The sequence below is a fragment of the Macrotis lagotis genome, chromosome 7 (assembly GCF_037893015.1).
Source record: "Macrotis lagotis isolate mMagLag1 chromosome 7, bilby.v1.9.chrom.fasta, whole genome shotgun sequence".
Lineage (NCBI taxonomy): Eukaryota > Metazoa > Chordata > Mammalia > Peramelemorphia > Peramelidae > Macrotis > Macrotis lagotis.
In genome coordinates, this window is record NC_133664.1 from 204,236,753 (window position 1) to 204,308,841 (window position 72,089).

The following is a 72,089-nucleotide window of genomic DNA, read 5'->3' on the forward strand; positions in this document are numbered from 1 at the left end:
CAGTAATAGAAAATACCTATGCATGCTGCTAGTGAGGCAAAAGACTGCTCCATCACGTATTTCTGGAAGTGAGAGTAGTACAACTTTATTAGAATTAGCTGCAATCAGAGCATATTGTACATGTCCTAAAGTTAAACCTTCATTGGCCAAGCTCCAATTTATATCTCTTCATCTTCATCCTCTGCAACAGACTTTAGAGTATGAGCTGCAATAATTTTCATAGTGCCTTTTATTGCAAATATTTGTCATGAGTTCTTCAATATAAGATTATCACCTGCCTCATAAAATGATACATCTTATTGCCGTTGGTGACAACCCTACCAATTCTTTTATTTGCTTCTCCATAAAAAATCTGAGTCATCCTTCCATTTAGATATAACTTCTTTATTTTTATTTCATTTATTTTAAGATTAACAGGACTGATAAGACTGATCTGATTCTGTCATTGAAATGTTTACTCACTGGTCTTTGGTCAAAGATTTCCTGAACAAACATGGCCTAAAAACTTAGCACTCTCTATTTCCTTTTCTAGCCACTATTGCATAAACAGATGATTAAATCAAAGTAGCCATTCTGCCATCCAACACTGAAAAATCACTAAATATTTTCATTTTTCTTTGCATCAGAGCTTGCCATGGCCAAATAATTAATCTCCAAATGACTAGTCTACTGGTGATGAACCTCTCCATACTCAGCCAACATGACCTTTAAGAACTCACTTCCACACAATAAGTAGCATTGAAATAGGACTTTGTGGAGAATAATACATACCTAGATAAATAAATAGGAAGTTCCAGGAGGTGATAAATTTTAGCTAGGAGATAAGGGATGACCACTTTTCTTTCACTATTTCCTTGACAACATTTCAGTCAGTCAATAGTCAATTAGGATTTAAGTACATACTACATACTATGCATGAGGACTGTGCTAAACATGTGACCCTCCTATGAAAAAAAAAGACATAGAAATCCTACGTGACCTCTCCATTCCATCAGCATCATGTCCCCCAAAATAGTTTTAAGTTGAACATAGTAATTTCAGAATCAGGAGTAGCTCTGAGAACTGGAAGAATTAAGAAAAGTTTCCTGGAAAAGGTAGCATTTCAGCTGAGTTTCTTGGTGTTCTTAGGAGTGGAAGAAAAGACGGCGAACATTCCAGACATGGAGGACAATCCATGCAGAGGCATGGAGATAAAAAAAAAATGGAAGAATATATACAAAAAATAACAAGAAGACTTAATTTGCTTAAAATAGAGAATGTGAAAAAGAGTAATGAGTAATTATCCTGGAAATAGAGATTTTAACCAGGAATTCATATCTTATCTAAGCCTAGGAAATGAAAATCCAATTCAGTTTCTTGGGCAGGAGAGTGATATAGGTATACCTATGCTTTAAGAATATCAAGTGTAGTTGGATAGAAAAATAGTAGGAAAAAGAAGAGACTGGATGCAGGGAGATCAGTTAAGAAACTATTGTATTGGGGAGGCTAAGTGGTGTAGTGGATACAGCACTGGCCCTGGAGTCAGGAGTACCTGAGTTCAAATTCCACCTCAGTCACTTAATAATTACCTAGCTGTGTGGCCTTGGGCAAGCCACTTAACCCCATTTGCCTTGCAAAAACCTAAAAAAAAAAGTATTGTATTATCCAAATGAAAGATGATGGTTGACTCTGTATGTGGAGATAAAAGGTCAAATATGAGAGATAGAGACAGAATCAATAAGTCTTGGTATCAAATTAGATGTAGAGAATAAGTGAGCATAAAAAGACAGGGAAAATTTCTACTGTGAGTTGAAAATTTAGCACTAGGAGAAATGGTTATACCCTCAATAGAAACATAGAAGTTAGGAGAAGAGATGACAGATTGAAAGGGAAAATAATAAGTGCCTCTTTGGATATGCTGAGTATAATAGAACTTTCATAAAAGCATGGAGAAAAGATTTTATCATGGGCTTCCAGTAAATTCAGAAATGTGATTTGAATTCAAGGAATAGAGGGGAAATTAGCCAGATCTGAAAGGATGTGTCCTGCTCTCTCACTTAAAAATGCCTATCTGTTGCAGATGAATTTCTTGAAGTTCTTGGCCCTCCACCACCATACTATTGTAGCATTCATCCTCAACATGCTGGCACTCTGCCTTTCTACCACATCTTTCCTTAGCAGCTACTGGTGTGTAGGCACACAGAAAGTGCCCAAGCCTTTGTGTGGGAAGAGTATGGCCACCAAGTGCATTGGCATTCCAGTGCCCTTGGATGGAGGCAGCAGCAATGGATCAAGCCAGGAGGTGGTAAACTACAGTTGGGAGACAGGAGATGACCGCTTCTCCTTTCGCTATTTCCACACTGGTATGTGGCTCTCTTGTGAAGAAAACATGGAAAACCCAGGTAACATCTCTATCCCTAATACCTCAAGTTACTTTGCAAGTAAGTTCAGTACCCAACATCTCCATCCCTAACATCTCAAGTCACTTTGCAAGTAAGTTCAATATCCAACATCTGTGTGTGTAGATGTTTGATAGATAGATAGATAGATAGATAGATAGATAGATAGATAGATAGATAGACATGGCAAGTTTATAGACCCCAAGTAAAGAAGCTCTGTTTTATTAGAATAAAAGTAGTAAGGAAAAAGAGAGGGCAGCACTATATAGTGAAAAGAACCATGCAATGGGAAATAAGAAACTGGGTTGTGTACCTGCCTCCTTACTCTCTGATTTAACTGTAAGCTCCTTGAGGGCAAGAACTTTTTTTTTTGCCTTCTTTTAGTACAGTGTTTGGTACTGTTTGTCCTGTTTAGTTAAGTGTTTAGTACACGGTAGGTACTTAATAATTTAATCAATTGATCTCCCTAGGCCACAGTTTCTCCATCTATAAAATAAAAAGTTATTGTAGTTCACCTTTAAAATCCATTCTAGTCTCAATATATGGCAGAGGAGTAGGTTCAACTCCAAATATGGATGCCCACCCCATTCCTCAGGCCCATTCCCAAATATGCTGCATGGAGTGGGTTAAAATCTAATCTCTGCTATATCAATAATAATTATGATGATGTTAATAAATTAATTTTGTCCTCTCTATCTTTAAGGCAACTGCCTGGAAATAAGGTAGCTTAGGTGATAGGAAAATTGATGAATAAAAGAAGTGTGGCATCTTCTAACTCCCCATAATGCCATCTACCTGCTTCTGTGTGCATTTATTATCTTTATTTCAGGGGAGAAATGCCGCAGTTTCATTGAACTCACACCACCAATAGAAAGAGGTATGAACACATCATGATATTTTTTTGAAATATGGTGCATAAAGCTGTGTTCCTTTTAGAGGGCAGAATGTGTTGTCTGCTGGTATGATGTGAAGGGCAAGGAAATATGTCCCATCCTGTTATCCTACCCCTTACAAGAGTATCTAAAATTCCTTTTGGCTTAAGACATGAATCTAGATGAAACTCATTTCTTGAATGTATATAACAGTGAGATGAGTGAGAGATTAAAAGATCAACACCTTCCTTTTAAATTATTCATTAAATATTAGGAATACTGTCATCTCTCGATGCCTTTATATAGAATGAGTCAATGCAAGTGGGAGAGGTAAAAGGAATAGACTCTTGGTACTTGGCCATGTTGGATATGGCAAATTTAGGTAGCAGGAAGAGAAAATAAGTATGGAAGAAGAGAGAGAGCTCATTGAGGCTGTTGAAAAGGGAGGTTTCTTGATTAAAAATTCTTTTAGGGCATTTGGGTTGCATAGTGATTGGAGCACCAGCCCTGAAGTCAGGAGTACCTGAGTTCAGATCTGACCTCAGACACTTAATAATTACCTAGCTGTGTGGCCTTGGGCAAGCCACTTAACCCCATTGCCTTGAAAAATTAAAAAAAAAAAATTCCGGGTGCCTTTCCAAGCTGCCAGAGATAACCCAACCACAAGGATCTCAGCCTCCTCTTTGTTACATGTCTTTTCTTGGGAACAATTGAAGGGGAAGAGAAGCTGACCTTATCTGCAGTGCTGGCTTGATTTTTCAAGCTAAGGCTGAGAATTTTTTTTTCTTTTTTAACATTTGGTTACCCAGATCAAAGTAGATCTTGGGCATCTGGCTTCCTTTAAGATTCAATTAAAGTCTTATTTTCTATAGGAAACCTTCCCTAATATCTCTTAATTCCAGGGCCTTCCCTTAATCATTTCTTATTTATCCTATATATATATATAGCCTACCTTGTATATATTCGTTAGAATATAGTCTCCCTGATTTGACTGTAAGCTCCTTGGGGGCAAGAACTGTTTTTTGCCTTCTCTTAGTACAGTGTTGGTACTGTTTGTCCTGTTTAGTATAGTGTTTAATACATGGTAGGTACTTAATAAATATTTATTGAATTGAATTGTATGGTGCAATTCCCAGAAACTTCACATTTTACAGCTAAGAGAGACCTTAGAAATTATCTGACTCAATCTTCTCTTTTTGTAAATGAGAAATTTCAGATCTAAGCTGGTGAAATAATTTGACCAAGGCCAATCAGTTAATTAAAGATGGTTTACACAAGAATTTCAGCCCAACATTCTTTCTACTGTCACATTTGAGTCATGCCAACAGCTACCATTGTGAAATTTTTAAACCCCAAACCTTTCATTGAGACTGGTTGGCTCATTGATTAATTGGCCAGCCAAGTTTCAGATGATTCAGGACCCAAAAAGGATACTTGAAAGCTGAATGATCCAAATGTTGGCCATGGTCTTGTTTCATGTGACTGATAATTAACTTCCCTCTCTCAGACCCAACCTAGACTCTGCTGTGTACTATGAGCAACCTAAGGGTAGAATGATGCACAAGTCACACAACTCTCCACTTGCACCTATGGTTGAGATTGAAGGCAGGGAATCTTTTAGGGAGGCTCAGAGGGCTTTTTTATATATGACAGTGGCCATTAACCAAAAGGAAGCAGTTCTTTTTTATCTTATAACTAGTCATTTCTGGCAAAGTCTAAAGGTCTAAGAATAAAAGTTAAAGCAAAAGCAAAGTGGGAGACTTGCTCTGGTTTTGTAACTGAGGGGTATGGTCCCTCTTCCCATGTCATGTCTTACTATTGCCTCGGGTACAGATCACAACTCCCTTCTTCTACCTGACCTACTCAATTCAAAAACAAAAGTAGGTTTAACTGTAACTCAAATGTACCCATGTACCCATCCCCTTCATCAGATTTCCATAGCTATTTAAACACCATTATCTTAGCCTTGGAAGATAAACTCTACTTTGGTGGTTAGTAATAATCAAAATTTTGAAATTCTCTGTCCTACCCCATCTTAGAGCACATAGCCTTTGTTCAAAACTCTAGCTATCTAAGAGTTCAGACCTTCATCTCCCTCTCTCTGTACTAAATCTCGGTCATTCCCTAGCCTGCTTTGTTATAGTTCCCCTATTCACAGAAATGAATTATATGGCAGCTCTACTACTCATAATTTTAATTCAAGGAAGGATCAGGTTCTAAAGCATTAAGTGTAACAAGTCTTTAAAATATTTAAAGATAGCACTCATGTCTCCATTAAATAGATTAATATTTGTAAAGTGATTAGAACAGGGCCTGGATCAGGGAAGGCACTTAATAAATGTCCTGCACATTTCCTTCCCATTTTGTTCCTTTCCCCTCTTTCTAAATCTCTTCTCAAGCTAAATATCCTTGGCTCCTTCAACTGACCCTTATCCAGAAAAAACTCCAAACCTTTCACCATCCTGGTTCACTCTCTGGTTTATCATTTTATGTTCTTCCTAAAATGTACTAAACAGAATTGAAGGCAATGCTCCAGACATAATTTAATCTGGGCACATGCCTAAGATTGCAATGTCTTTCTTGACTTTCAGATCACTGTTGACATGAAGCTATCATTCCACAAAAATATAAAATCTTCTTATCTTTTCCCATATGACCCCTTGATTCCAATACTTGTGAAGTGGGTGGTTGTTAGGATGTTTTGTTTTGTTTTCTTCTGACCCAAGTAAAAACAAGCTTCATAGAAGTTATCTAGCAGGAAAGATTTGAGCTACAGAGGGAAGAGAATAAATCCAAAGAGGTGATAAAAGCATGATGCCCAACAATAAAGTCCACCCAGAATCCCAAGTATATTTGGAATAAAAAATTTTAGTGTTCTCATGCTCTATCAATTATAGTTATCCAAAACCAGAATGGAATGTCTCAAAAGGTATATTTCCCCCCGGCTGGAGGTCTTAGACCTAAAAAGATTATTGATCATGTACAAATTTGACCAGATGGCCTCAGAGATCCTTTTTAGCTCTTAACAATTTGCAAAATAAAATTAACATGTGTATAAATAATCATAATAAGATAGTAACAATATTTATATAACCCAATACTATTGCAAATGTTTTACAAATATTATGTCATTTGATCCTCAAAACAATTCTGGGAAGTAGATACTATTAAAATTCCCATGTATAGCTGAGAAAATTGAGGCAGGCAGGAGTTAAGTGATTTGTCTAAGGTTCAAATACTTGTCCAAGTAATCTGAGCCTGGATTTGAACTTGGGTCTTCCCGCCTTCAGGGCACTACCCAGCTGTCTCAAAAAACCTCTTGCAACCTTAAATTATGAGTTGGATCTATTCACTTTTTAGGCTTTGTGAAAAACATGGCTTAACCACTTTCACTTTTCTTCTTTCAGATGAATATGTATTTATTTATATTTACATTTGTATGTAAGCCAATTTGTTAATCTTAAAGTGCTTGAAATTAAATGTTAGTTATTGCTGCTGTTGGGGCAGCTAAGTGGCACAATGGTTAGAGTACCAGGTCTGGAATCAAGAAGACCTGAATTCAAATCTAACCTTAAACATTTACTAGCCACGTGACCTTAGGCAAGTCCTTTTACCCTGTTTCCCTCACGTTTCTCATCAGTTAATGAGCTGGAGAAGAAAATAGAAAACCACTTCAGGATCTTTTCCAAGAAAACCCCATATGGAGTCACAAAGAGTTAGACACGATTAAAGCTGAACAAGTTGTTGTTGTTATCATTAAATCAATAGACTGTATACTCTCCCCACCATCCTCACCCAATGATGCCATTATTGTAGCCATTTAGTAAAGAAGCAAAGTGAGAAGAGGGGAAGGGCATGGGAGGTGATATTTTCTCTGAGACTCAAAATGGGAAGTTCCATCTATAAATGATTAGAAGAGGAAAAATGACTTTCTAGGAACCTCTCTTGAAGTTTATGAATTCAATTAGTCATCAACATTTATGAAATACCCATTGTGTGCAGAATAGACAAGGCTATCCTGTAAGGGAGTATCAAGGAAAGGGAAGTTGCTCATGGAATGAGATCAGACTTTCCTGATTCCCTTGGCTTGCATACAGTATCACCTCTGCTCTTCTGTTTTACCTCATATTAAGTCTTATAGGTACATCCTATTTTTTCCCCATTAGCATTTTGGGTTACTGCTTTATTCTGACATAATAGGGATGCCTTCTTTCTCTGGTTTCTGGCAGGAATACTTTGGTTATCCCTGGGGTCAGAGATTGTCTACATAAGTCTGCTATCCATCAGCCTCTTCCTAATGCTACTGGAAGTGTTCTTCCCTGGGAACCCTGGCTGTGGACTTAAGCTTAATGCTTTTGCCGCTATGTCTTCAGTCTTGTCAGGTAAGGATCTCTTTTTTTCTTTTTTTTAATTTATTTATTCTTATTTTGTACAAATGATGCTTTTTGCATGCATTACTAAAATATACTTGTTTAAGAGTAAACATAATACCCCCTCCCCCTAAAAAATATAGACCCTCATGAGCAATAAAGGGGAGAAAAAAATTAAAATTAAAAATAATGATAATAATATAGTAGGTGTGACCAGGTGGCACAGTGGACGGAGCAAGCAGCCTTGACTGGGATCATGGTCAGAGAAGACTGAGTGGCCCAAACTGGAGTCCAGCTCAAGTTTTTATGTCTTGCCTCTCATCCAGAGGGTAAAAGGTGAACTCCCTTCCCCTATACTGGACCCAGAATTAGGTAGAGGGTAAAGGAGATCAGGATACAAATTTTACATTAAACAATTGGTACTTTAAGAATGGGGTGGGTTCCCACCCAAGATTACAATTATTTCTTATACAATCATAATTCTCTTCTTCAAGTCAATTTACATCTCAAGAGTCAATTTACATCTCCACCCAAATTCTGTCTGTTACATTCAAATTCTCTTCCTCTTCCCCTGAATCACTTGAGGAAGAAAAATAAAGCATATGAGTATCTCTCTTGAGGGCATAGAATCACAAACCCCTCAGAGTTGGGTGGAACCTCAAGGGTCACCCAGTCCAACCCATGCACTTATTAAATTCTCTACATTATCAACAAGTGATCCTTTGGCCTTTATTTGAAGACATCAACTGGAAATTCATATTAGTCATTCACCCATTCTCCCAGTAGCATTTATTAAGTGCCTACTATGTATAAAGCATTGTGTTGGATGCCAGAGAAAGCAACAAAGACAAAAACAAAGCAATACCTGCCTTAAAGAATCTTACACTATTTGGGGCAAAACAAGTACACAGGAAAAGTCAATTCCAAACAGATGCAAAAATTATACAATATACAAATTCAAGTGCCTCAAGTTCTGAATTCACATGAAACAGTAATGATCTCAGTGGTTAACAAAAAACGGTTATTTTGTCTTTGGCTTACTATGGCCAAACCCAAAGTTTACTCCTGGAAATCTTCAAGCAGAGTTGTGACTAGCTTTTCATAGAATTGAGTAAAAGGGATCCCCTGCTCCTTTACAAGTATTCAAGTAATGAAAGCATATTGTATATAGGACAGTTTATAAACCACCAAAATACAGGAAGCACAAAGTACTCATTAGAGTCCTCAAAACAAATAAAGAAAATATGTAAAAGATTCACAATCTTTTTCCTCAGAAGAAACTACTCAGTTGCCAGTGAGGCAACACACTAATATCCTGGTAAATCCTTAGCCCTCTTTCAGGGAGTTATAGTTCCTCCTAGGCTCTTATTCCCCTTGTGTTTGAACTCCCCAGACAACAAACATACTTCGAAGTTATTGAACAGTTAACCTCTTCTTTCAAATATACACTACCCAAATAACTGACTCTAATATCTCAGGATGACAAGGTATAACTTTAACTTTTCTGCCCATTCTGCAAGAGTCACATGGCTAATCTTCTTTCTCCAGAAATCAATACCTTTAACTCTTGAACTTGGGGTTAGTCTCAGGGCATTGCCCAAGAAATTTCTCTATGATTGGCTAATTCCTTTCTCCTACACAAGAGGTTGAAGTTCAAAAACAATGTCCATAATATTCCCTCTTGGGTGAGTAGGCAAGCATATATCTATTTATGTAATGTTTCTAGAGGGACTTTATTACTGCCCTAGTTATTGCTTACCCTTGGGTTAGGAAAGAATATTATCAGGCCTTAGTAAGGGAGACAAAATGACAGAAAAATAGGACCTCCCTTTAAGCTACCTAGACAAACACGTGGAGCTTGTTACAAATAGCTACCTTCTATCTTTTCTGTTCCTTCCCTCCTATTAACTTTCTGGTTCTTTCAAACTTTTACCCATTGCTCTTGCCCTCTGGGACCATACAATACAAGTCTAATTCCTCTTCTTCATGACAATACTTTAAATATTTCAAGATAGCTATCATGTTTTTCATAAATCTTCTTGTCTTCTGGCTAAACCTCACCATTGTCCATCAAGTGATCTTTATGTGGCATAATAGTGAGGTCCATTGCCATCCTGATTGCTCTCCTCTTGACATTCTCCAACTCACCAATGTCCTTTCTAAAATTATTAAGAATTAGTAGTGGCTTGGTGGCATCATAGATAGAGCACCAGCCCTAGAGTCAGGAGTACCTGAGTTTAAATTCAGGCTCAGATACTTAATAATTACCTAGTTGTGTGGCCTTGGGAAAGCCACTTAACCCCATTTGCCTTGCAAAAAAACTAAAAAAAAAAGTTACAAAAGAATGGTCCATCTGTAACAATAGAATTTACTTCACTGATGAAATCACAGGTCCTGACCTCCCCTCCAAAAAAAAATTATCTTTTTCTTCTATTGAAGCTATAGTCCACAAGCTCCCCAAATATATTTAGATGAACTGTTCAAATTTTATAGTTGTATAGTTGATTTTTAAAAACTCCAATGTAAGATTTTACATTAAATTTCATCTTATTGCTCAAATACGTACATTTGCATCTGTCAAGACATCTTTAGACCACAGCTTGGTCATCCAATCATATAGCTTTTTGATACCTACAAATCTGAAAAACCATACCACCTTTGTATTTATTCAAGGCATAAATAGAAATATTAAACAACATAGAGACAAAATCAGATCTATGTAGCACTCCTCTAAAGACTTCCTACCAAGTAGATAACTACTTTTGAGTGTTGCCATTCAAAAAGTTCTAAAACTCTCCAACTGTATTACTGTTTTGCACATCTCTCACTATTTTTCCACATTCATGAGCTCTTACCAAATGTTTTATTAAAAGCCAGATGAACTATGTTCTATGTTCCTAGAACTTTCCAAATCTATCTAGCAATTATAACAAAAATGAAAATTGTTTTAGTCTGGCATGACTTGCCCTTTAAAAATTCTCTATTAGTATCTTTTGTTTTTCCACTGATTTTCAAATACATTTCTTCCTCCTTTCATTATCCAGGAAGCATCTGCTGTAACAAAGAATAAAGCTAAAGAAAAAAAGCAGTTAACCAAGAATGATAACTCTCCTCTCTTTTCTGAGGCTGAGTGATCATTATAATTACACAACATACAGTTTTTTAAATTTTTGTGTTTTTTTTCAAATTGTTTTCCAAGTATTACTTACTTCCTTTTGCATCAGATCATAAAATTCTTTCTTGGATTTATTTTATTCTTCATATTCATCTTATGGTTCAGTAAGAGAGTATGCATGTATTACAATAAGTTAAACCATCAGTGTACATAGACTTTGCTTCCCGTTCTTTAGTGTTAATAAAACTGCTACTATCTTTGCCCCCTTCAGAGGGAACTCAGTGCCAAAGGTATGAAAATTTCCATCACTTTCTTAACATAATTCCAAATTTCTTTCCAGGTTGATTTAGTTACAACAATGTATTGTACGTATCATTCCATAATCCCTCCAATATTGCCTATTCCCATCATTTGTAATTTTCCCCAAGTTTTTAGGTACAAGGTAAAAGGTATGAGCTGTTTTGACTCTTGTTATGAGAGATTTGGAATATTTCAAAATGTGACTAATAATTTGCAATTCTATTAAGAACTGTTTGTCCATACTTTTGAACATTCATCCATTTGGAAATGACTCCTAATGAATCCTAGTTTTGTGATCAATGTGCCAGAATGTATTAGTTGGGAGATGAAAATGAATCACAGATACTATCCCAAATATAGTTTTTAAGTAACTTTATTTATTTCAATTAGCAAAAACGATTCTCTTTGCCCTCCCCTATTTTTTTTTTAGGTTTTTGCAAGGCAAATGGGGTTAAGTGGCTTGCCCAAGGCCACACAGCTAGGTAATTATTAAGTGTCTGAGACCGGATTTGAACCCAGGTACACCTGACTCCAGGGCCACTGCTTTATCCACTATGTCACCTAGCTGTCCCTCCTCCCCTACTGTTAAAAAAGAAAAAGAAAACCCTTGTAACAAATATATATAGATGAGCAGAATGAATTCTCAAACTGGCCATGGCCAAAAAAATAATCTCTTTCTGTACCTTGTATTCATCACTTTCTCTAAAGAGGTAGATTACATACTTCATCATCAGTCTTCTGGAATCAGAGTTGATAACTGCATTGATCAGTTTTTAAGTGTATCAAAATTGTTTTCACAGTGTTATTATTGTATAAATTGTTTTCTCAACTTTTCTCACTTCATTCTTTATCAGCTCCTAAAAGTTCCAATATCTTTTTCATCATATGCGTGAGATACTAAGTTAATTAATAGTTTCTAAAATGTCTTTGCTTTTCATAGGGATTCATTTATCATCTTTGAATTTAAAGTTTTTCTAGCATATGTAAAATAGCATTTGAAGCTTCCACAACTTTTCAAGGATGTATTAAATGTATTGAAGGATATATGAATTATTGGTCCAGGGAAAAAAAGAATAATTGAAGAAGAAAGTTGGTAGGAAAACCCTTGGGAGGGAGAAAAGGAAAAGGAAGGAAATAGGACTGCTGGGCTAAATATATAGCAATGAAAAAGACACTTCCAAAGACTCTGGACCTAAACTTCTAGGTAGGTAGTATGTCCAAATAGTTTATAAACATTATACAATCTCTGAATGTTGTCTTTCTTGAATTTTTGCCCACTTGAATTTTTGAATTCTATGGGATGCAGTTGTTCCATAATTTATTAGGACAAATGTCATCTTTCACCTTCTGTCCTAACCCAGTCCCCAATGACCAAAAAGTTATGATCCTTGACCTTGAGCATTTCCCTTAAAGAAGAAAGATTTGCTACTAAAATTTAAGTGAAACAATAAGTAACAAATTCTGCTTTCTTATTCCCTTGGTAGGCCTTTTGGGAATGGTGGCACACATGATGTACACCCAAGTTTTCCAGGCAACTGCCAATGTGGGACCAGAAGACTGGAGGCCACATACTTGGGATTATGGCTGGGCCTTCTAGTATGTTCACCAAGTTTCTTGTTACCCCACCCCATTCCACCTTCAGTCATGGCCTCTTTAGTTTTTTTCTAGTCCAAATCTGCCAGCCCTAAACAGCCCAAAAACCTGTTGTAAAATGTTCTTCTAGTACTCCTTGGCCCTCATTTACTGCCACTGTCAAATTTGGAGAACTGGAGCCAAGACTAAATCCCCAAAAGGAGTGTAATCAAATGAAAATGGCCAATTAAGTAACATTCAATTCACCACTCCACTAGCAAGTACAGATGTGCTTCCCCTAGTTTTTCTTTCTAGTACTTTGCCCAGTTCGGTTGTCCTACTAATAATGGCACAATCCTCCACAGCTTCATAGAACCATATCAACTATAACACTATTCAGGTGCTTCTCCATTTTTGTGTCCAAGTCCATGAGAAATGATAACTGTGACTAAGGTACTGAGACTGGTGTTTTTGTGTGGATTATAGAAATCAGTCTAACTTACTTGAAAAAATACATCTAATTCTAAGTGTTCAGAGAGGAAGAGAGTGGATAACATTTTATTGGTGGGAGATACCATGATTCCATGGAAAAGACACTAGATTTGGGGTCAAAAGATCTGAATGCAAAGCCCAGCTTATGGACTCTGACTTTTTTTTTTTGACAACTCACTTCACCTTTCTGGGCCTTGCTATAAAAAGGAGTTGAACTTGGTAACTTCTAAGCCCTTCTAGCTCTGAATCTATGATCCTTTGGTATTTGGGGCCCAGGAAAGTAGAATTTAATTCCTAGACCTATGATTGGCTCATTCTTCCCCATGTAGGAAGCCATCTACTTTCATTTCTTCATACAAAATCCTACAACTTACTCCATACTACCTCACAATTACAGTCCAAGTTTAAAAGAGATAAATGTCATTTATCTTAGATTATCCTCCCCCCCATAAAATTGAGGGAAGGGAAAACTACAATCTTCTCTTCCTTCAATATAATTTCACTTTTCTCATCGAGATGTCTGAACATTTTTTTACTTTCCTCATCTAATTACTAAGATTCAATAAAGCAGTGGTCATTATCTTTTTTTCATGTCATGAACCCCTTTAGTAAGTTTGGCAAAACCTCCAAACCTCTTTTCAGAATGATTTTTGTTGCATACATTCATAACAAAAAAAATGTTGGATTTCAGTTAGATTAGTGAAAATAAAAATGTAATATTTTTTCCCAAGTTCACACATTCCCCAAAATCAATATACAGATCCCATGAGGTCAATGGACACTAGATTAAGAAGCCCTAGGGCAGCTAGCTAGGTGGCACAGTGGATAGAGCACTGACCTTAGAGTCAGGAGGACAGGAGTTCGAATTCAGTCTCAGAAATTTGACACTTACTAGTTTTGGGGCCTAGGGCAAGTCACTCAATCCTGACGGCCTTGTATCCAGGGCCATCTTCAGTCATCTTGATTCATATCTGACCATTGGACCAAGTGGCCCTGGAGGAGAAAGTGAGACTGATAACTTAGCACAGCAACCCCTCACTCAAATCCAGTTCATGTGCTTATCATGGCATCACCTCCCTGATGTCATCATCATTAAGAATCCCCTTTCTAAAGTATTTTCATTTATTAAATGTCTTCTGAGTTCCAAGTATATTTCAAATTTTGTGTGTGTGTATACATATAAATACTATAAAAATATGATGCTGGACCTTAAAGAATTCCATGCTAAGAAGGAAATCATAAACCTATAAATTAAGAGTATTTGAGATTTTTTGGTTTTTCTATGTATATTAAATATTTATTTGCTGATACCTGATCTGCTCCTGACACTTGCTACTTTATACAGTAGATTCAAGAGCTCATAGTCTTGGAATTTCCCTCTTGAGAAATATTCACCAAGTATACATTATGCTTACTTTTGCCAAATTCTCTTGGGTGTCCACATCATTCTCTTATAATCCACAGCATTGAGACATTTCTCAACTTTGGTCATTAGCCTCCTAAGTCAACTAAATAGAATAATGATTGTGGACAGCAGGAGCAAACGAAGTCTCCTTCTAAGAAATTTGTAGGAGGCAGAGTGCAAAAAAAAAATCACCTATTGTTCCTTCCCCAAACATAAAACTTTCTGTCCTTGGTTTGTTCAAAATTGTAGAAAGATTGGGGTGGGGATGGAGGAAGGGGGAAGGAAGTTCTGAATGAATGTACATTTGCCTTTCATTGGAGAATTTGTCTCCCAAAGTTCAGACCTAGTGATTCTTAGGCTGTATACATTCCAGAAAGACGAAGACATAGAAGATAGTATTCCTCAGGCATAATGCTAAAACATAAGTATTGGGGACCTAGGTGAAGAAACAAAAACTTCTTTGCATTCAGAATATGGGAATATACTAGATTTTTTTTTGTCAAAACAGTTACTAAAAGACATGAGGGAAGTGGATAAAACTGTGATAACTCAAACCTATGCCCATAGAAACCACACTAGACTATGTGTCTACCATCATGGACAATTTTACAATATTGGCCAACACAGTCAATTTATGAAACTATAATTAAATCTTCACATAGCTAGTTTGGTTGATTTTATTGCTCCACGAAGTTCTAAGAATCTCCAAGATATCAATAGTTTAATCCACAAAATGCTGACATAGATTATACATCTCTTTTTCCTCACTGGTTCTGAGAAAAGGAAGTTTTCTCCACACCAAACTCCTAAAATAGACCTCCCTATTATTACATGCAAGAAAAGAGAAAGCCTTCTTACTCTTATAGACTCAACCTTAAGTCACATGGGAGAAGAAAAGCTAGGTTTGTATAACTCTTCTTGTACCTCTACATTCAGCATGGCATGGGTTTCTTTCACCTGTTGCATGATGTCAGCCGTCACAACTCTCAACACTTACACCAAGATGGTATTGGAATTCAAGTGTGGCCACTACAAATCCTTCAAAGCAACTCTGAACCATGCGCCATCCCTACACTACCGATGCCTTCTATTGCAACAACAGCAGCAGCAGCAGCAGCAAGTGTCTCCAACTCACTCCAGGGATCAACTAAGCAGCTACTACCAGGATCAAAACCCTTCAATCCACTCAGGCTCTGTCGGGCTTGACTTCTGCTCCGAGCTGCAGGAGCAGGCACTGTCACAAGAGCCCAGGATGGAACTAAGTGAAGTGCTTGAATCATTAGTTGAGGAAGAACAATGTTAGAACTGCAATGGTGGTGGTGGGGCAGCTAGGTGGTGTAGTGGATAAAGCACTGGCCCTAGAGTCAGGAGTACCTGGGTTCAAATCTGGTCTCAGACACTTAATAATTATCTAGCTGTGTGGCCTTGGGCAAGCCACTTAACTCCATTTGCCTTGCAAAAAAACCTAAAAAAATAAAATAAAATAAAATAAAAAATAAAAAAATAGAACTGCAATGGGGGGGGGGCAGGGGAAAATAGGAAGGAAAGAGGATAAAGAGAACAAGTCCTGCCTTCTATAGCACTGGGAATAGGTGTATAACTCCAGATTTCCTTTCTTTAGTATGGCTTTTGGACACTGAGAATAGGGCTGTCTTTCAGGACAAGTCCATAGCTTCTCAAATCCCCCCCCCCCCAGATATCTCTTATTCCCATTCCTGTCATCATTCCCTACTATGGAGCAAGTCTCCTGTCTGGGACAGGGAGAATTAGAACCTGTCAACATGATTGTGGTTAGCAACCGAATTTTTATTACTTCTCTTATGGGCAAGTTTACCAGAGGCATCCTGGCTAGCATGAGATGAAAACAGAACACATTTTTAAGTAACTTGATGTCACATGTGATGTCTCTATTTTCTTTGTATTCTCTCTTGTTAGATGCTTAACAAACAAAGTTCTGGTCCGAGGTCACTGGGATGAGTAAAGGGATACATGTTCCATACTTATTCCATATCTAAATCCTATTTTTCCCTTCTCCTTGTTCCTTCTAACGATTTTCCTCTTATTTATTCCTCTGGGAAAAAATGCCATCATTTAGTTGTTCTTTATCTTTTAAATAAGTAATTATAAACCATCATTTATAGCTAAGAGAAATGAAAAGCACCACATGAAAATAATACTGTACATAGTGTTTATTTGTTCTATCTCATTTTTCAAATACTTTTCTGACGATACATAGACTAATGTTTCTTTTACACAGAAGATGTAGATAACAGTTCACATTTATGGGAATTGATGTAACAATACCACAGAATAACAAAATTAAAAAAGGATCCCTCATAGTTTGGTTGAGAAGGGAAGCAAAGACAGACAGTATACAGAGGAGTCGGCTTCATTTGCAGTAAGGTGCAGAAAGCATTATGACTATTTCTAGTAGTTGTTTGAGCTATTACAGGGACCCAATGTGAGAAATAGAAAAAAGAAATGAATGCTTACAATAAAGACTAATGTTCATTCATCCAGTTAATGGTTCCCTGAGAGAAGAGGGAGGTTTAGATGCACTTGAATCCGGATTAGCTCCCAAACTTTCCAGATATCAATCTTTCATCACAATTCATTATCTAATCAGTGGTTTAGGGAAAAGAACAGGGGAAAGAGTCATATCCAGTATAACCAAAATCGAACACTTAAGGTGGTGGGCAAATGCAAACCTGGAGTTCACACAAAACATTCCTTTTAGCTCTTATATTTTATATTTCTGTGACTTAAAAAGTGATCTCCACAGTACATCTGCTACCTGCAAAGTCCCTCATATTTCTGCCTAAATGGGGGTAGCAAATCTGAAAGTCTTCGTAAACTGAGATCTCAGTGACGTATGAGGAGAAACACCCCAGGGTCAGGGATCTATTGAAAAGTATGACATTCAGTTTGGCCCAGATTAGACTTTGGAACTCCCTCCAACAACTGGGTTTATTTAAAGCAGAGAAAGATCCTCAGTCAAAAGAGGGGTTAATGTAACCACATCCTTTAAGATAGATGCAAACTCCAGATGACCTAGAACCATTTTATCCTGCTGGGATAGTACTAGATCCACCTGGATACTTTTTGCTTCCTTCCTCTGTGCCAAATTGGGATTCAGATACAACCTATACTAGAACTGACTGTCTTTATAGGGAGATTTAGTACACCTGGATTGGCTGCATTTCAAGCATCCAATATTGACATATTGACAGTGGCTAATTCTATACTACCATGTCATATGATTTTCACTGGGAAAAATAAAGTAACACATAGTGAAAAGTATACATGTCCCTTTCAAATTGAGCAGTGTTATTACTGAAATCTCTAAAATTAGTCTAAGATAAACAAGTTAAGGGAGAACTACCCAAAGTTTTAGTGAAGATGTATTTATCATAGGAGAAAATAGTCCTCCTACCTGCTCCTGACTAGGATTTCCTATGACATATCATCAACTGAGAGGCTTAGCCCAATAAATACCCCTATCAGAAGATAGCTTACTAAAATCTATTCCTATTAAGAAAAGAATAGAGGAAGAGGACTAAAAATTGGAAACTACAATGAAGTTGCTATTTACAAAGTTACAGTATTTACACAACACCACAAAATATATACAAGCTGTTCCATGGCTCTAAAAGGAACTACATATCAAGGCTCAAGGTTTTAAGGGCCCTTCCTTAAAAGGGCCCTCAGGGATAGCTTTTCCTCCCATTAGAATTCTGTACAACAAAGCAAAAAAAAATATTCTACAACAATAGAAAATGCATGAACAAGTTAAAGCTCCATGAGGGAAGTATATCAACCATTATGAAAAGTCAGTATAATACAAGGAAAAGACTATAAGCTTCAATTATTTCTGACTTTCAGTGTTTTTGTGAACAATGAGAATGCTCCATATACTCCGAATATCACAGCAGAAGCAGTGGATCACCCCTGACACTCTGAAAACCAAAATAATATGGGGTTTTATCAGAGACAATTCATTTAAACTTCTCTTACTATACTTGTGATAATAATGTAGCTCTTCCCAGAACCTCTGGGCACCTTCATGGAAGATTAGGATGAGAAGAATCAGTCTTCTAATATTGCTTTAAACTGGTGCCAATGATTGACAAACAAAATAATTCAAGATTGACATGGATGAGGAGGAAGTAAAAGGTCAAAAAATGGTGACCTTAAGATAAGAGGTAGGAAATTTGGAGTAGAGATGACCAAATGGCCCAGATATGTTTCACATGTGCAAGGAAATGGGTCTGAAATATATCTAATAAATAAATCACACTTCAAAACCCATAAAGAAAAACAAAACAAAAAATGTTTCCTGGATATAAGTACCTCTCAGACACATCTCAGCATTTGCTTATAAATTATATATATTCTCATTCTCTCTCTCTCTCTCTCTCTCTCTCTCTATATATATATATATATATATATATATATATATATATATATATATATATATATATATTTATATATGTTTTTGAACAACCCACAAAAAGCCTGTTGATGGTCTTGATATGAAAGTCAAGAAGGAAAGCTAAACGTGTCACTGCCAGACAGATGGGACTGTTGTAAAAGACTAATAGTCTGCTTTCCAAAGTGTTTTGGGTTAAATTCACAGAGGTGGCAAGACAACATGGGGAAAGAAGCTTCCTTTTGCATTCTCCATATATGTTACTTTACAGATTTGATTGAGAAAATTCTAGGCTTAAAGAGAGGGTCTTCATCAGTCCCATCTGAAACTGGAGGTATCTTCAGATTAGACCTAGGGGAAAAACATGAACATATTGTTTTATTTGGGTTTTGTTTTAAGGTGAAAACTTTCAGAGTTATTAAAGTAATGATAACAATAGCTCCCATTTCTATAGACCAAAAGTTTGCAAAGTGTTTTATATGCATTATTTCATTTAATCCTCAATAACACTGCTTTAAGATGGATACTATTATTATCCCCATTTTACAAATAAGGAAACTGAGGCTTAGAAAGACAAATGATTTGTCCAATACCACATAACTGGAATGTGAAGATGTATCCAAACGTGGGATTTTCTAACTCTAAGTCCAATATTCCACTAGACCTCTAAATAGAAATCCTTTCTTTCCAGGTATTCAACATTCACAGTTTTCTTCCTATTCTTCCTTAAGTCTAAGGCTATCATTCTATAGATCACAAAGACTTTCTTTTTTACCCACTATTCTACTACTGAGGTTTTCAGAGATCATGTAATTTTTTAGGAAAGAGGTCTGAGCACAAAGAACTTCACTCTAAATATCTAGACATTCAACGATAATAATATCACAAATTTTCATAGCACAGTAAAGTTTGAAAAGTGCTGGACATTATTGGTAAATCTCATCTCATTCTCATAACAAGTATTTTAGGTATCATTCTCCCCAGTAAATAGATAAGAAAATGGAGTTTCAAAGAGATAAAGTGATGGTCTATAGTCACACAGTTGTTAGGCATCAGGGGGAGGATCTGAACCCAATTCTCTCTGGACCCCAATAAAGTTCTCTTCCAACATTCTTTTTCTCTTATAAAAGAGCTGCCCTAAAGTAAAATAGATTACTTCAAGAGGTAATGAGCTTCTCATCACTGAATATTCTTAAGTAGGGACTAGATGATGACTTGAGGAAGTTGTAGAGGAAAGGTTCCTGTTCAGGTACAAACTGGACTTGATACTACCAAGGTCCTCTGAGATTGCATGGTTTTATGGTTCTGAAGATCAAGTTTGGAATTGAAACTATCTAACCAAACTCAAAAATTTATCAATCATTTGTTTCTCAAAAAATCTTCTTACCTTTTGAGAAGAAACAAACTTTAGCCTGGAAAGGAATCTTCTTAGTTCTCCCCGGCCAATTTTGGGGGTGGTTTCCTTTAGCAGAACAACTTGGCTGTCCATCAGGGCCCACCTTAGGTTTACCTTGCTGACAACTAGAGATCTCAGATGGTTTTCAGATCCAGGCTCTGTTTTCCTGATAACATAGAAGGCATCTTTCCAGACATCATTAATTCCAACTGTGAACAAAGAAAGAAAATAGCAGTTAGCAAAAGGAGACATGTTTCTTCTTTTAGAAGAGTAATTTTATATAGCAATTGGAAGTGTGGGGAGCAGAATGCAAATCTTCCAAGGGCCTTGTAAAGTACAATATGAGAGTTGGTGATGTAACTATGATTTAGTAGGGAAACCAATATCTAGACAGAGATTAAGAAGACCTCGTTTAAATCCTAAATTGACCATTTATTAGTTGTATCTTCTTGGGAAAGTATCTTTACTCCTCTGAGACTCATTTTCTAATAGGTAAAACGGAAATAACAAAACCTTCACTACCCATCTCACAGGGTTGGTGTGAGAATCAAATGAGACAAACTTAATGTTTGTTGTATACCTTGAGGTGATATAAACATATTCTAGTATTGTTTTATTATTATTTGTGCCAAATATTAGAAGAAGAAATCAGCAGAGAAATGAACCAAGATATTAGCAAAGCTCTGAATTGTTATATTGGGTTGGCAACCTAGCACTTACCCAATTATTACTTAATTTGCCTCACTTTTAAAACAAGCATTATAATATAAATATGGCTTGAATTATCATTATTACCTACTATTTTTGATTGCTTTTAAATATGCTTGATAGTTACTTATTGAATATCAGTTCATTTATATTATATAAAAGAATTTTACCAATATTGGGCACTTAAAAAATATTGAGAGACATGCAAAACACAATAGGTCTTTCCTCTATGAACTGTATATTGCTTCCTGTTTATAGGAATGAAATATTTGTTGATGTCAGAAGATCTGAAAATTAGCAAGGAAAAAAAGCTAGAATATTCCAACAGAGCTGCAATCACTAGCACTGGCCTTAACCTCAGGGGAAACAGTTGTATCTGTAAATGGAAAGCCTGGCTTCCAGATGGCAGGAAGGTGTAAAAAAGGCTTATGAAGGGAACTTGGCCAGTCTGGTTACATCTCAGGTATGAAGATTCCTCAAGGCTAATGCCATGAAAGAGAAAAAGGATGAGGAAGAAAGAGGAATAGAATCCCAATTCCCACAAGTGACAGTGGCTAACTTTCCTTGACTTTAGTGAAATAAATTATCACTCATCCTGAAACAGTGAAGACAAAAACAATTGCCCAGCATCCTGCTAACTTATCATTTTCCTCTATAAAATCCCTTTCCTTTTTAAAACTCTTATTCCATGATGATCATTCTGAAGTATCCTCAACTTATATGTCCTGATTTCTATGAATATGGCCACAAGAAAGGATCTAGTCTTAGGCGCTCTCTGATAAAACTTCGAAACTAAGGACTCTAACTAAACTTTTGAGAAACAGAACCCACAGAGGGACCCAGAGAGGCAGCTCGCCTACTCAAGGTAACCTGGAAAAGAGCAGAAAGGCTCTGCTCCCTGGGTCGGAGGGGCAGCCCATCAGAGGGGTGGCCCACCACAGCGAAAGTGGCTCACAGCAGCTGGGGAGTCTCCTGAGCTATACCTCGGGAGCACCAGGCACAAAGTGGGGGAACAGCCCGGACCTCTGTGAGAGCAAGCACGTGGAGCCCAGCCCTCAGGGCACACAGCAAGCAGTGTGGTCTTTCTGCAGCCCAGATCCAGAAACAGAAGCAGGCTGAGCCAGTAATCAGGAGCCTCCAGGGCATGAGCCCATTGAGCTGAGGGAGGGGAGAAAAGAGAGACTGCAGAGCTCTGACCTCTGACTCTGAAACAGGACTCTGGGGCTCTGACCACAATCAGAACCTGATTGCAGTCTAGGCCCCCCACAGAATAGCAGGGGGCCCCTCCAACTCAGCCCCATGGCAAAGAGGGGTGCTTATGGTCCTTCACAGACCAGGAGTGAGGACAGAGCCTCACACACTGAGACCCTTGTGGGAGTGTCCCAAAAGCTCAGGAAGCACCCCAAAACCAGGCCCAGGCTGGGAAAATGAGTAAGCAGAGAAATAAGAGGAACACTATTGAGAAATATTTTGCAAATGACACCAAGAAGGATCAAAATATTCAGTCTGAACACAAGCTCCTCCATCTAAAGATTCCAAGAAAAACAGAAATTGGGCTCAGGCTATGACAGAGCTCAAAAACGACTTTGAAAATCAAATGAGGGAGTTAGGGGAAAAAAACTAGGAAAAGAAATGAGAGAGATGCAGGAAAAACATGAAAATGAAGTCAGCAGCTTAGTCAAGGACATCCAAAAAAATGCTGAAGAAAATAGCATGCTAAAAACCAGCTTAGGTCAAATGGATAAAACAGTTCAAAAAGTTATTGAGGAGAAGAATGCTTTAAAAAGCAAAATTGGCCAGATGGAAAAAGAGATAAGAAAACTCTCTGAGGAGAATAAATCCTTCAGACAAAGAATAGAATTCAGGGAGATTGATGAATTTACCAGAAATCAAGAATCAATACTTCAAAACCAAAAAAAAATGAAAAATTAGAAGAAAATGTGAAATATCTCATTGAAAAAACAACTGATATGGAAAACAGACTTAGGAAAGATAATTTAAAAATTATTGGAATATCTGAAAGTCATGATCAGCAAAAGAGCCTTGACATCATTTTCAAAGAATTACTACAGGAAAATTGCCCTGATATTCTAGAAGCAGAGGGCAAAATAGAAATGGAGAGAATCCCCCAATCCCCCCGAGAAAGAGATCCCACAAAACCAACCCCTAGGAATATTATAGCCAAGTTCCACAACTCCCAAGTCAAAGAGAAAATATTACAAGCAGCCAGAAGGACACAGTTCAACTATCGTGGAGCTGCAGTCAGGATCACACAGGACTTAGCAGCAACTACATTGGAAGCTCATAGGGCTTGGAATATAATACACCAGAAGGCAAAAGAGCTTAGAATGCAGCCAAGAATGAACTACCCAGCAAGGCTGAATGTCCTCTTCCAGGGAAAAAGATGGACTTTCAATGGACCAGGAGAATTTCAAATGTTCCTGTTGGAATGGCCAGAGCTGAACAGAAGGTTTGATCTTCAGATACAGGACTCAGGTGAAGCATGGAGATTGGAGGAGAGGGGGAAAATATGAGGGACTTAATGATGATGAACTGCATGTATTCCTGCACAGAAAAATGACACTGATAATACTCATATGAACCTTCTCAGTTAATAGAGCAGGTAGAGGGAGCTTTTATAGTTGAAGCACGGGAGAAAACTGAATTCGAAGATAAAATATGGTGTAAAAATGGAGTCAATAGAAAAAAGGGAAATGTAATGGGAGAAAGAAAAAGGAGAGGGGGAATAGGCCAAGATATTTCATATAATAAGGTTTTTCTTTATTACAATGAGCAATTGCAATGATATGGAAGGCGAGAGGCAAAGGGGAATGAGGGAACCTTTGCTCTCATCAGAGATGGCTAGGAAAGGAAACAGCATATATACTCAATGGGGTATAGACATCTGGAGTAAGAAGGAGGGGGGAGCAGGGGGAAGGGGTGGGGATGTGAATAAAGGAGGAGAGGATGGACCGTGGGAAGAGAGTGGTCAGATATAACACATTTTCTTTTTTACTTCTTGCAAGGGGCTGGGATTGGAAGGCCTGTCCAGGACCATAGGGTCAAGTGGATTCTGGGCCTAAGGGGTGGTATGGGGACTCAGGGCCTCTTGGCCCCAGGACCAGGGATCTGTCTGCTGCGCCACTCAGCTACCCTACAGCAGAGTCAGAGTGAAAGGAGAGAGAAAATATAGCACATGGTAGTGGAGAAATATGAAAGGAGGGAGTTGTGATCAGCAATGGCAACGTTGGAAAAATATGGAAGTAACTTTTGCAATGGACTTACCATAAAGAATATGATCCACCCCTGACATAGTTGTTGGTGTTGGAACAAAGACTGAAGCACATTTTTTATTATTATTATTTGGGGGAGGGTACAGGGCAAGTGGGGCTGGGTGGCCTGCCTGGGGCCACACAGAAGAGTGATCTTTGGATGTCTGAGGCCGGATTTGGACCCGGGTGCTCCTGGCTCAAGGGCTGGTGCTCTGTCCGCCACCCAGCCACCGCTACTATTATTACTATTTTATTTTATTTTGGGTCTTTTTTTTTCTTCTTTTTGGTTTTTGCAGGGCAGTGGGGTTCGGGTGGTCTGCATGTCACACGGCTGGGTGATTGTTGGGTCTATGGGGCTGGATGTGGGCTCAGGTGCTCATGGCTTCAGGGCTGGTGCTTCCATTGTGCCACCTGGCCATACCTACAATTATTACTATTTTTTTAATTTTAATTTTTTTTCTCTCCCCTTTACTTTTTTCGCCCAAGCAAGTCTATCTATATTCGGCGGGGGGGGGGTATTTTGTTTACTTGTAAACAAGAATATTTTATTAATGTAAAAAAAATTTGTACAAAATGAGAATAAAAAAATAAAAAAAACTATGTAACTTAAAAATATGCATATGCATGTAGATGAATGTTGAAAAACTTTCATAACATGTAATTGGAAAAATAAAAATTAAAAATTTTAAAAAAAGCTGATGCAAGGAGGTCAACATTCTTTACCTCTCTATGCTGCTGCTCACAACAGGAATCAAGAAAAAGAGTGTGTGTGGTTCAATGTTGTTAACAGGAAAAAAACAAATATCAAAGGCATAATCCTAAGGATGATGATTCAAGATAGTTTTCATTTGTAATTAGACAATGCTGACTCCCACCATCAGAAAACTCACTTGCTGAAGCATTCACCATGCCGGTGTCATTAACCAGATCTAGAAGGATTGTGGGGAAGGTTGGATGCAGAAGATAAAGATGGTGGAGCTCAGGTGACACAGTTCCTGGGTTGAGATCCTAACAGGAAAAGAAAAGAAGTATTAACTCCCCCATTTAAAGCTCATCCACTGCAGTGGGCAGATGAGAAATCTGACTACCATATAATTCCTTTCACAGTTAAAGGCTAAAGCTTGATTTCTTGAGAAGGCATGAGAAGGATTTCAGGTTAGGAGAAAAACCCAATGTCCAGAAACAAAAGGTTCTGCTTTCTCAATATGTGAAAATCTTCTGACTGAGCACTAACGTTCCACTATTGCTCTTTATAGCAGAAAAATTTATCTTCTCACAAAGAAAAAAAAGGCAAAGTCAAACAATTTCTTAAGTTAATAGTTCTCAAGAGGAGCTGGCTGCCTTTTGACAGAGGAAAGAGGAATAAAATATCTTCTTTCATAGGTTTACTCACTGAATTGGATGGTGCTGCTGACAGGTCTTCAGCCCAAAAGAGAAAAACAGATTTCTGGTCTGATGTCAGCACTGAAGTAGCTGCTGATTCTTTCATGTGACATGAGAAACTGGAATTCCAAATGACTACACCTGAGTTACCATCTACTACCATCACCTACAAAGCAGGAAACACAGAGTAAGTGCATTATGTACTAAGAAAAATACGAGGAATCTGAAAAAGGAAGAGAGATATCGAAAAATATACACTATGGAAACAAGTGTGTGAATACCTGGAATGAACTTAAAAGGACCAATTGTAAAGCAAGAACTTTTTGAAGTCTGCCTCTGTGAACCTGGAAGGTACCAGGAAGAGAAATGTGACCCACAGGAAATGCAAAAGAAACTCCTGTTGAAGAGCCTTGCAGGCTCTGAACTGTGTAAGCTTCAGGGGTACCAAAAATGAATCAATCAATTAAACATATGTTCCAGCTACTATGTTAAAAGCTAGGAATACAAAAAAGAGGCAAAGGACAGTCCTTGCCCTTGGGAATCTTACAGTCTAATGGGGAGACAACATGCAAACAAATATATAAAAAGTAAGATATATGCAAGATAAATAGTATATATTAAAAGAGGGAAAGCATTGGCATTAAGAGGGGCTAGCAAAAGCCTCTTGGAAAAATTAGGATTTTAGTTGGGATTCAAAGGGTGGTCAGTGGTCAGAGTAAAAGAAGGAAAGCATTCCAGCATAGGAACAGAGAGAATATCCAGCGCTGAGATTTGGAATCTCTTGTTTATGCAGCAGCCAGAAGGCCAGTGTGACTGGATTGAAGAGTACTTGTTAAGGAGTAAGGGGTAAAAAGACTAAAAAAGTTAGGAAGAGCCTAGGTTATGAGGGTCTTTGAATGTCAGACAAAGCATTTTTGATTTGCTTTTGAACATAATAGGAAATCACTGGAGTTTATTGAACAGGAAGGTGACAGCAGACTTTTTCTACTTTAGGAAAATCACTTTAGCAACTGAATGGAGAAAGGGTTTGAGTGGGGAGAGATTAGAAGTGCAGACCTGTCAGCAGATTATAGCAAGAGTGCAGGTGATGAGGGCCTGCACCTGGTGGAGGCAGTGTCAGAAAAGAAAACAAAACTCATTCCAGAGTTGTCAAAAAGGTGAAATCAACAGGCCCTGGCAACAGCATGGTTATTGGGAGGGGAAGAAGGTTGAGAGACAATGAGAAATTCAGGATGAACCCTGCACTGGCACCCTCATCTTGAAGGATGATGTTAGTTACCTACCCTCTTCAGCAATAGAAAAGGTAAGAGAGAGAGAACAATGAGTTCTGAATAGCTACGTATTAGATGCAAATATTACATATAGATATAGAGATATATATATGTATACATTCTGTTGTTTTGGTAGAGTGAGCTACAGTTTAAATCACTGTATTGTACATGTGCAACCAATACAGATATAGATACATATGTATACATCTGCAACCAATATATATGTATAGATATATGTACATATACATATACATACACATGTATGTAAAATCATCCTATGTATATTTCTATTTATCAGTTCTTTCTCTGAATGCAGGTAGAATCTTCCTTCAGATGTCCTTTTGGTATCTTCAATAGTCAAAATGACTTAGTCACTTAAAAGTGTTCTTAAAATAATACTGCTATTATATCATGCATTTCCTGCTCTTCTCACAGTAGGTGTTTCATAGTACTTTGCTCCAGGTCTTCTTTTTTTGTACATCTAAGATCTCCTCAGTCCCCGGTTTCAAGCATCTTCTCTTCTTACATGACACCTGGCTCTTTATGTCTAACCCTAATATCCCTCCTAAACTCCAGACCTACTTTACTAACTATGGACCAAATGTCTCATAGGAATCTCAAATTTGATGTGTCCACATCAGAACTCATTTTCGACCTCCCTAAAACTTGCTATTTCCCAAACCTCCCTATTTTCTATTGTAGGCACCACTATCCTTGCAGTCACCTTGACTTTTCCTTCTCCCTCACCTCCCCCAACCAGAGTCAATACATTGTTGTAGTGGGAGCAATATTCTAAACCTCTTCCCACCATGTATGTTAAGCTACTGGTGTTTTGTTTGGGAATTTTTTTTCCTTAAAAGGCATTCTGTCAACTTGATTATCTCAGGGATTAGAGGTTCAAACTACTGATACCCCTTCCTGGTCACCTGAGTACAATACATCCATGGGGAACTCCAGATACACTCTGTTGTCAGTGGAACTCAAAAATATTTTCCCCAAAAAAACTATTCCTTTTTTTCTGAATTCTGAACTTTTAAAACATCAAACATGGACATCAATTTATAAAGAAAAAATAGTTTGTATGAAATTTCTGAATCTGCATTAATAACAAGTAAAAGCTATATTAAATTTAACATGGAACCCTTCTTGGTCCCCTTCAGAACCTTTTTCTGCTATGAGTTTAAGTGGTTCATTGATGCTCTTTTCTTTCTTTTCTTTTTTTTTTTTTAGTATCTATCATTACCACTGTACTCTCCCAGAACTCTCTCCCAATCGTCTGAAGTAAATTGTAATAATTTAGTGTATTTAAGCAAAAAAAAAAAATTCCACACAAAGGGTATGTCTGATAATAGGCCTCACTCTGAACCTCTTTTACTGTCAAGGACACTGCTATTCTTCCATTCACTTAGATTTCTATCTTTGGTGTTCATCCTTGACTCTTCACTCTTCCTCATCTCACATCTCCTATCAGAAAGGCAATTTTGTTATTTCTTCCTCTGCAACACCTTCTCTCCACTCCCATACTTCTAGGCCTCATCACCTCTTGTTTACTATATTGTAACAGCCTCCAAATTAGACTCTCTGTTTCAAGTTTCTCTCATTCTATCCATCCTCTCCCTAGCTACTACAGTAATTTTCCTAAAGCCCAGGCCTAGTCAATGCCTCCCTCTTACCTCTAGGATCTGTTATAGACTTCATCTGGATCCAATACCTTTCTACCCTTCATGCATTCTAAATCCAGACAAACCTGCCTTCTCTCTTTGTACATGATACTCAGTCTCTGTACTTCTACCCTTGTGGCCCAATCAGTCTAGAATGTGCCCTCCTCACCTTCACCTCTTAAAATCCTTATTTTCATTCAAGGCTGAGCTCAAATAACCCCTCCTACCTAAAGCCTCTCCGATCCCCACTCCTCTCAATTATCTTTTATCTATTTTGTATTTCGCATATATAGGTACAGAGTTATCACCTAAAGCTATATTAGAAAACTACTTTATAAGGCAAGGAATGATTCATTTTTTTGTCCCCAGCACAATATACATAGCATGCCTCTGATAAAGTAAATAATCATGGAATGACTGAATGATAGCTCATGCTTGAAATGCACTCTCCATCTCTCCTTTCATCTCTCCCTTTCTGAATTCTTCTCCTTCTTCACAGTTCAAATCAGATGCCTTCTCATTCCTCAAATTTTCTTGAACTACGTAAGAGTACAAAATGTACTTGTACCATATAATTTTTTGTATATGTGTAGTTTCTTCCCAGAAGACAATAAACTCCTTGAGGAAAAGCAACAGCCTCATTTTTAGTTGTATCTGAGTAAGGCACTCATATGGTGCTTTAGGGCCTTATCAGGTGCTTCATAAATATATGTTGAAATGAACTGCCAAATTTATTCTTCAAAATTCAGTTATATCTCCATAAAGTTTTCCCAATTAGTTACTCTCAAATGTTTTTGTTTATTTCTTTGTCTAATAGTTGAATTATAAACTCCTAGAGGACAGAGACCATGTATTATCCTTTTACTCTAACATACTGTGATTTGATCAATGATGGGAAAAGTATTAAGCATTTCTTAAATACTGCTGAGTGACAAACTGATGTCTTGAATTTTACCTTTTTCATTCCATCTCCATACTGTTCCTCCAGCAGAAAATCCAAGGTCTGGTCATTCGTGAAATATCCAGGGGTAGGCTGGCTAAGAGTGTAAACAAAGGAAATAGTCAGAGAGACAAGAACCCTATCCTCCTCAAATGTCTAGGCAATACTGAGATATAGGAAAGAAATTTGAATTTCTAAGAACTAAGAGACACTCACAGATAAATTACAAACCTGTGTAGGCCTTGGAGAGTCAGCACCCAATGACGTGCAAGGTCTTGACCCCGAAGGAGAACAAGGCCCTGTTTGGTTGTAATGAGGAGATTGCTGCAGTTGCTATCTGGTGCTTTTACCATCTGGAGGAATTCAACTCCATCACTAAGGGGAGTAAAACATAGCAGTTTATGTCCTATAGTCCCTCTGGTTGGCTTTTTGTACATATATTCTCTCAGCTTCAGTTAACAAATGGGATGCTGCCAATCTCTGACCAACCAGATTTTCTTGCTCTTTTGGACACTCCTAACTGATCCTCCTACAAATATCAAGAGGCAAACAAAAGAGTGTTGCTGGGACCCCCATCTCAACTATATATTCTGGGAGTATAGGAAAGATCATCAGGCCAAAATTACAGAAAGAGGATAGAAAACACATACCTGAAAACCTAATGCCTGAATCCTGCATTAAAATCTGTCAATGACTTATGGGTTGAACTTGAACAAAATATTTAGCTTCTCTACAAAATTGGATCATTATATTTATTACCTATGTACCTCCCAGAGATACAAAGGGAGTTAGTAACCATCAAATCCCAAAGAGAAAAAGCATAAAGGACAGAGAAAGTGGATTAATATGAGATATCCCTCAATAAAGTAATAAACATGAAAGGAAAATAGGATTCCTATTATGTTATTGCAATTTATGTTAGAAAAATATGGAAATATATGGATAAACAATGGAGCAAGCACTGTTACAGTCTTGCTAAATGTTAAAACAGGTTTAAAAAGCTTAAAAGATTCTTATCTTTTAAAAGATAAAAGATAAGATAAAAATAAAAGACTAAATAAATATTAGCTATAAATTTATTGTCTTCTCTCCCTGCAGGAATTGAATAATATATGAAGGTATGAACTATGAAGATGACCATGACACACTTTTCCACATAAATATACCATTAATAGCAAACTAAAACAGAACAAAATGTGTAGACAGAGGCACATTATAATTTACAGTTTATTCTCTAATACTGTGGCCCAGACAATGATGCAGATTCCTGGGTATTTGCTGATTTACCTTGGGGCTTTACCATAACCAAAATTAGAAGATAACAGTCCTACCTATAATCGTCATTAAACTCAGACAGGTTGACAGATCTTCTCTTCTCCCACTCTGGTTCCTCTATCTGCAACAAAGGTGGTGAGCTGCTCCGGTTTTGGGCCTGGTCAAAAATATCCCTCAGGGCAATGATCTGAATGTTGCCTAGCATTACAAGAAGAAACCAACACTGAACTAACAAGCCAATCTCTGGGTCCAAGTTGAATAAGAAGTTCCAATACTGCCTGACCAGATGGGTCTGACTCAGAAAAAAAGAGGGAAGTGACTAAAACATCTGAAAGAAGATGATTTGCCTCTCAGGGGGTATGATAGGGAAGAATAGGACCAATACAAGAGGTGGACAGAGGAGAATCCTAGGCCTCTGCCAAGAGGAGATACTGTTGGGGATAGTGTCAGTCTCCCCTTCTCTCATCATGTTCCTCAAGAGAGGCCCGATCACATGCTTGGGTACCCTTCTTACCAAAGCCAAACAGGATATAGATCGCCCCATTTGTGGTTATGTGAACCTGAGGACCAATCAGATTGCCCTTTCTCAAGATGTTGTACTTCACAGGCCGGCCCATTGGAATCCCTGTCTTTCCTGAAACTAGCAGGAAATAGAGCTCTCCCTGTAGAAGTGAGAAAAAAAGGCAGTGGAAGGAAATGATAAGTTAATGGTGGAACTGTCAGTTATCCTATCAAAGAATGGATGTCAAAGATGGTTGAAAGCCCCTCACTTAAAACCCTCTAAGACACAGCCTTATTACCTAAAAGCCTAAGAATACATCCCCAAATCAGAATATGTAGAGTCAAAATTATGTTGCTCATCCTCTACTAGTATGAAGGTGAAAAGAATCCCTCCCTTTTAATGGAGCTAAAATCATCCTTCAATCCCCAGTAACCAACCCAGTTTAGAGTGTGGATACAGATCAGGGGAAGGCCACAAGGTCTTCCTCATCAATATATGATGATCCCAGGAAATCTGGTCTGACCACTAGTCAACCTCACTGCAGTACTCTGCTTTGCTTTGTTTTGATAGGATTGATTATGGAATGTCATAGTTTGATTTCAGCACATCTGACAAAATCTCCATAACATATTTTTGCAGACAAGATGGAGAAATTTAGCCTGGTTTGTAGTAATTAGGTAGATTAAGAGCTGTTCTAACAACTTTCTCGAAAGAATGTTGATTAATGAATACATGTCAACCCAACTAGCAGAAGGGGAGCCTCTACTACTGGTGTGAAAGTCAATCAAGTGTTGCGTAAGCTAACTATTCTAAGAATTGAGAAAAGCATACATTCCAGACAAGAGGAACCTGTTCAGGTTAAATCAAGTCAAAGTAGCCAGCATTTATTAAGCCCCTACTACATGATAGACACTATGCTAAGTGCTAGGGAGACAAGATGAATTTGAAATAATCAGCAGAGGGAAGACCCCAGAATCAATGAGGGGGTTGTCCTAGCTTTTTCAACAATTTATAAATCACTCAATAAATGCTTTTTTATTCATTCATTCATGAAGACATAGGAAGCTTCCTTATTAAATACATAATACACAACACAAAAGTAAAAGAAACAGTTGACACTGTCAGAATAAAGATTAAAAACTCCTCAAAAAAAGATATGAAAAAAACTAACAAAATGAAAATGACCATATAAAAGTAAAGTTCTGTCTATAAGTTTAAAAAAAAACCAAGAGTATATAAAAGATGGAGGAGCTATAACAACAGTTCGCATTTTTTTAAATGAGGAATTTTAACTGTGCATTCAATATGAGCTGAGTATAATGTAATACCATCTTAGAGGGCAACATTAGAAGTACTGTATAATGGTCACTGTCAAGATAGAATCTAATAGACCTATTTAACTCTGCATGATTCAGAATACATTTAGTAACTACATTTTATAAGGAATAGACAAACTGAAGAATGTCCAGACAGTCAGTATTGTGAAGGGTCTGGAAACCACTTAAAATAAACCAGAGAAGGCTTAGAGCAAAATTATCCAATGCAGTTGAATTGAAGGAGAAGACCTGGAGGGATGTTATTATTGTATTTAAATATCTGAAGAGTTTACCATGTGGAAGGATTAGATTTATTAAAGAAGGGAGAACTTTGGTGGAAGGGTAAAAAGTATAGAGTAATATTTTTGCCAAATATAATTCCCCTTCTCTGTGATTTCTCTTTATCTTTTATTAGCATCTCATCCTCTTTCTAAGTCTTAAAAATGAGTACACATATAAACACACACACACACACACACAGAGTGTGTAAGGTTCAATTCCTGGTCTTATTCTCTTTGTATCATTTATTAAATGCCTACTAAAAATAGGGATATAAAGACAAAAGAAAAATGTTTGCCCACAAGAAACTTTCAAACATACCTCAAGGTGAGTCCAAGGGTAAATATAGAGCAATTTCCAGAATGATGCACTAATGATTGAGGTCATGAGGAAAGGTCTCAAATAAAAGGCGGTAACCATTCTAAGAGGAAGAATGCAAAAGCCTGTGCAAAAAGCACCAAAGTATCAAAAAGAATGGCATGTGCCAGAAACACTTTGACTGAAATGGAGAATGTTTGAGGAAGAAGAATAATGGAAAATAAGAGAAGTTGGAACCAGATTTTCTCTCTACCTGATTTATTCAACTCTTAAGGCTTCAATGATCACCTCTATAGTGATGACTTCCAAATATATATATATATATATATATATATATATATATATATGTATGCCCTGTCAATTTCTCCCAGGCTCTCTCATTCCTTATTTTCTATTTTCAACTGCCTGCTGGATATCTCCACCTAAATGATAGAATCATAGACAGTGATGGAAGAGTCTTTAAAAGCCATCAAGTCCAATGCCTTTATTCTACAAATGAGTAAAATGAGTCTGAGGGGTAAGTGACTTTTTATAGATCACACAGATAGAAAGACTTACTACTGGTGTGATCTTAGGCAAATCACTTAACTCTGGGCCTCAGTTTAAACAATTTTTGAAGTTCCTACCAATTCTCCATCTATGATCCTATAAGCTGAGGAAGCAGATTCTAACTGACTTCAAATCCATTATATTTTGTGTTTCATCACACCATCTCCTAAGGGAACTTCTAATTCAATGTGTCTAAAATACTTCAATGTGTCCAAATACTTCGTGGCAAATCTGTTCTTCCCCCTTGTTTCTCTATCTCCAAATTCTTGCTCTGAAACCTGCAGCCCCCCTCTAATTTCTCAATCTCTATTGTAGTACTATCATTCCAAACTTTATTATAAATTTTTTAAAGTTTATAACTTTGGAGTAATCTTATTGCCTAGTTCCTATTTCTAAGTGGTTGTCATGTCATTTTCACAGCAACTACTCTAGAGTAGGTCCTCTTCTCTTTTCACCTAAGACAATCATAAGATCCTACTAGTATGTGTTCCTGATTTTACTCTATTTTCTTTCAAATTTTTTTTTGTATTGCTAACCTAGTAATCTTTTTTTTTTTTTTTTTTTGGTTTTTGCAAGGCAATGGGCTTAAGTGATTTGCCCAAGGTCCCACAGCTAGGTAATTATTAAGTGTCTGAAGTCAAATTTGAACTTGGGTCCTCCTGATTCTAGGGCTGGTGCTCTCTCCACTAGGCCACCTGGCTGCCCCCTCCCCTATTAATCTTACAAATGCACCACTCTAATCATGCTACTCCATTCAAAATCCTTCAGTGTAGCCCTTGTTATTATCAGTTAAGTTCAGCTGTATCTGACTCCCCATGACTCCATTTGAGGTTTTCTTATCAAAGATACTGGAAGGGTTTTTCATTTCCTTTTCCAACTTATTTTACAGATGAGGAAACTGCTAGTAAGAGTGTGAGGACAGAATTGAACTCAGAAAGATGAGTTTCCTAGCACTCTATCCACTAGCTGCCCCAAGTGTATGACACACACCAAACACTATATAACCTGATATTACAAGGCCTTTCCCATCTGTTTTCAACCTATATCTCCAGCAAAATTTCATCAATTCCCACATATTTGACATTCTAGACAAATTGAACAACTAGACTTCTGTCTCTAATTTATTTTTGGCTCTTAACATTTCCCCATTCTCAGAATGGACTCCCCTTACCTTTCTCCCTTATATCTGTTCCTATATCTTTCTTCTTTCCAGATCAAACTTCTAATTCAATGTGTCTAAAACTGAACTCCAAATACTTCTATCTCCAAATTCTTACCCTGAAACCTGACCACACTTTAACTAAATGAAAATGATCACTCTTCCATCAAATTTCTCATTATACAAAAATCAGCAATTAATTAATAAAAATATATTTCACTGAATTAGAGCAATACAAAAATGAAATGAGCTGTTTTGCAAAGTAGTGTTTCCTTTATCTTAAACTGTTTAAATAGATTCTGGATGACACCTACCAAAGCTATAATAAAGAATATCCCTGCATTTAGTGGTATGATAGATTAAATAACTCCCATTTAAAGGCAAGATACCTCCTCTGAGTTACCGAGGTCCTTCTCAATCAGGACTGAGATATGGATTCCAAGAACTGGACTAATCTCCAGAAATAAGAGTCTAGCACAAACCTAGATGTTAAACTGAATCATAGTGAAAATTTAAATCCTGAATTGAATGGAACACTTCCACAAACACTGCATTTCTACTGTAAAAGGGTCAAAAAGTGTCAACAAAAGGTTGAAATTCATTTCTCTATTCCTTTGATTTCACCACTATTGCCTCTATTACTTTCCAAGGAGAATTAATCCCTTTAATTAATTAATCCCTCTAAATGTATCCCAAGTAGAATTAAAATTAGGGTGAAGCAAACAAGACAATGACCTGGTATAGTATAGAAAGAAAAAAAGTCACAAAGCTTCTGCTGGATCTGGAGCAGAAAAGAAACTACAGCCTCTCTGTAAAGTCTTATTTTGATAATGACCTGAACCTAGTCCTGTTCATCATCCTGAAAGAAGGCCTACTCCAGAAAGAAACTAGATAGAATGGGAAGAAATGTGCCCCAGGTAATAATGCTTTGTTTTTTTTTCCCAAGCAACCATAATCTTATCAAAGAAACTTCCTATCCACAAAGTTAAAAACTATCCCTTAGCCCAAGGGTTTCTGGAATAGAATTACTAATAATGATCAGGAAATATATACATAATTTAATACATTCTTAGACAAAATGAACATTGTGACTAACTGATATTTTTGGTCTGGATCTTAATTAATTGAGATAACTGCCTACATTCATGAGAAGCAAGAAGAAAAGTTCCAAAACCTTAGTGGATCATTGAATAAGAATCAATTTTTCCTTCTACATTAAAGGAAGAGGAGTATGGTTTGGGGTATTAGAAGAAATAAATACTATACCTGATTGTGCTATATCTTATATAAGACTGGTATCCCTGATTGTGCTACATTTTATATTCAAGACTGGTAAATTCTAAAACTTTTGTAAACTCAAATAAACAAAATATTTTCAAAAATATCATGAGAAAAATAAGCACTGAAAACCGGATTGGAGTGGATCAGAGGGAAAAAAATGATCATCATAATAAATTAGTTTTTTTTATTAGAACCACAAGTCCAATTTCTTAGCCTAAAGTTTCAAATAATCAAAAAATAAATACTGAGAAAACAAATAAAAGTGAAACAATCACTGAGCTTACATACTATGGGCTGGAGGGGGGAGGGAGTGAAAACATATCCCTATAAATTAGGTAATAAATTGGTACAAAATCCATAAAAAGTAGTCTGGGATATGAGGGTTAGGGTTAGGGTGAGTTTGAGGAAAGGGGTGGATTAAGAAAGCATACTATAGGAAAATTCACAATACAGAATATCTGTGGAGCCTTTTACAGGTTTTTTTTTAATAAAACACATTCCTATTTATTATCTCACCACTATAGTGGGAAAATTAAGAAATGACTAAACCTGGATTAAATTACTTCTGCTTTCATACTCTTATTAAAAATGAGGGCTATTTAATTGAGGCCATACCTGTGAGACCCCTGTAGTCAGAACCATGAGATCTCTAACTCCATCATCATCCAAATCTGGCAGTATCAAAGCTTGGGTGACTAAAGTTCCATTAGAAAAGTGGCTTGTGTTTAGAGTCCAAATGGCTTTGCCTATAGGAAAACAAGCAGACTAATTACTAATGTGACTTTGTATTAGCAAGCCTTTCATCCCCCAGAAGAAAAAACTGAGCTGGAGGAAAAAAAATAGTCAACTCCTTCTGCCTTGTTTCCTCATTTCACATACAGTGGGCAGAGGTAGGGAATTTGTTTAGCAAAACAAGACAATACATTAAATTCATATATAATTCAAAAGAAATAGTTAAAATCAATCTGGGAAAGAACATGACTTTTTTTAGAGGAATGATTTTTTGGAAGGGTGACAGGAGTTGCAGGTGGTCTGTTGCGTGACTTGTCAAATAGATATGTATTAGGGAAAATTCTCTATCTCTACCACAAGCCCACTTAAGCAAATGCCCAAATAAATACTGGAGATTGCCTTCAAAGATAGATACAAGAACACCAATGTTATCATCTCTTTTTAACAAAAACTTGCATTTCCTGGATTGATCACCCACTTTATTCACTTGATTTGGTTTCTAAAGATTTTAACTTGTTTCCAAAAACGAACTATACGCTCAAAAGTGCAAACTCTGAGGGCATTCGTAAGAGTAAATCACAGACTCAGCAGACAATCCCAAAAGTGGAATTCTAACAATTAAAAACAGATAACTCCCAGAAGTGCTTATTTTTTAAAAGGAAATAATACTCACCTGAATGTAAAAATTGTACATTTGCTAAACTAGAATATTTATTATTTTTACTTCAAAACTTTACCTGGGAGACAAATTCAAGTAACAAAATGTATCTATGCATTTTATAAGCAGCATATAAATAAATTTAGTAGTATATGTCATTATTTAATTAGTTTCAGTGTAATTCAGGTTTCTTGGCTAAACAAGCATATAAATGCAATCATATAAATAACCAAATTAGCATTGCTTAACAAACTTTAATTGCTTTATGAATTTTTAAGTAGCTAAATTATGTGTTTAAACATCAATTCTTGTATGTCAAATTTGACATTACAAACTTGATTGTCTTTTGGAAAAAATGAGGGATTGAGGTTGGAACAATTTGTAAACCAAAGATCTCAGGGCATTTTTTATTTAAAGAATAGCACTTTTTGGTCCAATCTAAATAAAACAGCTAAAATCTGAATTTTTCTGGCTGAATAATCTCTAATTTCTTCCCCTATACCCTGTAAAATATGACTTTCATACTACGAAATCAAACTTCCCATCATAAAGGAGAGCAAGGGTTCCACTCTCTGTTGGAATACCCATCTTCATGTTTTTCCTTCATTCTTGAAGAAGACCATGCCATCAGGGAGGTGATGTCATGACAAGCACATGAACTGGATTTGAGTGAGGGAGTGCTGTACTAAGTCACCAGCCTCACTTTCTCCTCCAGAGCCAACTAGGTCCAGTGGCTAGATATGGACAAGGATGACTAGAGATGACCCTGGATGTGAGGCAGTCAGGGTTAAGTGACTTGTCCAAGGTCACACGGCTAATTAGAGTCTAGTATCTGAAGCTGGATTCAAAGGCCCATCCTCTTGAATCCACTGCACCCACATCTAGCTACCCTTCATAATCATTTCTCAGCAACATTTCATCTTTACCTGAAGTGGCGTTGTGTGCACTGAGCAGCCTGGATATTCCAGTCACAAGACAAATGGCTTCAGTTGAATCTACTGGAGCTAGCCCAGAACATTGCAATCCTTGTGCCTCCTCTGAGAGAGTACTGATCCAAAGAGTACTACCATTTACCCCAGAAAGAGCTAGAAGAGTAGCCTGAGGCTTAGGGATACCTGAAGATATATAATAAAAAAGAGGAAAAAAAAGAGTTACCTGCAAGAATTGTATAAACACCAAAAAAGTACAGGCAAATCATTCTCTCTCTCCTCAAGGAGTTTGTAGTCTATTTGGGGATCAAAACAAAAATGTATGAAAAGTTAAACAATAAGACTTGAATAACAGTTGAAGATTCAGTTTTTCCTTATAAAATGAAGACAATGGTATTTTTATCTATCTATGAATAACAAAACATGCTACTCTTCATGGAAACAAACAATGCTATTGATCTATGCTCTGAATTGTTTTTCTAGAAGTGGTGATAAGCTGGCATTTATCCATATACATGCTCTCACACATCTCCATTGTGACCCATGAATAGCATATATTTATGAGGCAATTGGTCAAGAGTATGAGTGCAATGGATTCATGGCCATGGATCTTAGTAAAGCTAGCTGGATGTAATGGATTTTAAATCCATGACTTTATTCATGGGTCTAAAGTGATCATTACCATGATTTCAATAGTATAGGTTCTCAAAAGGCTGGAAGTCATCCTGCTTATGAACTATAAAAATGCTAATAAAGAAAATCTTTATTATACTGAGAACTACTAAAGCAAAGAAAAAATAAACAATAACCATGTATGTTAAAAAAATCTTAAAAATCAGGTGTTTGGAAATAAATAATAAAATATTTCACTGATCCACTTTCTAAATTAAAAACAAAGAAAAAACTAGACAATAAATACAATAAATGAATGTAATGCCTCTTAATTAGAGGCTAGACTTCTCTTCATACTCTATTTCTGCCCCTGTTTATGTGCATAGTAAAAAAAAATTCTAAAAGCAAAAATAAAGTTCAAAGTTTGATACTTTTGATGAATAGCTAGATTTTCATAATGGAAATCCCAAATAAATGTCTTGGGACAAGAAATTTGAATACATTGCTCTTATTCTCAAACAAAAGTTATAGTTTCACAAACTGTATAGCTCTAAAACTCTTTAATGAATGTTACAGCCAAATGGGGAGAGGCATAACAAAGGCATAAAGTTCCCCAAAAACTCTCCCAATAAAATAAATTCAGAATCATGTCTCTTACCTAAAATACTCTCATTTCTTAGGTTCACAAAGGAGAGCAGGACATCAGGTAACCCATCACCATTCACATCAACCAGTTCCAGTGGAGATAAGTCCCTACCTATTATGTTAACAAAGGAAAAGAAAGTACTTAGCAAAATCTATCAATATGTGAATGCCTACTCTGTACCACATTCTTCCAGATACTTGGGACACAAAGACAAAAATGAAACAAACTTCATAAAAGAGCTGACATTCTATCAGGGAGACAATATGCACGCAAATATAAATAAAATAATAGGGAGAGAAAGTTGGCAACATCTGAGGGAATATGGAAAAACTTCAAGTAGAATGTGATACTTGAACCAAATCTTGAAAAAAAAAGGGGGCTCTAAGAGTATCCAATGTGATGAATAACAATAAGGTCAATTTGGCTGGAATGTAAAGTGAAAAAGGGGGAATGATGTATATAATAAGGCTGGAAAGGTAGATTGGAGCCGGGATGACAAGCATTTTCAATGACAGAGAAGTTTATATTGATCAGAGGCAATAGGAAGTTAGTAGTTTATTGAGTTGGGGAGAAACATAGACCTGTGTTTTAAAAAAAATCACCTAAGCTGCTATGGGAAGGATAGACTGGAGGGGAGAAATCATGAGGCAAGGAGATCAATTAATAAACTATTTCAATAGTCTAGTTGAGAAATGAATAGGACCAGGGTGATGAAATATCATAGAAGAAGAAATAAGAGTTATCAACAGTTTGGATATGTGGGGTGAGGGAGAAGGAAGAATTAAAGATTAAATCAAGGTTCCAAACCTGAGTGTGTGAAAGGATGGTGTTATCATAAACAGAAATAGTTCATTCTGAAATGGGGTGAGTTTCTTGGAATCCTTAACAAGTTCTACTTTAAATGGGCAAAGTTTTAAATATTTATGGGACATCCAATTTGAAATGGAGCTCAGAAGAGACACAAGAGCTAAGTATCTAGGTCAGAAATCATCTGCATTGCTAATTAAACCAAGAAGGGCTGCTGAGGTTACCAAATGAGAAAGGATAGAAAGAAAAGAAAGGCCAGGGCAGAATTTTGAGGCACACACTCATAGTTTATAGGGCATTACACAGTTGTTTGGGGGCATTACGTGTATGGCTGGCCAGCAAAGGAGACCAAGAAGCAGTAGGCAGAAAAGTTGGAAGGAACTAAGAGAAAAAGGTCATAAAAACTCAAAGAAGAGAATAATGAAGGAGAAAAGAGTGGCAACACAGCATCAAATGCTGTAGAGATCAAGAACCATAAGAAACTAACAGGTCATAGGTATCTTTCAAAAAGGCAGTTTATATTCAGTGATTATATCTGTTAGATCTTAAGATCAGAACAAGATGCTGTTGAGACCTCATCTATTGTCTAAGATAGATATGGGGAACCTTTTTACTACTGAGGGTCATTTGGATATTTACATCATTTGAGGGCCCTACAAAATTATCAACCTAAAAATTAGCTTGATATATATCTATATCTATATATCTATATCTATATCTAGATATAGATATAGATATAGTATCTAGATATAGATATAGATATAGATATAGATATATATCTATATCTATATCTATATATATATCTATATAGATATATATTAAAAAGCTCCTAGATTAAATGAATTCCAAGTTCTGCCTGCAGTTGTTGTGGCAGCACCAGACCAAATGATTATTCAGGTCTTATATGGCCTGTGGGCCAGATGTTCCCCATCCCTGGTCTAAGATAAGATATAGAATCTTGGCCCCCTGCCCTTTCAACTCAGTCTACAAATTGATCCCTAGATTCCGTACTACTCATTAGTTCAGCCAAATCACATTGCACAAAGATCACAATGGAATGCAGATTCCCCTCTGTAGGAGGGTATACCCTCTTATGCCTTAGTGTGCTTAAGGATGAATATAAAGTACTCACCTTGAAAGGAGGGGTTTCTGTATTAAAATTATTCAAGGGACTAAAGTGCATCTTAACTTTTCTTATATTGAAACACAACTGTTTTTTAAAAACCTACAGTCTACTAGCCACCCAATGTAAGCTTGTTTGAAACACTGTCACTTCTGACATGGCTCTATGAAATAAATTGAGTTGGGACAGCTAGGTAGAGCAGTGGATAGAGCACCAGCTCTGAAGTCAGGAGTTATCTGAGTTCAAATCTCAGACACTTAAAAAAAAAAATTACCCAGCTGTATAATCCTGGGCAAGTCACTTAACCCCATTGCCTTGCAAAAAAGAAAACAAAACAACAACAAAAATACAGTCACTAGCATATTAACCATTCACTCTGTACCACTTTAGTCATTTAAGACAGAAAGCAAAGAAGGAAAAAATAGATTTTTATAGAGGTCAAGTGCCTTATAGATAGGAAAATAGTCCGTACATGGATGATTGGGCCCTTTACTTATCACTAGAAATCCACTTTTCTATGGCATTCCATTGCAATGGTACAGGGTCAAGGAGTAAGTCCTTCTTCCTCTCTAAGTCTACTCCAGACCTGGCAATTGGACAATGATTTCTCAGTTTAACAGTAGAAAACAAAGCACCAGACTTGGAATCAGAGGTCCTAAGTTCAAGTTCTACCTATATTATGCTTTGGGCATTAATTTCTTTACCTATCTATCTCACATGAAGATTAAGTGAAATATGTATGTTAAGTAATCATAAAGTTACTATACAAATGCAGCTATTATTACTATTACATTATGTTATACTATTACAATCGGACACCTGTCACAGACTACATGATTCAAAATGGCATTGGTAGAGGAAGTTTTCTGATCATGAGTGCCATGCACCAATGAAATCTCAGATCCAGTCCCAATCCCTCCAATCAATGGTTAACCTTATCCCCATGGGATCACAACTCTGGCACCAAAAAACAAAAAAAAGGCATAAAGTAATTTCACCTACCTGAAGTACCTCCACTTACTACCAAAATTTTTTTTCAAAAGTTTTGTAACAATTAGAATAAATGTAAATTAATTCTGATTAAAGAATCAGAGATCCTATGAAGTTTCAGAAATCCAAAACTGGAAATGATGCCACTCACCTCCTTCTGGGCCCAGATGGCGACTCCACATATTCTGCAGATCTCTTGGAGGGCAAGGGATCAGAAAAGCACAAACTAACACCAGGATCATCGAGATGAGAACGGTGAGTAAGAAAATCAGTGTGCGTACATGAGACACAAGTGACAATGCTGTCTTTTGTTCCAGACTGCCAAGAGGTGGTGAAGGGTAACCCTCCGTGGTGACTTCTGACAAATGTTGCTTGGCAGGACCAACTCCTTCTGTATCTGAGTCAGGGTCTGGCCCTTCTCCCTGGGGGCTCTTTCCATTTTTAACACCCCCATTTTTCTGCTTTAGGTTGAGAACAAGATCATCTTCACTTTCATCACTGTCAGCCTGGGTGAGAGGATCATATTCCCCTAAATCTGGACTCTTCTTCCCTAAGGACATAGAGAGCTGTCACCATGGATAAAAAGGAAAAAAGATAAGCCCCCAGATGAACTCTGAATTTTTTGAAGAAATGTATTCATTTATGATACAGATCAGTGACTTCACTGATATATGAACCAGAGTGAGCTCTTCTATTAAAACATAAAGGCAATTATTTGGCATTTTAGAGTCCTAGAGAAAAGCCTAGGGCACTGAGACACTGAGAGAATGCATGACTTACCCAAGGTCATACCATCAATATTTGTCAAAGATAATACATGAACACAGGTTTTCCTGACTTCAAGATCAGCTCTCTAACCTGCCTTTTGTATATCAATCTGCTAGATGGCATTGGTGGAAAAAAAGCTGGACCTGAAGTCAAAAAGGCTCATCTTCCTGAGTTCAAACCTGGCCTCAGACACTTACTATCTGTTTGACTCTGGGCAAATCACTTCACCTTGTTTGCCTCAGGGTTTCATCTATAAAATGATCTGGAGAAGGAAATGGCAAACCACTGCAGTATCTCTGCCAGGAAAACCCCAAATGAAGTCATGAAGAGTCAGACATGACTGAACAATACAAACGCTTAGCACTAGGGAGAGAAATACAAAAATGAAACAAAGCCTGTTCTTATTCTAATAGGAGATACAATAAGAATATATAATTGTATGTAACTAAAATACATAATATATAATTATATAAATGAAATAAATTCAACCTAGTTAAATACAAAGTAACTAAGGAGAGAAAGCCCTATTAGTTGGTAACATTAAGAAAGGCTCCATGTATAAGATGGTGCTTGAGCTGAATCATGCAAGAAGAGAGAGGGAGGGATTCTATGAAGCCAAGGGGAGAAAGTGTTTCCCATGCCAATGCCAAGGCAGAGAGATAAGAGATGATGTGATGATTGGGATGAAAACAGGGCCAGTTGAAGTGAACCCTAAATGAATGAAGAGGAATAGCTTAAAATGAAACCAGAAGTGGGTACAGCTACTCTATGACTTTGCTGTCACTTAGACCTTGAACACTTATGCCAGAAGAATATAAACTCATGCAGGTTCCACCAAGTGTCAAGGAATTTGCTATAAGCCCTAGGATGGATGATTAGCTGACACCAGCCCAGCTCATTTCTGAGAGGATCATGTATAAAGAGTAACTATCACTAAGGGATTGATATTTGGGGGGAAGAGCAAATCCTGAAGAATTTTTCTAAAGCAGGAAGAACCAAGACCACAGGAGTTAAGCACCAAAGGCCATGAGTCATCTGCTGAAAAAGAGACAAGTAGTGACAGAATAACTCCTAAACCTGCTGGAAACAAATGATGGCAGCAGCAGAGTTGGAAGCTAAAACATGGCTAAAACCAGCTTCTCTTGGAAGCTGCCATGGCTAAAATCAAGCATGCTGGCAAGAACAGCAGTAGATTCCATGGGGGTCTGGGGGTTGGGGGTAGGGGGTGAAAGAGGACAGCAACTAGGACTCATACTAGAAAGAGGATCCCACACAGGATCCCAGCCCACTACAACAATATAAAGTAACTATGAAATGGGGGAGGGGAGAGGGGAAAGAGGTGAAGGAAGAAAAAAGTATTTATTAACTATCTATATGCAAGCTACTATACCAAATACTTTAAAAATGTCTCCCTTGACCCTCACAATAACCCTGCAAGGTAGGTGCATTATCAATTTTACAGCTGAGGAAACTGATACTAGGCATTCCAAGCATGAGGGATAGAAGAGGCAGAAGATGAAATGTCATATACAGGGAACAAGTAAAATAATTTGCTGGTAGGTAAAATTTGTGCAGCAGAATAATGTGAAATGATCTTGGAAAGACAGGCTGGAACCAGATTATTCAGCTTTTAAATGTAAGATATAGGACTTTGAAATTTATCTTAAAAGGAGTGTAAAGGACTAGAAAAGGGAAAGACTACTGGAAAGTAAGATCCAAGAAGAGGCTATCGCAATAGTCCAGGTAAGAGCTACCAGCATGTTGCCTATGGGAGTGAAGAGGAGTCAAACTTAAGAGAAGATAGAGAGGTAGAACTGACAAATTCTAATAACGGATTAAAAAAAAATATATATATATATATATGAAAGTGATCCAAATAAAAATGACAACTGAAATCATTGTAGTTAAGAAAATCACTGAACCTACACTATAGCTATTAACTTACATACACACATACATCTATGTTTTAAATGTGATGTTATATTATGGCATGTATGTACAATATATAAATGTGTACATATATGTATATATATATATATATATATATGTAGTATGTGTATAAAGTTAGTGAACTAGTAAGAGATAGGATTGGTATTATTAGACTCTATGTACCTTTTGTAATAAGGAGCATTTTTTTAAAATTAAAAGACTATATCTTAAGCACTATTCAGAAGAGAATTTCTCAAACTTTAAACTCAAGCTAAAACAGTACTAAGGTCAAAAAAACTATCACTTTGATATCATTGATTAGAGGCAGTGTTACAGTGGAAAGAGTACTAGACTTCAGAGGAAACTGTGGCAAATAGGATTAAGTAACTTTCCCAGGGTCACATAGCTAGTTAGTGTCTGAGGCCAAATTTGAACTCAGATCTTCCTTACTCCAGGTCCAGCAAGCTATCCACTCTAGGTGGCACAGTGGATAGAGCACTGGCTTTGGAATCAAGAAGACAATAGCTGGAACCCAGTCTCAGACACTTGGCACTTACTGGCTGGGTGGCCTTGGGCAAACCACTTAACCCTGACTGCCTGGAATCCAGGGCCATCTCCAGTTATCTTGTTTCATATCTGGCCAACTGGACCCAGATGGCTCTAGAGAAGAAAGTGAGGCTGGTGACTTAGCACAACAACCCCCCTCACTCAAATCCAGTTAACATGCATGTCAAGGCCTCACTTCCCTGATGTTGTGATCTTCTTTGGAAATGAAGGACAAACATTATTACTAGACTTTAGATCTAAAAATAGGGATTATGATTCCAGCCCTATCATGGACTAATTGAGTCAACCAAGTAGTAGCCTAGGGCTCAGTTCTTTCAATTGAAGACTCCATCATCTCTAAGGTCCCTTTGAAATCTTTGATTACCTACAAAATATAGTGAAATCTCATCAATTCATTCTAAGTTAAAGAAAAATATTTCTGGTTCAGTGAACAGCCTAAGCTGCAAAATACTTAAGAAATTTAGTTCATTGTTTTCTTAAGCTTTTACATACAAGATAACTTGTTAGATGATTTATAAAAACCAAAGTTTTAAAAAAATAACAAAATGTTTATAAACAACACATTCTTTTAAAAACAAGGCTCTCATTGAAGTGGTCCTTTAAAAACAATTCTTAGGGGTAGCTAGGTAGTACAGTGGATAGAGCACCAGCTCTGGGATCAGGAGGACTGAGTTTAAATATGACTACAGACACATAAATAATTGCCTAGCTATATGACTTTGGGCAAATCACTTAACCCCATTGCCATAAATAAAAATTAAAAAAAAAACAAAACAATTCTTAGCCTCATTATAAAACAAATTAAACATATCTTCCTTACACTGCTAAAAGCTACTTATCAAACTCTTTTCCCCAGATGGTAAAAAGGTAAAGTTCTGGTCAATAAATTGTAAATTCTACATTAGCAAAGCCATTAAATGATGAGAACTTCCTGAAGATTCACAGAATGACAGCAAAAGCAAGACACTTCTTTGGCACCATGTTTCAGCTGCCTTCTCCCAATATGGCTCCCTTGACTCATCATTGCAGGAAACTGTTTTAAGGAAAGGCCCAGTCCAACCAACTTTCATTCCCAGGATTTCATCATGCAAACAAGTCACCTCTCCTAGTTGTTCCCCCCACCCCCACACCACCACTGCTTTTGTGTTAGGTTCCACCAGTGGAATAGAAGAATGTAAGTTCTGTGAGGGCAGGAACACTGTGCCCCCCCACACACACACATTTTCTTCAATCTGCATCTCTGCATTCCTTAGCAGAGTTTTTGCCACATACTAAGTGCTTACTAGGATAATTAAGCAGAGAAGAAGATAGAATACCAGAGGGCCAGTCAAAGAAGGATTGAGTTCAGATCCGATCTCAGATACTTACTAGCTGGGTGACCCTGGGCAAATCACTTAACCCTATTTGTCTCAGTTTCCTCATCTATAAAATGAACAGAAGAAAATGGTAAACCATTCCAGTATATTTTCCAAGAAAAAATACAAAAAGTGCTCAATAAATGCTTTCAGAGGTCTTAAAAGTACTAAAATATACAAGGATTTGCTTGATTTATTCTTAATTGGCAAAGCTGAATTCAAATTTTGTATTCCAATTTAGTGATTCTATTCTGCTGAACTTTATAGATTATAGTTACAACTTTATTTCCCCAAGTTTTAGCTTAATTTTCTTTGATAAATAAAAGAAGTTCAGGAGAAAATATAATCTATTGACCTAATCAAATACATCACAGCATAAATAAAAATGAATTCTCCACTGTAGTTCATTTTTGTCCTAGGAAAGGAACTCAAAGGCAATGTTTACTGAATATGCCTAAGAGTGCAAATAGAAAGAGACATAAATAGGTCAGAAAGACAGGGAAGCACACAACTTCCCTAAATATTTCTGGGAAAATAAATCAGAGTATGACAAACAAACCTAATGGGTAATAGGTTTGGGGCACAGACTGAGTCTAAAAATATATATTTTTAATGTCCTTGTGGCACTTGGATTAAGGTCATACTTAATTCTCAATAAAAACCACTCACCAAATCTAGAATTCAGTTATTAATCATGCCAGTAGTACATTTTCATTGTTACTAATTAAACTCATCATATGACAAAAAAAATCAAATACTTTACTATTTCCTTTGTCTTTATTGAAAATTTAATGAATAAAAGGTCCTTTGGTAGAATTTTTTATCCTTATACTTCTGGGGTCCGACATTAACTCATTAGGCCCCTTTGGACTATTGTAAAGGTGTTAAATGAGGAAGTGATAGGACACAGAATTACAGCCCACAGCACTTGAATTTCTAAACCACCACCATGCTGACAATCCCCCCAAACTGTGAGACAATGAAGAATCATGTAAAAAAAAATTATTATTTCATATATCAAGATGAAGGGGGGAAAAAAGGAAAAACCGACCCCAAAATAAAAGCTAAAAAAAAAAAAAAGACATACCTGAGTGCTTTAAACCATGTGCCTCCACACACAAGCCTCAAGAATAAATTGACTTTGGCAAATTTTAATACCTTGTCAGAAGGCCAAGTTTCTGAAACTAAATACTTCACTGAGTCTCCTAGTCCCAGGTTTAAGGATAAGAAATGAGAAAAACTCAATATGATCTGAAATAATATCCTTGCTACATCCACATCTTCCAAAGATAACTAATGGCCTATACTGACATAGAAAAAAGAAATTTAAAGAAGAAATTCCAAATATTTTTGATATAGCCTTTCCCCTGTTGTGGAAGAGTGAAATCACTCAATTTTGGAACTCCTAGTGTCTTTGCTGTCCTTATTGCTGAAAGTCCAATATACCTAGCCCTTCTCTCTGTTATTCAATCTATAGCCCTATGACTCCATCCAGTACACTCACCATCCCAGTAACTTTCTTTTTTTGTTAATTTTTTAAGGCAATGGGTTTAAGTGACTTGGCCAAAGTCACATAGCTAGGCAATTATTAAGTGTCTGAAGCCAGATTTGAACTCAGGTCCTCCTGACTTCAGGGCCAGTGCTCTATCCACTGTGCCACCTAGTTGCCCCTCCCTGTAACTTTCTTGACTAAAATGCCCTTTCCTAACTATAGCTCCTCTATATGTAAGCCATTAATTAGAATGCAAATTTGTTGAGGACAGGAACTGTCTTTTATATCTATAATTCCAGCATTTAACAGTGTCTTCATAATATGAATTTAATTCATTCATTCATACATTCCTGATTTACAAATCTTAAGAGATCCTATATCAAAAATGTAGGACTTCATTCCTATATCTTTCTCACCATGTTAAAGGTTTATGCTACTCCCTAAATTTACATTTCCCTAGTATAGCAGTGTGGTGTAGATGGAGTAATAATTGTTTGGAAGATTGTGACCTCATTTGGGCTTATCCTGGCAAAGACACTGAAGTGGTTTGCCATTTTTTTCCTTCAGCTCATTTAACAGATAAGGAAACTGAGTCGATAGGGCTAATCGACTTACCCAAGGTCACCCAGCTAGTGCCTGAGGCCAAAGCTGAACTCAGTCCTTCCTGATTCCAGACCCTGCTCTCTTCCCGCTGCACCACACCTGTCCACCCCAGTGGAAAGGGAGCCAGTCTCAAAAGTCAGGACGATGTTGGTTTGGGTTCTGCCCCCGCTTATGTGCCCCTGGACAATTCATTTCACTTCTCAGTGACCCGGGCAACTCAATGAAAATATATGTTGCAGAGAAAGTGCTGAGCTGCATCAGTACAGGCCATTTCTTATATCAATGAAATCACAGACCGTTCTTGTCTCCATATGGATTCTTAGAGATATCATATTAATAATTATCCCAGGGTCCTTGTGACCTAGGAAGCAAGTACTATACCAATAAAAAGATAAGCTTTAGATGAAAGGGAAAGGTTGTAGACCAAAGAGAGCCCTCCCTTCCAGCGCGAAAACCAGAAAACCTGGTTGCACAAATGAGGTCGCAGATTAAATGCATTGGTGCGGGGAATTCCTTCTATCAGGGAAATCCCAGATGTGGTCGTTGACTCCATACAGACTCTCGGAGAGAATATATTAATAATGATCCCAGTGTCATGACCGACCATACACGAATTAATAAAAACGCTGATTGGTCGTGGATGAAAGGACAAGTTTGGAGACGATAAAACACAGAAAGAGAGTGGAGCGCACTCCCCGGAGCGTGGGCCCATGGCGGGGTGCAGAAGTCAGTGAGGGGACCCCTTTTCCCACCGTGGGTGTAACGTTCAAGTTCAGGGCTGCCGCAGAGGTGACTCACTTTTCTGTGGGAGAAGCCCCGGTGGTGCCGGCTTCTGCGGGGGGCGGGGCTCACAGATACTCGCACAGCTGGGCTTCGCCCCGGGGACGGGGCCGCGGCTGCACGGGCCGCTCGGCTGCCGGGGGCGGCGGAGGCTCCCACCCTCACCCTCGGGGGCGGCTTCCTCCCCGCCCTCACCCCCCGCCTGCGACGGCTGGGAAGGCGACAAGTAAAGGACCCGGGCTCGGCCGCGCAGAGGGAGGGGAGCCGGCTCGGATGCCGCACCTGCCGCCGCGGGCCGAGCGCGCGCATCCCCCAGGGCTCGGGCTCCATCCGCGGCGCCTTAGCCAGATGCCGGGCGGCCGCCGGAGCCCGCGCCCCCCTCTCCGCGCCCCTCCACGCTGCACCCTGGGGTCGGCCCGGCCGCCGCCGCGGCCTCTTTCCCCGCCCCCGCCCGGAGGAGCCCGAGGCGGCCGAAGGCCGGGCCGCGCCGGGAGGCTCCTCTCCTTACCTGGCAGCTTGAGCGCCCGGGACAGCACCGTCGCCATGCCTGGGCCCCTGGTGCGCGTGCGCGGGTCCCACGGCCCGACGGGAAATGAAGTTCTGGGAGGCCGAGCCCGAGCGGCGCGGGAGGCTGCGCGGAGTGCGGCGGCTGCAGGCGGCTCCGAGCGTGCGGGCAGTGCGCCTCCACAGGCCCCGAGGTGGGGCGCCCGGGGTCTGCCGCGCCTCGCCCTGCGGCCTGCGCCCTTCCTCTTTCTGCCCTCCTCCTCCTCTCCTCTCTCCTTTCCCTTCCCTCCTCCTCTCCCTTCACTCCTCCTCTCCCTTCACTCCTCTTCTGTCCTTTTACCTCTTCTCTTCCTACCTTTCCCTCCTCCTCTCCCTTCCCCCTTCCCTCCTCCTCTCCCTTCACTCCTCCTTTACCTTCCCTTCACTCCTGTCCTTTTACCTCTTCCTACCTTTCCCTCCTCCTCTCCTCTCTCCTTTCCCTTCCCTCCTCCTCGCCCTTCACTCCTCTTCTGTCCTTTTACCACTTCCTACCTTTCCCTCCTCCTCCCCTCCCTCTCCCTTCACTCCTCTTCTGTCCTTTTACCTCTTCCTATCTTTCCCTCCTCCTCTCCTCCCTCCTCCTCTCCCTTCCCCCTTCCCTCCTCCTCTCCCTTCCCTCCTCCTCTGTCCTTTTACCTCTTCCTACCTTTCCCTCCTCCTCTCCTCTCTCCTTTCCCTTCCCTCCTCCTCGCCCTTCACTCCTCTTCTGTCCTTTTACCACTTCCTACCTTTCCCTCCTCCTCTCCTCCCTCCTCCTCTCCCTTCCCCCTTCCCTCCTCCTCTCCCTTCACTCCTCTTCTGTCCTTTTACCTCCTCTTCCTACCTTTCCCTCCTCCTCTCCTCTCCCCTCCTTTTCGTTCCCTCCTCCTCTCCCTTTACTCCTCTTCTGTCCTTTTACCTCTTCCTACCTTTCCCTCCTCCTCTCCCTTCCCTCCTTCCCTCCTCCTCTCCCTTCACTCCTCTTCTGTCCTTTTACCTCTTCCTACCTTTCCCTCCTCCTCTCCCTTCCCTCCTTCCCTCCCTTCACTCCTCCTTTACCTTCACTCCTCTTCCGTCCTTTTGCCTCTTCTCTTCTTCCTGCCTTTCCCTCCTCCTCCCCACCTCTTCCCTTCCTTCCTTTTTCTCCCTTTGCTCCTCAATTCTTTTACCCCTCCTCCTCCTTTTTCCCCTACCTTTCCCTTCACTTCCCTTCCTCTTCTCTTTTTTCCTTCTTTTTCCTCTTCCTCCACTTCTCTGTATCCTCCTTTTCCCAGGTTCCCAAATGAAACTGCGAGGGATTCACCTCCACCTCCCTTTTCTTCCCTTCCCTCTATCTCCTTCCCACCTTCTTCCACTCCTCACCTCTTCCTTTTCCTTCCCTTTTCCTTTCTCTCTTCCCCCTTCTCTTCCTCTTTCTCCTTTTCATCTCCTTCCCCCTCCCTTCCACCTCCCCCTGATTCTTCTCTCCTTTCTTTCCCTTATTCTTTATCTCCCTCCCTTTCTCTCCTCCTCCCCCTCCCTTCTTCACCCACAGAGACACACATAAACCTATAATTGCATGGGGTTGTATTACGCCCCTCCTAGCTGACGGGATCAAGAGAGCAAGTAGTAGCTCAGCATAGACAGAAAAGGTCAGTTTTTTCCTAGGTTGCAGATTCTTTGGCTATTGTAATCTTCCTCTCCCTCTTCTTGACTAACTCACCACTTTGTTTCCTTTACAACATGACAGCCCAGAACTTCTTTCATAAGGAAGGAGATATAGAAGAGTCTAACATCAGCTTTTTGCTCCCTGCTTCCATTTAGTTAACTATAATGCATAGACAGGTGGATCTAACCTCACCCTAAGAGACAGGGATAGCATTAGGTATTATTTGGAAAATTATATACCCACTAAAAAACAAAAGTTCATAGAGGGCATTAAACAAAGTGATCCTCAAATATGTGCTTCTTCAACAATGAAAATTGGAAATAGTCTTTCTTTATATAACGCTTTTAAGGTTTGCAATTGAATAAGTGTAATGATAATAATTATATATTCCAGGTCAAAGGCTGATTTTTCTTAGCTATTGAGAGGCTGGAATGGGTATCCTTGTACTTGAACTCATGAAAGAATAAGACTTCTCTCAAGCAAGATAGCCATGTAGAAGGATGATTTTCTTTGATGAGATGTCTATAAAATAATAGAATGGCCTTCTTAAGATTTTTGTCTACTCTTCTTAGATATATTCTATTCTCTCCTCCCTTACTACTGTAGAAGTATCTTGATCTCCCTTGGCTTGAGGTGATCCTTACCAGATTGGCCTTCACCATAGGTTGATGGTAAATCTCAGAGAATAAAACTTCATATCTAACCAATATTTTCTGTCATTTTATTTTACCACTATCTCTTTAAGTTTTACAGTTTTTAGGGTTCACACAATACATTTTAAATGTCTATTGCTTGTCTTCAACCCTAGCAGATAGGTGCTATCCCTAATTAACATATAAGGAAACAGAGGCATAACTGACTTACCTAGAGTCACATGGCTAGAAAAAGTAGGATTCAAACTCAACTTGAACCTGAGCCCAGTTCAGCATTCTATGCATTGGTCAAAGAGTGCCAGAGTCACAACTTAGGCCATCCATTAACATCAACATTAACTTAGTTACTTGTAATCTAAATGTAAAATCCTTGCCCAGCAACCAATTGGTGCACTTACTAATGTACTATCTCCATTTGGGGTTTTCTTGGCAGAAATACTGAAGTGATTATTTCCTTCTCCAACTCATTTTACAGATGAAACTGAGGCAGACAAGTTAAGCGACTTGCCCAGGGTCACAAAGCTAGTGAGAATCTGAGGACAAATCTGAACTCAAGAAGATGAGCCTTACTGATTCCAAGACTAGTGCTCTAGATACCTAAACCAAATCATATTAATCATGACATTTTCATTATAAACCAGAAGTAAATTTCAACTAAATAGAAACCTTTTCAGTCTCCTTGGAGAAGCAATAAATGTTGGTTTCATTCTGTACCCAAAAGCAACATGAAACTTGGCCTGTTCAACTTATATTGTATTCATGACAGGTTAATCCCTGAGCCACAGGGCCAACCTATTCAGATAAATAAGATCTAGAACAATAGATTCTACCACTTCCCAGAATAACTGCCATTTCCACCTTGGTGGGCAGAGCAGAAAGAGGACCTTGACTGGGTACTGACTCTTCCACTTATCTCTGAGAGGACTATTGATTTGGAATTATAAACATCTATTACACATCATATATTTGCAGTCTAAGGGCATAATGTTCTTTTAGGAGTTCAGAATAAAAGCTATTATCTTACTCTGTCAGTTTAACTCACTCCCACTAAATGCTTGTTACACAACAATTATGAATAGTGAATAAACACAACCAAAGGCTTTGCTGTGGTATGACCATTCTTCTCCAAATATCTCTTGAATTTCTTGAACTGGATATTCTGTATTAGATACAGATGAGTCCCTCAAAATCCATTAATGTGGTCCTCAAGCCCTCATCACATAATCAGTAAATTTGCAACATCACAGATCAGCTTAACCCCTAAGTAAAACTGCTCAACTTTTCCACATAACTAACATTGTGCAGTCTCACAGACAGTTTTTTTTTTCTTATAGAATATATGTATGGGGGTGGCTAGGTGGCGTAGTGGATAAAGCACCAGCCTTGGAGTCAGGAGTACCTGGGTTCAAATCTGGTCTCAGACACTTAATAATTACCTAGCCATGTGGCCTTGGGCAAGCCACTTAACCCTATTTGCCTTGCAAAAACCTAAAAAAAAATGTATGTATGTAGGAATTAGAATTCAAAACATCATATGACTCATCATAATTGGAACAACTTTTTTGCATGCAGCATTAATTGCTATTTTTTGTCACAAGACTTTAAGAATAGATTTCAAAATTTTAGAAAACATCAACTACATTTGTTTATTTGCTATTCCATTCTCAGTTAACATCAACATGTTGCTTGCAAACTTGCAAACAGAATGTATAAAGTTGCAATTAGTTATGCGACTTGAAGAAATCTTTTCAAGTGTCTTTATTGGATTTTTAGAAGTTGAACTTACCTAAAGAATAATAATCTGCATTTCAAGAACTGTCCTATTCATGATGTCTCTTTTGGAGAGTATTTATATTTGCAAGCAACTTTTCCCCCCATATGAAGCATACAAAATGTAAAAATAGAACAAAAATTTCAGACGAGCATCTTGAAATATTATTCACATCATTACACCCTCTATCAAATCAGATATGGATGTACTGGTATAGAAAAAGCAGGATCAAAAGCATAGAAGGTTCACTTTTTAAAAATTTCTTTCATGTTTTTCCTTTCTTTCTCATGGTTTTTCCCTTTCTTCTTTGTGCTAATTCCTCTTTCACAGCATGACTGATATGGAAATATGTTAAACACATTTTTCCAACTTTGACTAAATTGTTTGCTGCCATAGGTAGGGGAGAGGGAAGGAGGGGTGGTAGAAAAATATGGAACTCATATATTTTCAAATGTTGAAAACTACCTTTGCATATAATTGGAAAAATAAAATAAAATTTCATTTGAAAAAAATAGAGGAGTAAGAAAGAAAGAAACAACAGACTCAGTGCTCACATTAAAAACAGCAGGTTCTTATTTTTTGTTTAAAAAGTAAGTGTTTTATTATTATACTCAATTAACTTTATTATTATACTTTATTATATTTTATTATTATACTCATTGGTAATATGGATTATATTATAGTAATAAGTAAATATAAATTCTATATGAGGTTTTTGTTGAGTGATGTAGCCCAGAAGAGCTAAAAGATTGGACAACAACAGTCTAGAATATCAATGGAAATTATGTAAAGATGTAGGATTGGGGCAGCTGGGTGGCACAATGGATAGAGCACCTGCCCTGGAGTCAGGAGAACCTCAGTTCAAATTGGACCTCGGATCCTTAAGCAATTACCTAGCTGTGTAACCTTGGGCAAGTCACTTAACCCCGTTGCTTTAAAAAAACTCACAAAGAAGTAGAATTAAAGAGAAAATAGCACTATAAGGCCCTTAACTATGTTATTAAATAATAATCATCAATGTGATACTAGTTTTAAAAGAAGAGAAGAATAAATCAGTGGAACAGACTAAATAAACAAGCCCAGTGTTTCATAAGTCAAAGAATATAAATAACTTGTAAAATAATTTCCTTTTTGATAAAAACTTCTAGGAAATTTAAAATCCAATTGGTAGAAATTAGGTTTAGATTCATATCTTATAACCCTAGACAACAATTACAAAAGGATATGAAAAATATTTTTTAAAAAATTTAGAGTTTAAAGAAATTATAAGGATAACTTCTCATAACTATGACTCAGGGGAGAATTCTTAGCCAAACAAGAAGGCAAGTATATCACAGAAGATAGAATAGACAATGAAATTAAAAAAAAAAACTTGTCCATGAAAAAAATCAATGCAACTAGGATTAGAAGAGAAATCGATGATTGAAGGGGAAAGATTTTGCATAAAATAATCTAAGATAATGATTTTATACCTAAATAGGGAATAAATGCAAATATAAAAGGTAATAGTCATTTCCCAGTGGATAAGTGGTTAAAATATGTTCAAACAGTTCTCAAAAGAATTGTCAGTTATTAATAACCATGTGAAAAATTAGTTAAAATTAATAAGAAATACAAATTGAAACTACTCTGAGATTTTATCTCACACAACAAAAGATGAAAAGAATCAGTGTCGCAGGGTGGGGCACCAACATTTGTTGTAGATCCCTGAATTGATCCAATCATTTTGTGAAACAGTTTGGAATTATGGAGGGAAAAGTGACAAAAAGGTCAATATCCTTTGACTTAGAATATTTATATATATATATATATATATATATACACATATATATATATATATATATATATATATGTAGGATTAGGGGTAGCTGGGTGGCACAATGGATAGAGCACCTGCCCTGGAGTCAGGAGGACACAATATTCATAGTAGCCCTCTTTGTGGTAGCAAAGAATCAGAAATAAAATAGGTGCCCATTGATTGAAGAATTATTAAACAAACTGAGGTACATGAATTAAATGGAATTTTATTAAATCATAAGAAATTATAGAACACATATGCGTCTGGGATTACTCTAAAGCGTTAGTTCTTAACTTTTTTTTTGTTTCCCTTTATCCTTTTGATAAAGGCTATGGACCTCTTAAAAATAATATTTATTGCTTGAAAATATTATGGCAAGGGGACAGCTAGGTGGCATAGTGGATAAAGCACCAGCCTTGGAGTCAGGAGTACCTGGGTTCAAATCTGGTCTCAAACACTTAATAATTACCTAGCTGTGTGGCCTTGGGCAAGCCACTTAACCCCATTTGCATTGCAAAAACCTAAAAAAACAAAACAACAAAAATATTATGGCAAGAAATGCTAAATTTCAAATGAGTTAACATTTGTAAAATGCTTTGCAAATCTTAAAGCACTATATAATTGTTAGCTGTTGTTATTATTTCAGTTAGAGGTTAATGAAAATAAGAATGTATATTTTTTTCCCATTCAACTTGACAGATTCCCCTAAATCTGTCCATAGATCCTTTGAGAGGTCAGGTTAAAAAATGCCTACTTTAAGGACTAGGACCTCATAGATTAATGTTCTACTCCATTATACTCTTCCTACCCCAGTCCTATGTAAAAAAAAAAAAATGTGCTTTACTTGGCAAATCAGAGAACATTTTGAATCCATTGGCAGGAAAAGAGTCAATACAGAACAATTCTCTGGGATACTAGAATGCATTACTGTGTAATGTTTACATTATCCTTTCACCTGTTTCTTACATGCTATACTGAAAAAGTCTCAAAGCAATTAATTTGAAACAGACCCACATGTACAGGAAATTACAATTTCCTCTAAATAATTATACAGATTCAACAAATAAAGAAGATTGTAGCTCACTTAACACTTAAGAAGAACTTATCTAGGTACTTCAAATGGCTTTTCCAACCCTAAGACAATAAAAAATAAGAAAAATACAAAGAAAATTAAATTTCATATCTCAGAAGGAAGCCTGATGCTTTCTATCACAAAAACCTCTCCTAGGGATTTAAGAACTAGAGTTACCCAAAAGTCACACCTGCACACTCAAGTGAAAAACCCCTACCAAACTGACTTGTGTTTATTATATAGTATTCAATAGGGTTTGAGGTGCTTAAATAAAATGGCACTGTTAGAGAGGGACAGGGGAATTAGAGAACTTCACTGCACCCCTAAAGGTACCCACATTTGGGATACAAGCTATTAATATTCTTCTGGGTCTCTATAACAATAGAACACCCCAAATTTTCTACAGGGATGCTTGCAACACTTAGAGAATCCAAAAGGGTATGGACAAAATCTCTAGGTTTTTCCTTTTCTACACAAGCCAACCAAATCCTGGGTCCTTGAAACAGTATAGCCTCCACATTTTTTCCTTAGAAAAGGAATTTTACTTCAAACCCAAACAATAATGAGACAAGCAGTCTCCACTTGAGAGGAAAGAAAATAGGATCAAATAATACCTGAGTTCATGTTGGGTTCCCAATGAGACAAAGTACTTGGGGTTAACTTCTCATAGTTTCTAATCCATCAGGCAAACCTTGCCTGTGGACCAGATGTCCACAGGAATCTCACAGTTAAGTTAATACATATAGCACAGGTAGGCTTTAAGTTTAGCCTTCAAATTCGCAATTCAATAATCAAGTTGAGTACCTAAAATGAAGCTCCTGCTCCCCTCAGAGATCATTATCCTACTCATAATATTCCTGCCAATGTCAGTCAATCACTTCAATATGATCTAAACAGTAATTAATGTTACAACATTATTTTGACCAAGTGACCTTTTAATATCAAATATATTTGAAATATTTGCAGAGTAGCTATAGTAATAAACAAAGTTAGGAAAAAATTTCTGACTGGAGCCCACTCTTCTTTATCAACATTCTCCCCATTAAATTCATTTCTGGGTATGGCATAATCAATGGATTAGTTATTTCCCTTGCTTGAAGGCCACAACTTCTGGATTGATTAATTGCCAGACTGGGTCAAGCACATTGCTCCTCATTAATATAAATAGTTACCATTTATATAGCATCTACTATTTTACAAATTTTTTACAATTATCTTCTTTGATCTTAACAATAGCCCGATAAGGGGGCGGCTAGGTGGTGGAATGGATAGAGCACCAGCCTTGGAGTCAGGAGTACCTGGGTTCAAATCTGACCTCAGACACTTAATAATTACCTAGCCATGTGACCTTGGGCAAGCCACTTAACCCTATTCATTGCCTTGAAAAAAATCTAAAAAAAAATAGCCCGATAAGACAGGTGGCATTATTATCACTGTTTACAGTTAAGGAAACTGAGGCAGACAAAAGTTAAGTGACTTGCCCAAGATCTCACAGCTAGTAAATGAGGAAAATTTGAATTCAGGTTTTCCTGACTCCTAGACCCAGCACTCTTATCTACTACTCTACCTAGCTAACTCATGCCTCAATGAGGTCAGTGGCTAAAGTTACCAACAAACTTTGTTCTGGGACACCTGGATCTTCTACCTTTCCAAGTTCACAAGCTTATAACCTAGTCCATTGTGTTTCTGATATTCATTTAAATATTTAAGTACTTATTTAAGTTTTTGAAACTCTATTAAGATCAGAAAAACTAAACAGAACAGGATCATATAGACAGAAGTGGAACACATTCATAACCACATGTTATCCAAGTGGGGAGAAGAGGAACTCAGAAATAGGCAAAGGTAGCTGCTACTTCTATATTTCTTCCTCTCTTTCCAAATGCAGGATTACAGAAATTCTTATCTTCCTCAGTACTAGGAAAGAGAGAGCTATTCTGTTCATCTGAGCCTTTTTCTATGCACAGCAGTTCTGTCTTAAGACAGTTAAAAGATTTTTCATTACCACATAGGAAAAAACCAAAACCAAAAAACTATCATAAGAACCTGGGCATGTCCTGAAGTGGAAAAGGGAAGGGTTCCTCTAATACACATTTTTCAAAGTTAACTTTTCTAACTTTCAAATGAATAGGAATATTGCACAGGCTTCTAGGCCAGTCTCCATTCCTCCTTCCCTTAATTTACAAAATAATGAATATGAGAAATTTTGAGGAAAATAGGAATAAAAAGAATCATAAGACTTAGAGCTAGAAAAGGCCTTAGAAGTCATCAAAGTTAGTCTCCCTCATTTCTCAGATAAGGACTTTGAGGCCTCCAAGAAGTAAAGTGATTTTCCCAGGGTCACACAACTGGTAAGTAGCTGAGACAGAATTTGAACATAGGTGATTTGACCTAGTAGATGACACAATGAATAGAGCTCCAGGCCTGGAATCAGGAAGACTTAGGTTCAAATCTGACCTCAGATACTTACTAGCTATGTGACTTTGGACAAGTCACATAATCCTGTTTGCTTTAGTTTCCTCTTCTCTAAAATGAACTAGAGTAGAAAATGGCAAGTCATTCCAGGATCTTTGCTGAGAAAATCCCAAGTGGGTCACAAAGAATCAGAAATGACTAAAAAGACTGAATAGCATCAGAGAGATTGTGACTAGTCCAAGATCCTTCAGATCGTAAGTAGTGGCAGGGCCAGCATTTGAATAGTAGTCTTCCCATTCCAAAATCAATATATTTCACCATGCTACTCTTTCCTGAAAAACCATGAAAGTTTTCATTTCCAGATATGCTTTCCAATAAAGCAGGAATACATCATGAACTAATGTTTACATCCTGCAAGGCTGCTTAAGAATATAATACTGTCTCTCCTCTAAGCTTTTAAACCTAAGCTTCCTCCTAATAAATCTCTCACTGTAACAGATTATGTTTGTAAGTAATATAACAAACACAAGGCAGACATATGGAGGTTATCAAAGAATTTGGTCACTTTAATTCTGTGTTTACCATATGCTACCCTGAGTAACACTTTTTGAATTCCATTTATTAATATTTTTTAAAGTCTCAAAGGGGTATTTAATTAAAACATCAGAATTATCATACCACTCACATAACACATATAGTGTGCTGACTTTGTGTGGGACAGACCTACTATTAGCATCCATTAGTTCAAGTTTGTTTTGGGTCCAAAATGAGTCATATATGTCATTAAAGTTAACAAAAATGATATACTTAGTTCTGTTACAGGATTCCCCTCGTTTACATTCTTGAAAGGTGTTTTGCATAATCTTCAGACTTCTATCAAATCTATGGAAAAAATTCCTCATAGATGGAACTTTTAATTCCTTTAGGTGTCCAGGAATCTGTGTCAAGTGAAGTAGCAGTCAGATCCTGAGGAGAGCTAGTGGCACAGTGGATTGATTGCCTGGCTTGGAATCAGGAAGAACTATCTTCCTGAATTCATATCTGGCCTCAGTTACATATTGACTGTGTGACCCTGGGCAAGTCACTTAATCCTGTTTGCCTCAAGTTCTTCATCTGTAAAATGAACCAGAGAAAGAAATGGCAAACTACTCCAGTATCTTTTCCAAATAAAAACTAAATGAGGTCATGAAGAGTCAGACATGATTTTAACAACTGAACATCCACAAAGGAAAATTTTCTCTGTTGTAAGGATAGGGAGAAACTCTGGTAGACATTGCTCATATCACATACTATTCCCCATCAAGATCATAAGGATCTCCTAGAGAACTGTGATGATTTAAATGCTTTCAGGGTTTTTACTGGACAATCTTCCTGGGATAGATAGCACTAGAGAGAAAAGATAAAACAAAACCTCACAGCCCCACTTCAGCCCAAATAATCACCATAAAGAAATAAGAAAACACAAATGTGGAGAACAAAAGTTAGAAATCCTAAGCTTTTTCTCTCCCACTTGGAAGGACCAAATCTCAGTGCTCTAGTTCATATAATGGATGATGTCAAATCTTTGAAGTTCACAATGGACTTCCTGAAGCAGGAAAGTAAAGATGAGTCAATAAACCAGTGAGGCAGAGTAATACCAGGAACAAGATGAAAACACCACCAACTTGTTACAGATTCTTTTCCTGAAAAGAAAGTTAAGTGTTGACAATGAACAGGAACAACTCCAGAAATGTAAGAGCACTGATGATGACCCTTCTGGCATAATAGTATAATGGCAAAAAGATCATAAGTCTCTTGCATCCCACTTGTCCCAGTATCTAAGTTGATGGACCAAGATTCTCCTAATACCACCACCCACCCAGAATTCTCTAACTCATCCACAAAATCCTTCCTTTCCCTAAGATCCATTACAAGGGAATGATATGAAATTGTTGCCCCCTTACAAATGTCTATGGAAAGGCTACCCTTTTTTCCATAAGGGCTAAATAAGGATTCTCCTTCACCCCCCTGCCCAATGATTAAGAATTATTATCTAGTCAGGCAAGACATTTACCTTCTTCTAAGTAAATACTCATTCATTATAGTTAACTAGTGATGATTCATCTTACCCATGCTATTAGAAAGTAAGGTGTACCCTAACAATACTATTCATTCTTTTTAAAATTTTTTTAATTTTTTTAATTTTTTTTTAATACTATTCATTCTTAACCCAAGTCTTTTCTGGAAAGGAGCTGCTCAAACCATCCTAAAGTAAAGAAAGACAGTTGAAGAAAACATATTTCTTCAAGTTATATGGAGGTCTTTAAGGTGACAAGAACTTTGAGACCAAGGCTGTTCTGAACTGGAAAAGAATAAGGAAGGGCTAGAGAGGATCAGCCAGAACAATCCAGTCCTAATAGATAGAATCTTCCTGGAGACAGGCTCCCAGAAACCACTAGACTAAAGAGCCTTTCTTCTTCTAAGACTGGCATTGATTCATCATAGATATGACTTCTGAGACTCTTGACATTTGACCTGAGCAGTCAGATTAATGATGATGGCATTGCTCATCAACAGGAGTAAACTTCTTATTGAGATAGAAGAGTGCCATTTTATCAGTTGGAGACAATCTGAGGATCACTTATTTGGATTAGGTGTACCAGGAACTCCAATTAGTAGTAATACCCACATTACCCTAAGTTAGGTGGCTCATTTGGTTCTGTGTCCAGTACAAAATTCCTTCCCCACTCAGAATCCATATTGACAATGGACCCATTCTGCATTACACAATTACTGCTGCTTCGGAGGTGACATCAATCTACTTGTTTAGTATATGTCTCTGATACCCCCAAAATAGCTATAAATAGTGGAAAGGAAAGTATCAGCAAAATTATTCGATTGATCTTGACCTGAAAAAAGATCTTTGATGTCTAGTCCTGTTCTTTCCAGTCACCAGGTCACTTTAGTGTGAATTAGTAAAAATGAAGTTCTTCTTTTCCTCATTCCTCAAGGGCCTCTCACATGGTGATCATACAGGAAAACTCAGTGGAAGGATTTGCTAAAAACTATATTTCTTAGGGGGCAGCTAAGTGGCAGAAGCAGTAATTGGTATAGTGGATAAAGACTCATCTCTGACTACTCCTCACCCCCTTATTCCCAGAGAGCCTATATGCCCAAGTAACAAAATACTGCTCAGATTTTACCAGTTCATCAGTCTATACCCATAGGAAAGATCTGTAGCTAAATCCTGAAGTCATTCTGGTGGAGCTCCACCAAGATATCAGATCCAATTGGTCTAGGGACAGGTTGGACATAGGATGTGGCCATGGAAAGAGGGGAACATAAATGCAAACTATGAAATCCATTTATTTAAAAAATTTCAGGCTTTCCCTTGCAGATAGCTATTTGGGAGTAAATTGCAAAGGAATTGATCTTTATTGAGTTAGCTGCAAATGAATCCCATTATTAGTCACCTAAAAAGTCACCAAAGATGGTTCCTGTCTGAAACCTCTAATAGATTTAGTTGACTGTATCAATAAATTCTGGAAAAGAACACCAAACAGATAGAAGTCAACTGCATAAAGCATTTCAGCATTGGTACCATTTAAACCTTCAAGAAGCTATACCTCCATTGACTCAGATTTGAACATGAAAGATGAAACATATTCAGTTCTTTGGTGATGAAGACCTACCCACTCTCTGCTGTCTCAGGGTAGGGAATCATCCTTCTTCAGAGACTGGTAACAAGTTAATTCTCATGTTTTAAGTAACCAGTGGTATTCCCCATATCTCTTCCTTTTAACTAGGTGCATTTCTTTGTCTCATGTCTCCACTCTCAGTAAAATACAGTCAACTTAGAGTTTATGAAAATAGATATCTAGTTTGAGCACCTTACAATGACTATGTTCCTCCCCATACACCAGGAAATGAAAGTAATCCTTTCATTTTCTTTTTTTAATAGTTTATTTTCATATTATTAAAATAATCTTGTTGTGGAAGTAAACATAAATCCCCTTCCCCCCACCCCAAAAAAGATAGAGAAACCTCAAGAGAAATGAAGTGAGTGCACTTCAGTCTGTGTTCAGATTCTGTTGGCTCTGTCACTGGGATGAGTTGCCTTCTTTATTATAAGTCCATCAGCGAAGTTGCTTCAATATCTTTTCCCACAGTTGTGTTTCCCTCCATTCTATTGCTCCCCACTGCCATTTATTCTCTTCTCTCTCCCCACTTTCACCCTGTCACTCCTCAGAAATGTGTTCTATCTGACTACCCTCTCCCACTATCTTCCCCCCTCTTCTATCACCTACTCCCTCCTTCCTCTGCCCTTATCCTCTTTATCCCATCCCTTTTCCCTCATTTTTCTCTAGGGCAACATACATTTCTAGATCCTATTGAGTGTGTATGTGTATGTTATTTCTTCACTGAGCCATTTCTGATGAGAATGAAGGCTCACTCATTCCCCCTTGCCTTCTCTCCTTCTACTCCATTGCAAAAGTTTTTTCTTAACTCTTTTATGTGAAATATCTTATCCCATTCTACCTTTCCTTTCCCATTCTCCCAGTACTTTCCTTTATATAATCTTTATATTATATTATATTATATTATATTATTATATTATATTCAATATATACCATTATATTCAACTCCCTCCTGTGCCTTATCTATATATTATCCCTCTAACTGCTTTTATAAATGAGGTTCATATGAATTATCAGTATCTCCTTTTCATGCAGGAGTCCTCAAAGTTCAACATCATTAAATTCCTCATAATTAGTCCTCCCATCCACCATCTCTATACTTCACCCAAGTCCTGTACTTGGAGATCAAATTTTCTGTTCAGCTATGGTCATTTCAACAGAAAAGTTTAAAGTCCCTGATTCACTGAAAATTCATTTTTCCCCTAAAAGACAACGTTCAGTTTTGCTGGGTAGTTGATTCTCAGTTGTAAACCAAGTTATTTTGCCTTCCAGAATACCATATTCCAAGCCCTAAGAACCCTTAATGTAGTTGCTGTCAAATCCTGTGCAATCCTGACTATAGAATCACAGTAGTTGAATTGTTTGTTTCTGGCAGCTTGTAGTATTTTCTCTTGCATTTGGGAGTTTGGAATTTGACTATAATATTCCTGGGAGGGTTTTTTTGGGGGGGGATCTCTTTCAGGAGGTGATCCATGGATTCCCTCAATTTCTATTTTACTCTCTGCTTCTAGGATCTGAGGGCAATTATGTTGCATTATTTTTTGAAAAATGAATTATCTCTCCTGCATCTGTTTTCCAGGTTAGTTGTTTGCCCAATGAGATATTTCACATTTTCTACTAGTTTAATTATTTTGGGTTTGTTTTATTGTATCTTGATTTCTTGCAAAGTCGTTAGCTTCCTTTAGCTCCATTTGAAAGATTTATTTTCTTTAGAGATCTTTTTTATATCTTTTTCCAACTGGTCAATTCTGCTTTTTAAGGTATTATTCTCCTCATTTGCCTTTTGGGCAATTTTTTTTTGTATCTCCTCACCAAACTGCTGACTTGGTTTTCATGATTTACTTGCATTGTTCTCATTTCTCTTCCCAATTTTTCTTCTACCTCCCTTACTTGTTTTTTGAAGTCTTTATTTGAGCTCATCCATAGCCCAAGCCCATTTCCTATTTCTCTTGGAGTCTTTGTATACAGAAGCTTTGACTTTGCCATATTCTGAATGTATATTTTGATTCTTCATGGGATCAAAGTAATTTTTTTATCATATTCTTCTTTTTCTTTTGTTTGGTCATTTCCTCAGCCTATGATTGATTTACCACACTTCCAAAGCTTTTGGGGATTTTGTGGATGCCACCTGAACTCAATTCCTTCAGGGTTTTATAAAAGGTTCTGTCTTATTCTTCCTGGCCTGTGCTCTACTCTGTACATGACCACAAGCACTCCCCACTGCCCTGGAGTTGTGAGGAGGATCCCTGCTCCTCAATGGTAGTATGGAGCCCCAGACTAAGCACTGGATTTGAGTATAGGCAAAGCAACATAGTCCTGCCCTAGGGATAGCAGAGAGACCTCTGCAGTCTCTCCCCACCTCTTTACTGTCTGTGGACTGAGAGCTCTGGAAGCAGTTGCTGGGTGGCTCCTCAGGTTCCCACCACAGGGTTGCTCTGAGCCCACACTGGTGGTTCCCCGCTCACTCTGGTGTGGCAGAGTTTTCTTACCGACCTTTCAAGCCATCTCTTTCTAACCCCACAACTGATGAAATAGACCTTCCCCACAGATCTTCCAAGTTGTCTTGGACTGGGAAATCACTCGGTCTTTCTGTGCATTTTGCCCCTCCAAATTTTGGCTAGAGTCATAATTTTATGGCTATTGGAGCTTTTGGGGGGGGATGAGTTTCTGGGAATTCCTGCCCTCATGCCACCATCTTGGTTCAGTCCATCAATCCTTTCATTTTTCAAGTTACCAATTCCAGTAGTTTCCCTTAGTTTCTTTGCACAGTCCCTAAAACCAAGAGCTCTGTCTTTAGTTCCTAAACAATTTACTTCAGTCTTATGTCAACAGTTAAACTTCTGCAGGATATTATCAGAAACCAAGGAATACTGGGCTTGGCACTTTCTTTACCCTCTTAGGTAGCCTCCTCCAGTAATCATTGAGCTAATCTCTCTGGATGAGCTAAAAAACAAGTTCTTGTCTTCCTGAGAGGACTCCTCACACAGGACTGACAAGGCTCTTGTTAACAGATACTACAGTGTCTTATTTAATTGCCTCATCTTCCACATCTGCAGTGCCCTTCCCCCAACTCAATCTCAATGTGAGCCACAAGGTCATCTCATCTCATTCTCAATTAGCAACTACATCATATATTAGTGGCAGATCTGATGCCAGCACCCAGTTAGTTTAGGTTCAATTTTAAAATAAAATTAATTTATCTAATTTATTAAAGAGTTAACAAAAACAGGTTCACATTAGCCTAAAGATATACCATAAGGTTACAATAGCATTTAAATTCTAAATTCAGGCTCCTTTATCTCTATATGAAACATGTCTACAGTAAGACAAGATGTGGTGACTCATGTGGTCTTTACACATTCAACAACTCCAAGAGGTTCCAATTCCATGTATATATATTTATATATATATATATATATATATATATATATATATATATATATATGGTAAATGTGGGATGGCTATATATATATATATATATATATATATAGACAGTGCTTGTGGGTGGCATGGATATAAATGATTTGCAATCCAATCTGGTTCAACCTGTTTCCAAGGAGATTGCCTTTTTCCCCCTGTGGGGGTGTAGGAGAAAGGCTGTGACAATCTCATCAGAAGCCTAGCTGGGGGAGGGGTAGGTGAGGGATCTTTCCTCAATATCTAGATTAGATTAGAGATTAGATTGGAATTGTCTCCACTAATCCTCAAAAAGCTCTAATATAAGGGTACTAGTCTGGGTCCAAAAGGAAAACACTTTACCTTATTATCTCTCAAGGATGGTAATAATCCTTATCTTACATTTTCTCATTAAGTCCTTTTTCACCAACTAGAAAAGACTACCATGAATAGTAAACCCATTTATGCAAGAAACCCCAAACAGAAATCAGAGAATTTCTACAGATTAGGATAAACCAAAGAATATACAAGAATAATACACCTTATTTGAAATGAGATAAGTTCTTTCTTCAAAATAGGATGTTGAGAAAGATCTCACATGATCATTCTTTGCAGTCTCTTGAGTTGTAGTCATATAATGGGATAACTCAGAGTATGAGACTCTGCAGGCTCCAGTCTGCCATTCAAAAATTTATGTTTTTTTTTCTTTCTGAACCATCTACCTCAAGGTGTTCTCTCAAAATGTCTGCTTTTACATGGTTATGAAGCATTGTCCTCAAGTATTCTCTCAAGTAATTAGAACTCACACCTCCTTCTAAAAAGGTAGTTTAGGAGTCACAGAGCTACCTGTCCAAGGAGATGTTTCCAATAGATAAAAAGATGAAGAAATAGATCCATTCATTCACAAATAATTTTTTTTCCTGGGCAGATTTTGGTGTTTGTAAGGAGAAAACAAAATTAACATTGTTAAATCTAAATCTAACAATATTTAACAATAAATATGGCCCTAATTTTGAAAGAAGAGGCATTTGAATGGCAGAATAGAAATTAGAGTACAGGGTCTGAAGTCAAAAGATTCATTTCACTAAATTCAAATGTAGCCTCTGATACTAGCTGTGGTGACCCTGGGCAAGTCACTTTGACTTCAGTTTCCTCATCTAAAAATGAGCTGAAGAAGAAAATGCCGAACTAAAGTAGCATCTTTGACAAGAAAATCCCAAATGCGGTCATGAAGAATTGAATATGACTGAAAAATGACTGAACAACAATTCTGAAGTTTGAATTTTCCAATAAGAAGCAAGAGAATGGTGGAATGGGTTTTTTTTTTAAAAAACCAACAATTAGCTGCACAAAGAAAAAAATTACATTTAGAATGATACAAATATATAGAAAAATAAAAATGAAGGAACAAAACAAAATCCCTTATCCTCTAGGTATCTATAAAAAGGCAGGAATAGATCAATAGAAAGAATTTTTATTGAGCACTTACCATGTTCCATTTGATCACAGGTCATTCTATGAATGCAAAAAGGTAAGAAGAAACGTAAATTTTTTTAAAAAAGATTTAAAGAAAACTAAAAGGGAGCAAGGTGGGGTGGCAGGAAGATAAAATTTTTAAAAAAGGGAACAAAAGTTCAAGGTAGGGTAGGGACTGAAGGAATTACAACTTGAGAAGGTAAATGAGATAGAGGTACAGAAGTAATCTAGGAAATCATAGGCTGAGTCAGACTTGAAGTAGAGTCCATTTAATTTCAAAGAAAGAATAATAGCAACCCTTCATAATGTCAAGAGAAAGAAAAAGAGGCAATGAAAAAATAGCATTATTAAATATATATCAAATAGGATAGTTATGAGCAAAAAAGAATAACTAAGCCTTTGAACTATGCAAAGTTCAGTAAGACAATAGAAGTAAAATACTTTAATATCCTTTTCAGATCATGATAAATTCAACAAAAAGATAAAGACAAGGAAACTATGGACATGAACAAATTCATGGAAAGATAGACTACTACTCTATGGTGACTATAAAACTTAAATACATATATATTTCTCAGGATTTCATGATGCTTTTTCAAATTTGATCAGATATTGAGGATAAAGAGATCACAAGCAAATGTAAAAATACTCATAATAACAATAACACATCATTTATAGACAATAAAGTGAATCTAATATTAATCCAACAAATGAGAAAAAGATCAGACTAAAATATGACATTATAAAGAACATTTTAACATTTGAATAAAAATATAGTAACAATAAAAAATACATGTAATAATAACATCGAGACATTCTAAAATTTATGCCATTCAGTTAAAATAGCATGCAGAGAATAAATATATATTCCTGAAAATCTATTTTAGCAAAAGGAAAAAAGAGGATCATGTAATTAAGAAGATTAAAAACTAATAAATTAGAAATCCTAAAACAAATATAAAAGAAAGAAATCTAAAAATGAGAGAGAGGAGTTTGAAAATTAAAAACTCTACAATTAACAAAACCAAGAGCAAAATTAATATAACATTAGATAAACTGGTCAAGAAAAAAATGAATTGCCAAAATTACAAAACAGTGAACTTACAATAACAGATTAAATGAAGAGAATGTTTAGAATTTTTTATATCTAATAATACTCCAACAAAATGAAAATACAAAGGAAGATTGACAAGTTACTATAAAACTATGAAAAACAATGAGATAAGAAATAGGAATCCTAAACAAGTTAATCTCATTTTCAAAGACTGAAAGTCATAATTAAAATGTAAATGGAAAAATATCTTTGCCAAGTAGAATTACAAGTGAATTACAGCAAAAATTTAAGAGTGAAAAAAAAGAGTAAATAACTTATACTTTTAAATTTTATCAAGAAATAGATCTAGAAAGCAATCTACCAAATTCCTTTTGTGAAACAAATTTGGTCTTGATATTCAACAGAAGGAGAGACAGTGGAGAAAGAGAAATATATAAAACACTTTTTATATTGAATATTGATGAAAAAAAATTTAATAAAGGAGGACTCCAGAAAGATCAAGCAATTCACTGAAACATCAAATACTTTAATGACATAATTAAAAGACTGGGAAAGATGCTGATGATGGGAAAGACTGATGACAAAAGGAAAAGGAAACAGTAGGTGAGATGGATGAATACTATCATGCAATCAATGAGCACAAATTTGGACAGACTTCAAGAGATTGAAGGAGGACAGAGAGACCTTGCCTGCTATGTTCCAAAGCAGTCAGACATGACTGAACAACTGAACAACAGGGAGAATAAAAAGAGATTAAATGACTTGTCCTAGGTCACATAGCTAGTACGTGCCTGAGACAGAATTTAAACTCAAGTTCTTTCTGATTCTAAGTCCATGGCATCTAGTTACCATTTATGATACTATCTAAATTAATTTAGAGAGTTAGTGCTATATTCATCAAACTACCAAAGGGACACTTTAGGACACTAGGGAAAAAAATTTCATTTGGAAGAAAAAAATGTCTAGAAACTCAAGGTGAAACAAGGAAAAGAAAGAATCATAATATTATAGACCTCAAACTATATTATATATCAGTAGTCACTAAAACTATTGAGTACTGATTTTAAAAAGATAAACATAGATCAATAAAATTGACTAAATAAGCAAGAAATAAAAACAATCAAAAAACACAACCCAGTGTTTGCTAATAAATTACTGGAAAAAGGATTCCTTTTGATAAAACTGCTGAGAAAATTGGGAAGCAGTCTGATGGAAATTATGTTTAGACTAACATTGTGCACTAATTATAATAATAAATTCAAAAATGGATTCAACATCTAAATATAAAAGGTCACATTGCAGCAAGTCAAACATCCTTCATTCTCTCAGTCTCGTCCTTATTCTTTGTTTAATCTCAAGAGACTCATTAATTTGTACTGAAAGATTAAAATCACAGAGCTCCCCAGAGTTCCAGAGGGCATGAACCACTGCAAGTTTTTATTGCATTACATCTGGCCAAGATTAAATGACTCAAAGGTTGATTAAAGATTTTATAGGAAGCAAAATGAGAAAGGGATTAAAAGGATTAGGATTTTTTCATCTAAAAAAATAGATAATTGATCTGGAGTTGTACATAGTGGTTTAGAGGTCAACCAGATAGCAAGGCATATTGAGGAAAGTTGAGTTAGTTTAAAATCAAGAAAAATAATTAAACAAGATCAACACCAAAATTTAGAAATATGATTTTTAAGTTATTAAAATGAATACCATAGCTTAGTATATTTAGTTGTAACTATATAAAACAGAATTTTTTGAGCCAAAAAAATGAAAAATTTTAACTTTTAATAGAGAGGATAAACTTAAAACTACAATACTTTCCACTAGTACTGTAATAACAGGTTCTTAATTACATAACTTTGGGAAAGTTATTTTCTCTATTTCCTCTCACTTCTAGTTTGAGGCAGCCTTGTGTTGTGGATTGAGAACTGAAGTCAGGAAGAATTGAGTTTGAATCTTATTTCAGATATTTGTTAGATGTGATATTGGGCAAGTCAATCTGTCTGGGCTTCAATTTCTTCATCTGTAAAATGAGAAGACAGATTTCAATGACCTCTAGCATTCCCTACATCTCTAAAACTATGTTGCTGTATCATTTGTAAATCTTACATAATGATACTTGTCCTCTTGTGAGGATTAGATTTAATAATGTTTGTGAAGGTGTTTTGTAAATTAGAAAGCAGCTATACAATAAGATTTAATTAAATCCACTAGTATTCTTTTAACTGGCAATGATGAACAACTTTTTCTGATATCTGTTATAATCCTCTTCACTAGAATATTAAGCATTTGAATTTCAACCATTAATAAGCTCTTCTAAGTCAGCAAAATATTTAAAATGACTAATAAAGGGTGTCTTTCCTTATTAGGAGGGGA

General features: G+C 37.2%; 2 protein-coding genes across 2 annotated transcripts; one reads left to right on the forward strand and one right to left on the reverse strand.

The window, feature by feature from the left end:
• Positions 1-2,017: 2,017 nt before the first annotated feature.
• Positions 2,018-15,807, forward strand: GSG1 (germ cell associated 1). The gene is made up of 5 exons (XM_074195319.1): positions 2,018-2,381; positions 3,208-3,255; positions 7,480-7,632; positions 12,520-12,631; positions 15,441-15,807. Exons 1-5 carry the CDS (start codon positions 2,018-2,020, stop codon positions 15,805-15,807), a joined length of 1,044 nt encoding a protein of 347 aa, XP_074051420.1.
• Positions 15,808-16,659: 852 nt separating this feature from the next.
• On the reverse strand, positions 16,660-50,823 carry FAM234B (family with sequence similarity 234 member B). Its single transcript, XM_074194548.1, has 13 exons — positions 50,743-50,823; positions 42,892-43,290; positions 39,833-39,931; positions 38,560-38,748; positions 36,859-36,989; positions 31,354-31,501; positions 30,896-31,037; positions 29,796-29,939; positions 29,580-29,661; positions 25,703-25,858; positions 25,200-25,317; positions 20,321-20,538; positions 16,660-19,284 (listed from the first exon to the last, which is right to left on the reverse strand). The coding sequence occupies exons 1-13, from the start codon at positions 50,777-50,779 to the stop codon at positions 19,279-19,281; spliced, it is 1,869 nt and encodes a 622-aa protein (XP_074050649.1). The 5' UTR covers positions 50,780-50,823; the 3' UTR covers positions 16,660-19,278.
• Between the last annotated feature and the right edge of the window lie 21,266 nt (positions 50,824-72,089).

What these genes read in the sequence shown, in the direction of transcription:
- GSG1 (XM_074195319.1), top strand. Translation starts at nt 2,018, where the DNA reads ATGTGTCCTGCTCTCTCACTTAAAAATGCCTATCTGTTGCAGATGAAT. An exon ending in CACACCACCAATAGAAAGAG is followed by an intron (nt 3,256 to 7,479) that starts GTATGAACACAT and finishes GGTTTCTGGCAG; the next exon opens with GAATACTTTGGTTATCCCTG. An exon ending in TATGTCTTCAGTCTTGTCAG is followed by an intron (nt 7,633 to 12,519) that starts GTAAGGATCTCT and finishes TTCCCTTGGTAG; the next exon opens with GCCTTTTGGGAATGGTGGCA.
- FAM234B (XM_074194548.1), bottom strand. Translation starts at nt 50,779, where the DNA reads ATGGCGACGGTGCTGTCCCGGGCGCTCAAGCTGCCAG. An exon ending in CCGGGCGCTCAAGCTGCCAG is followed by an intron (nt 43,291 to 50,742) that starts GTAAGGAGAGGA and finishes CTATGTCCTTAG; the next exon opens with GGAAGAAGAGTCCAGATTTA. An exon ending in GAGTTTAATGACGATTATAG is followed by an intron (nt 29,940 to 30,895) that starts GTAGGACTGTTA and finishes TACTCCCCTTAG; the next exon opens with TGATGGAGTTGAATTCCTCC.